We start from the raw sequence: 70,602 nt of genomic DNA, 5'->3' as shown, positions 1-70,602 counted from the left end.
AGATCGAATTTTCGTGACCGATCAATGACCGGACGGCCTGTCTAGTCGTTTGAGAGGTCCGGCTCTTAGAGCAACTCCAACGGGCCGACCCAAAGGGCAGCGATTTCGTCCGTTTGGGTCGGCCGCCCGCCCGGCGTCCGCCCTGTTTTAGATATGGGTCGGCAGCGCGCCCAACGCGCCGACCCATATGTGCCGGCGTGGCCGGCTGGCCGCCCTATTTTGCATGATTTTCATAGTTTGAATCAAATAACATAATTTGGACCGAATAAAATAGCATAGTTATTACAAGCCGAATAAAAATAAAAATATCTCACATAGTTCTCACATAGTTTTGCAAACAAATAAAATAAGATAAATCTATTGGTTGCCAACATGAGCCCACATATCCTCAACCAAATCATTTTGGAGTTGCACGTGAGTTTTCTAATCACGCATGTCTTGATGAAATTGGGTGAACTGTTCAAACGTTGCCGTTCCTCCATGCTCAGGCACAACATTCTCACCCTGAAACTGAAACCCTTGATCGTACAGACATTCTGGGCGCTCGTCTTCTATGATCATATTATGCATGATCACACAAGCAGTCATCACCTCCCACACTTTCTGCATGCTCCAGGTATTAGCAGGATACCGAACGACGCCCCATCGAGATTGCAAAACACCAAAGGCACACTCGACATCCTTCCTAGCACCCTCTTGCTCTTGGGCAAATATTTTCCTCTTTTCTCCGACAAGGTTGGGTATTGTCTTGACAATAGTGGTCCATTTAGGATAGATACCGTCACCCAGGTAGTATCCTTTGTCCTAGTTGTGGTCGTTGACGGTAAAGTTCACCGGTGGGTTGTTGCCTTCGGCAGGCCTAGCAAACACCGGTGAGCGCTGAAGCACGTTAATAGCATTGTGTGATCCGGCCATGCCAAAGAAAGAGTGCCAGATCCAGAGATCTTCAGACGCCACGGCCTCTAGTATGACAGTGCAAGCCTTGACATGGCCCTTATACTGCCCTTGCCAAGCAGAAAGGCACTTCTTCCACTCCCAGTGCATGCAGTCTATGCTACCAAGCATCCCTGGGAAGCCCCTGCTGGCATTCATCGCCAACAAACGGGTTGTATCTTCAGCAGTCAGCTCTCTCAAGTACTCAGGGCCAAACACATCAATAACAGCCTTGCAGAACTTATACAGGGACTCTAGGCAAGTAGACTCGCTCATACGGACATACTCGTCAATGAGATCACCGGGCACTATGTATGCAAGCATTCGGATGGCGGCAATGCATTTCTGATAAGAGGAAAAAACCTATCTTGCCAACGACATCCTCTTTGTACTCCAAATAGTCATCATAGCCGACCACCCCCTCTCTAATACGGTTGAAAAGATGCCTACATATACGGAAACGGCGACGGAATTTTTGATGTTTGAACAACGGGTTTGTTATATCAAAGTAGTCCTTCCAAAGAAGGAAATGCCCGCTCTCTTGGTTGCGATTCAACGTCAGAAGGTGGCCCGGAATGGAGCCATGGAACAACGGCCACTGGCTGTTGAGGTGGTGATGGATCAACACGGCAGCCAATACCTCCTCCTCGTCATCGAACGACGAATCGTCGGAGTCGCAAAGGAAATTGTGAAAAAAGAACTCGTCGGCAGAGTCCATTTTGTACCTTGGCAAACTGTCGAACTACTTGCGGGCGTCGATGAAGGAGACGGTCGACGAAGGGAGTCGCGCACGGACCAGCTAGCTGCCCTGCCGGCGTCCGACGAGTCGGCCGGTGTCCGACGAGCGTGCCGGTGAGGATCTGACCGGGCGGCGAGGCGGCTTCTTGGTCGGGGTGGGCAGTGTGGTGGGGGTGCGGGAGTGGGAAGCAGTCGGCTCCCCGGCAGCAAGATGGCGGCGGCGGGCGACGTGGGAGTGCACGGCGTTGCTGGGCGGATGTGGAGGCGCCGACAGCTGGCAGAGTCGCCGGAAAAATGGGCAGCGGCGGCGACGACGAAGGAGGCGGACGAGGGTTGGATGGGGGAAGGCCAATGTGCCACCGACCAGCTAGCCCGGGGGAAGAGAAGGCGAGCGTGCACGCCTGTGTCGCGTGGCCGCGTTGACGCAAATCCGGCTCAAAAATGAACCGGGAATGGGTCGTCCGCGGACGAAAACCGGACGTGTGTTCGTTTGGGTCGGCGCGTTGGGCCGCCTTTTGTGTCCGCATCGACCCAAACAGACGACGGCGAACGAAATGGATCGTCCCATTGAAGTTGCTCTTATCGCAGTAAACTGCTGAGCAGCCACGTGAAACGGAGGCGAACAAAGGAAGCGCAGGTTGAGCCTCGTGTTTCAATCATACACAAATCCAGGAAAAGTTGCAGCTTTTGACCTGCATGATTGTACTGCCCTAACCCCCAACGATGCAACAGTACAAGCAGAGGCCGGTGCTTTGCAAAAGCAGGATCCACATGGAACCTCCACGGATAAAAAAAGGAGAGCTCAATCATACTAGTACTCCTACAAGGCAGCACTGCAGCAGAAGCTTGTGTGTACAACCAACATACATGTATGAATGTATGATCTCTACTGCTCATACAGCACAGATTGCCCAAACACCCAGAAATGAAAAATAAGCAAACGAAATGAGAAATGAAACAAAGGAGCGTACATGTTTTGTCATCAGAAACGAAAAATTAAGACTTCACAACAGCACAATCACTTGTTTCAGCCTCCAGTTAGAACAGCATACAAAGATGGCAAAACATAAGCAAAACCAAGAATGGACAACACAACAACACCAATGGCAACCGGCAACCATGCACAATGGGAATGTCGAAACACGCCTGTCAATTTAGATGCGCAATCTTTTTACCGAAAAAAATTACTATGCACGGAGATAAGGCCTGCACAACTGGAGAAACGACACACCAGGAACGGAACGGAACTGAACTCATCTGCCCAAGTCAGATTGGAAACGGTGGTATGTGCAATTAGGCCTGCAACTCAACTTGCTTCCGGGCTTGGTTAGGCGCATTCGCCCGTGGTTTCGGGTCGGACTTGGCACTGATAGATCGTTTCGTCGGATTTCTGTTGGTTGTCTCCTTTGATGCTCCACCGCCGACTGTTAGAAACATCAAAACTGGCTGGATTATATACTGCTGGTTCATGGAAATGCATGGCAGAAAGAAGAGATATGTATATAGAAAGTGAGAGTTTAGAAACAACTAACATGAGAAATCCTTGGGATTCAGGCATGTATGCTAAGAAAACGATTAAAATGCTGGATGGGTGGTGATTATTTATATATTTTACCGTTATTTGGCAGGGACAGACGCTTCTTGGCCGATGTATTCAGCTGCCCGCGCCTTTCTTTCTGATTGAGCACAGCCAAGGAAGCTATATCTATGGGCTGGGAGCTGACTTCCTCAAAAGCCTCATCATCCGATTTCTGCTTTTGTTTGGATGTTCCTAGAGAGGTGGAAGGCAGTACACTTGACGATCGCCCAAATGAAGTGAAATTTACATCCGAATATGACTTCCTATGGTTTGCACCTTTCTTCTTGTTCAGGCCATTAGGAGGAGTGACTGTGCTTGAAGTTGGCGCCTTACCCTTTGGTGTGACCTGAGGTTTTATTTCCTCATCCTGATTGTCATCACACATTGGCATGCTTTCTTTGGCATTGTTGTCAAGTAACCTGTTCTCCCATGGACGTGCAGCCACCCATCTCTCTACCCAGTTTGATCCCCAGTGGTCGTCGTCAAGTTCGGATCCTTGCAGATTTGTAGGTTTCTGCTGCCTTAAACCAGCTTGCCGCTGATCAAGAGAATAACATAAGTTAATGACTTTGGAGAGGTTAATAGATGTGAAAAATTATTACAGAATTGTCAGCATGAGCATTAATCATCATCTACATGTTAAGATCGTTATTAAATGCTACCTATGTAAAACCAGCTACTGAACATCCCCTAAAAAATACTCCAGAATAAGAAGAGCAATACTTTCTGAAAGTGCCCTTCTACACCTGAGCTCAAACGAGCTCGGGATGAACAGTAACTCAAAAACCATAAAAAAAAATTAAAAAGATCTGAATTTTTTTACGGCAAATTTTAACAAATGTTTTAAGAGCTTGCAAAATTTCAGCACGAAATCACATTTGTGGAAGTCGTGGCAAGTAAAATTAGTGCTTCAATATGCTTTCAAAAATACATTTTCAGAGTATAAAAAAAATGCCACGACTTCCACAAATGTGATTTCATGATGAAACTTTGCAATCTTTAGAACATTTGTCAAAGTTTGTCATTAAAAAATTCAAATTGTTTGGACATTTTTAAAATATTTTTTCAAATTTACCGTTCACCCGAGCTCAAATGAGCTCGGGTGCAAAAAACTTCACGTCCAATACTTTCTCCTTTCTCTCGACTACTGAGCGAGGATACATGATCTTTCCTATTTTCTAGTTTACTATCTAAATTTCTAGTCTTCCAAGAGGTTGCCTTTAACCATACCAGTCATTTATGTTCATAAACATATGCAGCACCCGGTGAAAAAAAAACAGTGAAAAATATAAGCACATTAGATATATGGAATTACTGTTTCGGAAATTCCCACAAGAGTGGGTTTAGTCGGATCATAGTTTTCCAAAACATTGATTTACTATGAAAGTTGATGTCTTTTTCGCTAGAGTGTTAAATAATTCAAGAGGAGAGCAAGCATGAAACATATCTGCTAATTGAGTGACCTGATTAATGGATCATGAACAAGTGTACATTCAACAAACAGTTCGATTCTAGATCATCAAGTTAACCTCACTTAACAAGTTTCAATTAGTTAATGTGTTCTGGTATGGTACCCTCCAAAATTACCTGATGGGTCAACGCATATGCCATCGCTCTCTCGCGTTTTGCAGCAGCTTCCTGCCTTTTCAGTACTTTAGCTTGCATTTCGGCCACAGAACCAATACCGCCACACCACCCTTCCTGCATTTGTTGTTGCAGAAGTAAACAAAGTTATTCCTTAAATAGCATCTAATCGATAAACAAAATTATGCCACCCATGTATGACTTGCTCTATTTTTGCATTTCAGAAAGGAAAAAAATGGTCACCAAAAAAATTGTTAATGATCAACAGGTATAATGGTAATGTATATATTATTGCTGCAATAATTGGCAGAATATCAAAGGGTTGAAGAAAAATATCGTTCATTCAGGATATACAGCTAGGACAGATGCACAATAATTATATGATTGGTAGTTAGGAGCAAGTCAACCCTTGAAAATATTTTTTCTTGTCCCTAATCCATGTCAGCCGATGAACCGTGTTTAGTGCGAGTATGTGACGGCATGTATACTTCCATCCTTCAGCATACCGCTTGTAATTAACACACTGAATTTATAAAAATAAACTCTAATATCCAGTTTGTCTCCTTCCATGACTTGCACATGCATGTGTTAAAGTGTAGTTTGTGTAACTGAATGATAGATCGGGATTTAGGGACATACAGCAGCATATTTATTTCTGAGGGATTGGGTTGCCTACCTCAATTTCTCGAACATGGTTCTCACAATCATCTTGCTCAGGGACCTTTTTCCGTGCCACTTGGTTTTCTAATGCAACACCGGCTTGCCTTGCTCTGACACGAGCTTCGGCCCTTACCAGCTCGTGCATACACTGAAGTGTTTCTGCTGTCTGCTTTCTCACAATATGGCCCCTCACAAGGGCCTGGAGTAGAACTATACCTTTCAGTGCTCGCAAAGCCCGTCTAGCCTATTATGTACAGAAGCAACAAGAGATCAACATGTCAGAACCAGCAAACTATAAATAGATGCTTGAAACCATGAACTAAAATATTAGATGAATAAGAAATAATTACATATCTAGACAACTTATAATTTTAATTCAGGGATAAGATTTGTTTTCACTTGGTCGTTTCCTGATCATTGAAGAACAAATCTCTATTTCCCTTTGTATGGGCTGACAATCTCCGGGTTTAGTTAAACACGAATGTGGGCACATTCACTATATGAGAGTGGTAATGTTGCTTTCTCGACGTGGCAAAGAGAGTACATGATGCTATGCATTGTGTAACACACGGTGCTCAAAGATATAGCGTACCAAGAATGCCCGAAATGCAGACTGAATAACTGTTGCAGCCAAATCCCCTTCTGTAAGAAGTTCTTCGGTCAGAGAAACATGTGCATCACGTGATGCACTTTCTGATGAAACGGAATTTGAACCTAACTGTGTGTTGGTGCCATCCGTCGATGTTTCGTTAGGTACTGCAAGTTCTTCTACTGCAAGATCCAGAGAATGCTTTCGTTTGTGTAGCTGTCGAGCAGAAGAGCTCTGCAATATTTATCAAAACCATCATGATCGAAAAGTAGAGCAGTAACACTTGTAAGTCAAGTGGGAAGATTCTAAAAAACAAACCTTAATAGTGTACACTACTAATTAGGAATTCATGCTTGCAAAGTAATACTAGTACAAGGTACATGATAGACTAGAATACATATTACAGTCATACTTAAGGTTGATTTAAGTGGACATAAAATGAAATAGTGTATCAGAACTCTTACAGAAGCTATATGTAAATGAAATAGCAAACTCCTGAAGTGTCTGGAAGTTTAGTTTGGTCAAATTTACAAACTGACGCCTTCAGAACTAAAATAAACAATATGTTTCAAGAAGACATTACTTGAAAGAATAAAGGACAATGCAATCATCTAGTGATGCACAAATCAACCAGCTATCTGTTACAGACAAGTTAACAAATTTAAAACTTAGTACTAATTCAGCGACAATTGATATGGACCGGGGGGGGTACCAAATTTATAGTGTTTTTTAACAGCCCTACTCATCTGCATGGTATTTATAGTGTTGATACAACACTGGCATCCACAGAGTAACTCTGATTTTGGAACTACTGACAGTGGAGCAGAGCTGTTGAGCATCAAGCCCATGACAAAGACATGCCAACAACAGCACTTGTGTGGCATCTGACAAACCAAATTTGGTACACCATCCACTTCTGCAGTTTTGCTCATTCGTTAAGATTTGTCATGTTCCCAAATCCCCCATAGAAAGACAAAAACCAAAAGCATGCGCACCCATCAAGCTGTGCTCATAAAAGAAGAAAACAAAAACAAAAGACAAACAAACTAATCATAGGTCCACACCACATAGTTCAGCCATTCATTATGATTACGCGCTATAGACCCAAGGCGGATACCATGACTTACGGCTTCGCTGCTCTCGGCATTTTCTGCCTTTTCTTGATTTTCTGAACCCCGCCCCTTTTCCTGCTTTCTTATGCGAACCAGTGATTTAATCCACTTGGCCGAAATGCCCATGGTAACCCAGCCTTTCCTTTCTTCCAATCAGAGAGCCTAAGACCTGCATTCAGAATATTGCAATGTTACGGTGCTAAATAAGCAAAGCTGCTTCTGCTTGAAACTTAAGTAAAAGAAGAAAGATGACCCACAGCATAGAACCAAGAAAAACTACATAACAATTGCTAGAATCTCGCGCAGTGCATCCTACAATAAGAGTTCGCACATGCAAGTTGCTTCCAATGATTACTGGCTGTCCAGTAAAGAACCTAGGTTGTATGATAAGGTCAGTTGGAAGCAACAAAAATATTCTGCCATTCCTTGGCTGATGGTTTGCCATAAAAGTATACAATACCAGTCATGACTACGGCAGCAAACTAGCAGAGATGCTGATAGGTAATCCTACTCCACCACCTAATATACAGTACACGCAAGGATTTTTTGCACGCTAGGCCAAAATTGAAGAACAGTTCAGCAAACTAGTATCAAACCCAGAAAGGGAGAGAAACAGAGTTTCAGAAACTTAGGCATGGTCCTGCAAGATGTAAGCAGCATTTGTACCCTGTGAATGCAGCTAAAAACTGAGCAAAACTCACAAGTAGTAATTCCCAAGAGGGATACATTCCAACACGAAGATTTCAGGGGCTGCATTGCAGGCGCTAGGCGACCCAAAATGTAAGAAGTTGCAGAACTCCGAGATAAGAGTTAAGGCCCAGCCAGCAAGCACCTTGAAAGTTCACTGTAACCTTTACAGCGAATGAAGACACGGCCAGCCCCCAAAAAGAAACCCGGCTTTGAGAAGGAAAGAACGGGAGCGGGGCGGAGATTGTCAACAGAACCTCTTTACGGCACTCCGTTATAAATCTTGCGACAGTGCAGCGACTTGGATGGCACACGGATTCCATGAGAAAATTCAACAAGAACACACCGTGTACCCGCAATGGCAGTTCCAAGCCACCGAACGCGCGCACAAATCAGAACCGCAGGCCGCAAGACGAGCGAGCAGAGGGACGCAGAGCTCGGACGTTACGAAATTCCCCCAAAAAATCTGGTGAGAGCGGGGCTCGAATCAAAGAGCAGGCCCGTCAATCATTCGCTCGGGGGTCTCGAACTGGACCAAATCGCACCGGAGATGAACGCGCAGCCCAGAGGCGCTCGCCGAAATGCCTACTGGGGATTCTGGACATGGGATGGGCTGGGAACCTGGGACTCACCTGGGCGCCGAAGACGATAGCCTGAGACCACCAGGAAGCTGGAGAGTGGAGAGCATTCCTTCCCTCCCCTCCCCTCCGCCGCTCGCCTCTTCTGTCGCGCGTCGTGAGCCCCTCTTCTTTTCTGCCTCGGGGTGGTGTACTCTTCTTCTTCTCTCCCTCTTATTTGCGCACTTTTCGTTTCTTCGAAGCAAAAAAATAAAAATAAAAAAAGTTATGACAAGAGCTCACATAGAAATGATCTGTCGAGTGCTCACATCGAAAAAGTCTGACACCTCAGTTTTATCTCTTGCCACCCATTTCTATGAGGAGAGTTGTTGAGTAAATATTTTTTACTCAAACTAAGCGTGTACAACTTTTTTTTACTAAGGGCAATGCGGACGTTTAAATGGCTTGCAAACGCCTCCATCAACTTGTCCGGATGCAGTTTGTCACCCAACGCGGTTATGTATTTGTCAGTGGACACGTCTAGCTATCCGAAATCCCGTAAATCGAACGCAAACTAGGAGGTGCTTTGCGCGAGTCCGGGCCTCGGCCACATAGGACTTCGACACCGCCGGCCCATCGAAAACCAAGGCGAAGCCCGCATATTTGAAGCGTTCTACCTCCTGGATACTCCGGCTGTGGCACGCATGTTATTATTTACTCGCCTTTCCGCCTTCCCGCCGCCTGGACCCATACAAAGAGTTGTCGGAGTCAACGGAGGTGAAGGATCGAGAGAACATGGTCGCTCGCAAGATCAACTCGGCGACACACCAAGCCCACCATCTAAAAACGAATGCAAATGATCAAGAGGCAGGCGTCGTGTGGGGGGCATATACACGGGACATGGTTGGACGGGGGCGACAGAAGGCCATGCTCCACGCCTTGGCGAGACAATTTCAGCCGCCCTACTTGTACGACGCCAAACAATTCGATCATCAGCGGTCGTCCACGCCCATCGTCGTTGGGTACATGACTTATTATGTCGGTGTCAACACAACAACGCTCATTCAGACGGGGACCCGACCTCCCCGTGTGTTGGGATGATGAGCAACCCACGCCGCAAGGTGTCGCGGCGTGCTTGATGACCAACTGGAATGCCCTTGCGAGCGTCTTCTTACTGACCGTCGCTGTCATGTCGGGGAGGCCGATCTCGTGCACGAGCATGCATGTTCTTGGGCCACGTTGTCGGGGACAAACCAACCCTCCTCGACGACAAACATCGAGAAGCCACCGGCGATACAAATGTCGGACTGAAGTAGACAAAGATGAACAAAAGACATTGTGGTTATGGCAATGAATGCTCCGGCCGTCGAATGACCTGTATGTTGGCAACTCAACTCGGCTCGGCACATAACGGCACAACAAACACAATTTACATGGCGACTTTTATACCCGCCTTGCTAAGCACCTAACTTCAACTAACCCTCATGCGCACGTCCGCACGAGCTCCACTAAGAGAAGTAACAACATACATATCATCGAAACATCGAATAAATACCAATTTTATATGATTATTTATAACAAGACTTTTCCCATGTCCTCGGGAATAATAGTTACTACTCATACCTCATCAACATGTTCAAGATGAGAGGTGTAATAATTGTAATTAAGGATCTGGACATAATATCTTCCACCAAGTAATCCAACAAGCATCAACTACAAGATGTAATCAATAGAACTAGCAACACACACGTACCAATCTGAGGTTTTGAGGCAAATACTGAATACAAGAGATGAACTAGGATTGAATACATAAACCTCCCGAGTCGATCGTAGATCGAATCTTGTTCGACTAACCCTCATACTTGTTTCGTACTACCAATTATCCCTGCCGTAGGTAGGGTACGGTTCAGTAAGTCGTCAACCCCTTTCTTGGCACACACACACCAAACAAAGAGGCCACAACGGAAGATACTAGAGGCATATGGTAGGCATGCCACTTGGTCCGAGGGCATGGGTGTTCCGGTTGGACCGAGGGCGGTAGCGCCCCTGTTTTGCGTGCGGTATAAATATGTTGATCCCATGCTAATCAAGATTGTGGTCTCCCCACTTAGAGTTTTACTTAACGATTGCCTTAGGTTATTCCTGGCATCGGGAAGTTAAGCTGGTGTGTGTGGGTCAGGTGTGTTTTTTACTCGAAGACCGTAATCGGAATTATTTGGCATCTCTGGTTGACTAAAGGAATCCGTCGTGGGTAAAGAGTAGACCCTGTGCAAAGTTTAATATTTATTCAAATAGCCGTGTCCGCGGTTAAGAATTACAGTCTGAGAAGGATCAAGTATCGGCCTTAGAGTCATTCTTCGGAGGAATTAATTTAACCAGGATGGCAATCACGATTCATGATGGATGATCGTACTATTAAATAATTTTCTATGGATTGATCTCTTCTTGCGTATGAATTTTGAGTGTCCATGGGATGGTTCTACCTCCTGGATACTCATTGTTATTATTACCCTATAAGCCTTTTACGTGGCATCGCTCGGACGTCCGACTGTAGCACGCATGTTATTATTTACTCATTGCTATTATAAGCCCTTTATGAGACGTCGCTCAGACATCCGACTGCGTCATGCATCTTATTATTTTCATATAAGCCCTTTACGTGGTGTCGCTCAGACGTCCGACTATGACATGCTTGCTATTAATTTCTTTATGAGCCCTTTTTACAGTGTCGCTCCAAATGCCCGAATGTGGCAACTCTTATGTGACAGCCCGATGCCGACGTTCCAGAAGATTCCCCTTTTCTTTCCGTTTTCGTTGTGTGTCTATATTATTTTGTCGCATCATCATCGCATCATGCGCATCATCAGCATTGCATCGGCATCTCCGTTGCCGCCAGTTTTCAAAACTTGCATTCGTTAGTAGTTGCCGGTTCTCGTCGTTGTCTGTTCTGAGTCCGACGGCACTCGCACGCGCCCGCGGCACCGTCGAAACCCTGTTTTAAAAGTGTGCGTAAAACCTTCTCTGATTGGGTTGAGATTTGACGTGCGGTCGTATTTTATTATAGGTAGGCCGCCTGTCAAGTTTCGTCGCAATCGGAGTCCGTCTCGTACCCGAACGGTCGTCCGTAGCGGCACTGTCTTCGGTTATTCGTCGGACGTGTCCCGGTGTTTTAAATCGCGTTGCCGCGCTGCCCGTTTTTCCTCTCATCCCCGCCTAGCCCCTCTGCACAGTGCACCAACCCTATGCGCGGCCTAGTCCGAAAACCTCCCGGAACCTGAATCATATAGTCGTGACCGTTGGGTCCGGATCCACCCCGTTTTACCGCAAACAGTCATCGGTTTGTCCATTGGACTCCCTAGCCTATTCATTCTCGACCGTCCGATTTATATCGGAGGGTCCAGTCAACCCTATCCAAACCCACCTGTTTATTTAAGCAGGCAAACCCTAGACCAATCAGTCCCAACTGCTGCCGCCGCACATCACCTGGTCTCTTCCTCGTTTTTTTACCTCCTCCCCAATCAGACAGCCAGATCCCCAGCGCCCGCAGCAGCCAGATCGAGGAAGCCCTCGGTCCCATCGCCCGATCCATCCAGCGCCACCAGTAGCCTCGATCCACAAGAGCTCGCCCCGCAGACCAGCATCCCCTCGTCCCCGTGTTCGTTCTCCCGTGCCTTGCCTGCACCGCGCCGCCAGAAGCTTGCCGCAGTGCATCTTCAGATGTCGTTGTCTCCAAGCAGCAGCCCGCCACGACCGAGCCCGTCCTCCCAGGCCAGAACCTCTCCCGTTCCCCTCTCCTTCCTGCTCTCCTTCCTCCTCCGGTTTCACATATTCCCTCTCTCAAATCTCTCTCTTCCTCCTTTTTGTTCTCTGTTTGCAGTAGCAGCACGCCATGGCCACCACAAGCTCCAGAGCGCGCCAGGTCCGGCCTCTTGCCGCCGGCCACCGGATCTACAGGCTGCCCCGCGGGCGCCAAGGAAGGCTCCCATGCAGTACCTCGCCCCACGGTTCCATCCCCCGTCGACGCTCCGCTGAAGCCATACGCCATCCCGCTGACGCGAGCAACTGCAGCCCCGCCTTGGCAGCAGCAGGTTGTGTCTTTGGAGTTCGGTTTCGACAGGTTGCGCAAGGTATATCTCATAGAGTGTAGAACCCATGTCTTGTCATGATTCGTCCGCAGTGCAGCTGGTCAGCGCCTTGGTGAGAAACCAGGAGATCCAGGGATCAAGTCCCAACGGATCCATATTTATTGTCATGTTTTTGTCTTGCAGTTTATCACCTTTAGCTTAGGGTTCACATACGTTTAGTCTGGTAGTTTTTCACTAGCACATGTCTAGCCAAGCTGGCTAGCGCATGCACTTTGCATTCCTGGGGTTGGGGTTCGAATCCCAGCTTTGCCCCATAATTGTTTTCCCTGTCATTTTTTTGCTGCATTAGGATTTTGCTAGATTTCAGAAAATTGCATATTGTTTTCAACCCCCAGTAGATTTCAAACCGTGCATCGGATCGGAGTGATATAAATAAGTAACTTGCCTAGGATCGCGTAGATCAACAATGTCCAACTCTCATGCATGTTAAAGGCTGTTTAGGGTGCTGCTTGCTTCGGTTTGCGTGTCGACGTGATAAAAACGGTTTAGGTCGTAACTATTTGCCCGTAGCTCCGTTGGAGATGTTCCATATATGTAAATGGACCAGCACGTCGCGTAGCATCACGTGAACCACTTTGTTTTGCTGTTTAACAAACTTAAAATGTGATTAGGACAAATCTGGACAGAACTAGAATTTAACGTGTGGGGACATTTCGGAGATGCTATAAGTTGTTTCCGGCCTCATTTAAATTGCATAGATAGGTAGTTATATTTGTGCTTCACCCCCTTGTCATGTTAACAACCTTTTAATATTGCCGTGTAAATAACCGGGAGTGAACTAAATAATTCATATGTGGAGTTTCGTCAATATGCAACCCGTTGCATATTGAACTTCACTTAATGTGTAGTGTTTGATTGTGTGAAGTGTCATGCCGTGTCTTGCATGTATTCAGCTGCTCATGCATCATATGTGTTGTGCATCGTGTGGTGAATATCGTGTGTTGATTTGTGTTTCCGGTTTGCTTCGTCTCGATAGAGTTCCGCAAGCGTGTCGGATGTGAGGACCCGTTCGACTACGTCGGTTCGTCTGCTTCACGGAGGCATTCTTCTTCCAAGCGGGATCTCAGGCAAGATGATCATTTCACCAGATACCATTACTATCATTGTCATGCTAGTTTTACCGTTGCTATCATTTATGTCTCGTTGCCTACCACATGATAAATATGAGCCTCTCGACAATGCCATGAAAACCATCAACTTGTTCAACCCAGCAAACCACTGATTGGCTATGTTACTGCTTGCTTAACCCTGTTGATAGTGTTGCTAGTTGCAGGTGCAGTTGTTTCCATGTGAAACATGGGTTCCTTGTTATAATACCATATTAAATGCTATTTAATTTAATGCACCTATATACTTGGTAAAAGGTGGAAGGCTCGGCCTTTCTAGCCTGGTGTTTTGTTCCACCTTTGCCCCCTTAGTTTCCGGCTACCGGTGTTATGTTCCATAAATGAGCGCTCCTAACACGATCGGGGTTGTTATGGGGACCCCCTTGATAATTCGTTTTAGATTAAAGCTGGTCTGGCAAGGCCCAACTTTGGTACTATATTTGCCTAATCACCTAATAAAAATTGCATAGGGACTTTCCGGACCCCGAGGATAATTTAATCAACCCCCGGGCCAGTGCTCCTCATGAGTGTTGGTCCCACCTGAGCGATGTACGGCGCCCCTCTGGTCACCCGGAGGTTTAGCGATCCCGACGTCTAGCTCATCCGCCGTGTCCTGAGAACGAGGTACGCGACTCCTATCGGGATCGTCGACACGTCGGGCGGCGTTGCTGGATTAGTTTTACCTTTGACGAGATATCTTGTGCATCGGGATTCCGGTGATGCTTTGGGTAATCTCAGAGTTGAGGTTTTCCACTAGGGAATCCGACGAGATCGCGAGCTTCGTGATTGAGGATTTCTATGCGGCTTGTGGTAATTTGTGATGGACTAGTTGGAGCACCCCTACAGGGTTAAATCTTTCGGAAAGCCGTGCCCGCGGTTATGTGGCAACGTGGAAACTTTGTTTAACACTGGTTCTAGATAACTTGAAGTTAACTTAATTAAAATATGCCAACTGCGTGCGTAACCGTGACTGTCTCTTTCGTGAGTTCCTTCTCCGATCGAGGACACGGTGGGGTTATGTCTGACGTAGGTAGGTGTTCAGGATCATTCATTTGATCATCAGTAGTTCACGTCCGTTATGCGTAGATCTTCCCCCTCTTGTTTCTTGTACTCGTAAGTTAGCCACCAAATATATGCTTAGCCGCTGCTGCAACCTCACCACTTAACCATACCTCACCCATTAAGCTTTGCTAGTCTTGATACCTTTGGAAATGAGATTGCTGAGTCCCCTGTGGCTCACAGATTACTACAACACCAGTTGCACGTACAGGTAAAGATTACTTGACGCGAGCGCGTTGATTGTTCATTTGGAGTTGCTTCTTCTCCTTCTTCTTCATCGATCTAGGATGGGTTCCAGGCCGGCAGCCTGGGATAGCAAGGATGGACGTCGTTCTTATTTTCTCGTTTGTTTTCGTCCGTAGTCGGACCCTGCTCTTACTCTTGATGATTATGTAACGTACTGATGTGCCTCTGATGTAGCTTGTGACGAGTGTAAGCCAACTCTGTATTTATCTCTTCTTTTCAGTACATGTACTTGTAACGATATCCATTCTTGCGACACCACGAGATGCACTTCTATCCCCGACGAGGCCTTCGTGCCAAATTGAGGATAGGGTCGCATCTTGGGCGTGACATCTTATTATCTTCATATATATAAGTCCTTTATGCAGCGTCACTCAGATGCCCGACTGAGGCTTGTTTTATATTTTATCCTTTTAAGGCGTTGCTTCAGACACCTGATCGGGCTACTTTATGTTTTTGGAATTTTCGGGAGAACTATCGCCCCGATGTTCCATTGTATTTTCCTTTTAATAATTGCTTATCTAATTTTTCAGTATGTATAAATTACCTACTTGCTTGCATTTATAAATTTACCTTATGACCGATTGAACCCCGAAATATTTTTTAGTGCATATTTCTCACCTGCTATATTATGTCTATTTTCATGATGTTTCCGAGTGCGTTCAAAAGTACTCACTAGCTTGTCCCTCACTATTGTCTTCCCTAGATTGCGTATTTGGAGAGGAGCATTGTGACAGCCCGAGACCGACACTCCAGAATATTTCCCTTTTATTCCGTTCCGCCGTGCGATTAGATTGTCTGTCGCATTCGTCATCGCATCATTCGCATCACCCGCATTGCATCGGCACTCCGTTGCTGCCAGTTTTCAAAATTGCATCCGTTATTAGTTGCCGGTTCTCTCTGTTCTTGTCGTAGACCGTTTGGAGACCGACCACACACGCACGCGCCCGCGGCATTGATAAAATAATTTTTTTAAAAGTGTCAGGAAAATATTCTCGGATTGGGTTGAAACTTGGCGTGCAGTCTTTATATGTTGTAGATAGGCCGCCTGCCAAATTTCGTCGCAATCGAAGTCCGTTTGATACCTAAACGGCCGACTATAGCGGCAGCGTCATCAGTTTATCGTCGGACTTCATTCGTTGTTTTAAACCTTCGCTGCCCTCTATCTCCTCTTCTTACACCTTGATGGCAATATTCAGATCGGGAATGCCGGGGTAACTGCCGGTTTCCTCTGCTGGCGGCGTTGGGGACGACAGATCCAGGACGGGGCCGTATACATGAGGGAATAAGTACTCCGACAGTTCATCCCATGGCATCGGTGACGTCAGCCGCGGTGGTGCGGCCATACGCGCTGGGCATTGGCCGAACTCGTGATGCTCGCAGTACGGGGGCAGAGGCGGCGGTGTGAGTTCGCAAGGGCACATCTTCTCTTCTCCGAGGGACGGCACCGATGTGTTGGAAATATGCCCTAGAGGCAATAATAAAATGGTTATTATCATATTTCCTTTTTCATGATAATCGTCCATTGTTCATGGTATAATTGTATTAACAGGAAACAATAATACATGTGTGAATAAATAGATCACAATGTGTCCCTAGCAAGCCTCTAGTTGGCTAGCTCGTTGATCAATAGATGATCATGGTTTCCTGATCATGGGCATTAGATGTCATTGATAATGGGATCACATCATTGGGAGAATGATGTGATACACAAGACCCAATCCTAAGCATAGCACTAGATCGTATTGTTCGTATGCTAAAGTTTTTCTAATGTCAAGTGGTACGGAACGAGTAAAGAGACTTACCGATAACGAGATTGAACAAGGTATAGGTATACCGACGATCGAATCTCGGGCAAGTTCTATAGGAATTGTATACTAGATTGATTGAATCCTTGACATCGTGGTTCATCCGATGAGATCATCGTGGAACGTGTGGGAGCCACCATGGGTATCCAGATCCCGCTGATGGTTATTGGCCGGAGAGCGTCTCGGTCATGTCTGCATGCTTCCCGAACTCGTAGGGTCTACACACTTAAGGTTCGATGACGCTAGGGTTATAGGGAAATTTTATACGAGGTTACAGAAAGTTGTTTGGAGTCCCGGATGAGATTCCGGACGTCACGAGGAGCTCCGGAATGGTCCGGAGGTAAAGATTGATATATAGGATGGATGGTTTTGGACACCGAAAATGTTTCGGGCGTCACCGGTAGCGTACCGGGACCACCGGGACCATCGGAAATGGTCCCGGGGGTCCACCGGGAGAGGCCACCAGCCCCAAGAGGTAGCATGGGCCAAAAGGTGGTGGGCAACCAGCCCAAAGTGGGCTTATGCGCCTCCCACAAAGGGGCCCAAGGCGTAGGAGGTGGAGGGGGAAAACCCTAGGCGCTGGTGGGCCTAAGGCCCACCTTGGGGTGCGCCACCCCTCCCCCTGCCCTGGCCGTCGCACCTCCCATCTGGGGGGGCTGCCACACCACTTAGGGTGGGAACCCTAGGGGTGGCACCCCCCTCCCCTCCTCCTATAAATAGAGAGGGGTTTGGGGCTGTTTTGCACGTGGTTTCTTCTTCCCCTCGGCGCAGCCCTGCTCCCCTCCTCCCTCCTCCTCCCACAGTGCTTGGCGAAACCCTGTCGGGAGACCTCGTCTCTCCATCGACACCATGATGACCCACGAGTATAGGGGGTCAATCGTAGTCCTTTCGATAAGTAAGAGTGTCGAACCCAACGAGGAGCAGAAGGCTCTGATAGATGGATTTCAGCAAGGTAATAACTGCAAGCACTGAAAGTAGCGGTAACAAGTGATTGTGTAGCGAGGTGAAACATAGCAAGCAAAGAGCAACAAGTAACAAGTAGTAGAAACGGTGCAGCAAGTGGCCCAATCCATTTTGTAGCAAGGGACAAGCCTGAACAAAGTCTTAAAGGAGGAAAAACGCTCCCGAGGACACACGGGAATTTCTGTCATGCTAGTTTCATCATGTTCATATGATTCGCGTTCGTTACTTTGATAGTTTGATATGTGGGTGGACCGGCGCTTGGGTACTGCCCTTACTTGGACAAGCATCCCACTTGTGATTAACCTCTCTCGCAAGCATCCGCAACTACAAAAGAAGAATTAAGACAAAGTCTAACCATAGCATTAAACTAGTGGATCCAAATCAGCCCCTCACGAAGCAGCGCATAAACTGGGGTTTAAGCTTCCGTCACTCCAGCAACCCATCATCTACTTACTACTTCCCAATGCCTTCCTCTAGGCCCAAATATGGTGAAGTGTTATGTAGTCGACGTTCACATAACACCACTAGAGGAAAAACAACATACAACATATCAAAATACCGAACGAATATCAAATTCACATGACTATTATCATCATGACTTATCCCATGTCCTCAGTAACAAAAGTAACTACTCACAAGACATAATCATAATCATGACCAGAGGTGTAATGAATAGCATCAAGGATCTGAACATAAACTATTCCACCAAATAATCCAACTAGCATCAACTACAAAGAGTAATCAACACTACTAGCAACCTTACAAGTACCAATCGGAGTTGCGAGACGAAGATTGGTTACAAGAGATGAACTAGGGATTGGAAAGGAGATGGTGCTGATGAAGATGTTGATGAAGATGCCTCCCCTCCGACGAGAGGAGTGTTGGTGATGACGATGGCGACGATTCCCCCCTCCGGGAGGGAAATTTCCCCGGCAGGATCGTCCTGCCGGAGCTCTAGATTGGATATGCTCAAGTTCCGCCTCGTGGTGGCGGCGAAACCACGAAAAAGCTCCCGTATGATTTTTTTCCAGGTCATGACGCTTCATATAGCAAAAGAGGGGGGCTAGTGGGCCTTCAGGCAGCCCACAAGCTTGCCCACCGCCACCAGGGGGTGGTGGCAGAGTGGGGGCTTGTGGGGCCCTGGTGGCCCCCCTCCGGTAGTTCTTTTGCCCAGTATTTTTAATATATGCCAGAAAAAATCCACGTAAATTTTCAGGGCATTTGGAGATGTGCAGAATAGTGGACTAGGATTTTCTCCCCTTCCAGTCCAGAATTCCAGCTGCCTGAATTCTCCCTCTTCAAATAATCCTTGCAAAATAAGAGAGAAAAGGCATAAATATGGTACCACAAGTAATATAACAGCCCAAGAAGCAATAAAAATCAACATGAAAGCATGATGCAAAATGGACGTATCAACTCCCCCAAGCTTAGACCTCGCTTGTCCTCAAGCGAAAACCAAGTTCCATAAACATGTCCACATGTTTGGGGACGAAGGTGTCGATAAATTATAATACGGACATGAGGGCATCATGATCACACATATAACAACAATATATCATAAAGATTCTTATGGGAAAGTAACAATTCCTTCACAAAGCAAAGCATGAAGCAAAAACCTTACCGAGAAGTAACCAACAATAGTCCATAGTCATTGAAGCAATTGCAACTTATCACAACATCAGAAAGAGTCAAATAAGAGCTTGTAAGGCAAACCCACATACTCAATCATCTCTTTTGTTTTCCACAATTGTTACAACTCACGTGGTACTCATGGTGTCAAAGTTTCAGCTGGACACAGAGGAAGATAGGGGCTTATAGTTTTGCCTCCCAACAGTTTACCTCAAGGGTAAAGTCAACAATAATAAAGCATGAGTACTCAACTCCAAGTTGATATATGAATATAGATCTTTCACAAGCATGTGACGGTAGCCAAGACAAAGGCCAAAAGGGAATTGGTGAAGATCACCATGACTCTTACAAGGGTAAAAAGTAAAGGTACAAGATAGGCCCTTCGCAGAGGGAAGCAGAGGTTGTCATGCGCTTTTGAGGTTTTGAATGTGTGTCCTCTTAGTGCGGAGGAACGTCACTTTATATTGCCTCCTGTGACAAAGAACTTTATTATGCAGTCTGTCGCTTTTATGTCTTCCTCATCACAGGTTCGTACAAAGCTTATTTTCCACACACTAATAGATCATACATATTAGAGAGCAATTTTTATTGCTTGCACCGATGACAACTTACTTGAAGGATCCTATTCAATCCATATGTAGGTATGGTGGACTCTCATGGCAAAACTGGATTGGATGTTTATGGATGCACAAGTAGTATCTCTACTTGGTGCGGGAGTTTTGGCTAATATGAGGTGGAAGCAATCGTCACATGCTAAGGGATCTCTAATCATATAACATTGTTTGGAACCAAGCAAACACAATTCATTATGTTGTCTTCCTTGTCCAACATCTACTCCTAGGCATGTAATAGTTTGGTGAGTGCTCACAATTGTAAAAAGTGTCTAAGATGATATATTTATATGTGAACCTCTCTTTCCTTATTACTTCTTATTAATTGCAACAATGACTAAGGTCTATGCTGATTTATTCTCAACAAGTTTCAATCATCATACGTGTCATAAGTGAAGTTATCACTTTTCATAAGATCGTCTCATGATCTTTCATGCTATCGTTCTTTCCATAAGTGATCCTGGTATGGAACACTAGACAGCGGTCAAGAATATCCTTAAGTACCTGAAGAGGACTAAGGAGATGGTTCTCGTTTATGGAGGTGACGAAGAGCTCGTCGTAAAAGGGTTACGTCGATGCTAGCTTCGACACAGATCCGGATGACTCTAAGTCACAGACCGGATACGTGTATGTTTTGAATGGTGGGGCAGTGAGCTGGTGCAGCAGCAAGCAAGAAGTCGTGGCAGCATCTACATGTGAAGCGGAGTACATAGCTGCTTCAGAAGCGGCTCGTGAAGGAATTTGGATGAAGGAGCTCATCACCAACCTTGGAGTGGTTCCAAGCGCGTTGGGTCCAATGACACTCTTCTGTGATAACACTGGGGCCATTGCCATAGCCAAGGAGCCCAGGTTTCACCGGAAGACCAAGCACATCAAACGCCACTACAACTCCATCCATGACCATGTCCAGAGTGGAGTAATAGATATTTGTAAAGTACACACGGATCTGAATGTTGCAGACCCGTTGACTAAACCTCTTCCTCGAGCAAAACATGATCAACACCATAATGCTATGGGTGTTCGATACATCACAATGTAACTAGATTATTGACTCTAGTGCAAGTGGGAGACTGTTGGAAATATGCCCTAGAGGCAATAATAAAATGGTTATTATCATATTTCCTTGTTCATGATAAATCGTCTATTGTTCATGCTATAATTGTATTAACAGGAAACGGTAATACATGTGTGAATAAATAGATCACAATGTGTCCCTAGCAAGCCTCTAGTTGGCTAGCTTGTTGATCAATATATGATCATGGTTTCCTGATCATGGGCATTAGATGTCATTGATAACGGGAGCACATCATTGGGAGAATGATGTGATGGACAAGACCCAATCCTAAGCATAGCACTAGATCGTATTGTTCGTATGCTAAAGCTTTTCTAATGTCAAGTGTCTTTTCCTTTAACCATGAGATTGTGCAACTCCCGGATACCATAGGAGTGCTTTGGGTGTACCAAACGTCACAACATAACTGGGTGACTATAAAGGTGCACTACGGGTACCTCTGAAAGTGTCTGTTGGGTTGGTACAAATCGAGATCGGGATTTGTCACTTTGTATGACGGAGAGGTATCTCTGGGCCCACTCGGTAGAACATCATCACGAGATCAATGTGACTAAGGAGTTAGTGACAGGATGACGTGCTACGGAATGAGTAAAGAGACTTACCGGTAACGAGATTGAACAAGGTATAGGTATACCGACGATCGAATCTCGGGCAAGTTCTATACCGATAGACAAAGGGAATTGTATACGGGATTGATTGAATCCTTGACATCGTGGTTCATCCGATGAGATCATCGTGGAACGTGTGGGAGCCACCATGGGTATCCAGATCCCGCTGATGGTTATTGGCCGGAGAGCGTCTCAGTCATGTCTGCATGCTTCCCGAACCCGTAGGGTCTACACACTTAAGGTTCGATGACGCTAGGGTTATAGGGAAATGTTATACGAGGTTACTGAAAGTTGTTCGGAGTCCCGGATGAGACCCCGGACGTCACGAGGAGCTCCGGAATGGTCCAGAGGTAAAGATTGATATATAGGATGGATGGTTTTGGACACCGGGAATGTTTCGGGCGTCACCGGTAGCGTGCTGGGACCATCAGGACCATCGGAAATGGTCCCGGGGGGTCCACCGGGAGGGTCCACCAGCCCCAAGAGGTAGCATGGTGTTGGGGAACTTCGCACGGGAAACAAAAAATTTCCTACGCGCACGAAGACCTATCATGGTGATGTCCATCTACGAGAGGGGATATTCGATCTACGTACCCTTGTAGACCGTACAACATAAGCGTTTAAGAAACGCGGTTGATGTAGTGGAACGTCGATGATATATTTATATGTGAACCTCTCTTTCCTTATTACTTCTTATTAATTGCAACAATGACTGAGGTCTATGCTGATTTATTCTCAACAAGTTTCAGTCATCATACGTGTCATAAGTGAAGTTATCACTTTCCATAAGATCGTCTCATGATCTTTCATGCTATCGTTCTTTCCATAAGTGATCCTGGTATGGAACACTAGACAGCGGTCAAGAATATCCTTAAGTACCTGAAGAGGACTAAGGAGATGTTTCTCGTTTATGGAGGTGACGAAGAGCTCGTCGTAAAAGGGTTACGTCGATGCTAGCTTCGACACAGATCCGGATGACTCTAAGTCACAGACCGGATACGTGTATGTTTTGAATGGTGGGGCAGTGAGCTGGTGCAGCAGCAAGCAAGAAGTCGTGGCAGCACCTAGATGTGAAGCGGAGTACATAGCTGCTTCAGAAGCGGCTCGTGAAGGAATTTGGATGAAGGAGCTCATCACCAACCTTGGAGTGGTTCCAAGCGCGTTGGGTCCAATGACACTCTTCTGTGATAACACCGGGGCCATTGCCATAGCCAAGGAGCCCAGGTTTCACCGGAAGACCAAGCACATCAAACGCCACTACAACTCCATCCATGACCATGTCCAGAGTGGAGTAATAGATATTTGTAAAGTACACACGGATTTGAATGTTGCAGACCCGTTGACTAAACCTCTTCCTCGAGCAAAACATGATCAACGCCATAATGCTATGGGTGTTCGATACATCACAATGTAACTAGATTATTGACTCTAGTGCAAGTGGGAGACTGTTGGAAATATGCCCTAGAGGCAATAATAAAATGGTTATTATCATATTTCCTTGTTCATGATAAATCGTCTATTGTTCATGCTATAATTGTATTAACAGGAAACAGTAATACATGTGTGAATAAATAGATCACAATGTGTCCCTAGCAAGCCTCTAGTTGGCTAGCTCGTTGATCAATAGATGATCATGGTTTCCTGATCATGGGCATTAGATGTCATTGATAACGGGAGCACATCATTGGGAGAATGATGTGATGGACAAGACCCAATCCTAAGCATAGCACTAGATCGTATTGTTCGTATGCTAAAGCTTTTCTAATGTCAAGTGTCTTTTCCTTTGACCATGAGATTTTGCAACTCCCGGATACCATAGGAGTGCTTTGGGTGTATCAAACGTCACAACATAACTGGGTGACTATAAAGGTGCACTACGGGTACCTCTGAAAGTGTCTGTTGGGTTGGTACAAATCGAGATCGGGATTTGTCACTTTGTATGACGGAGAGGTATCTCCGGGCCCACTCGGTAGAACATCATCACGAGCTCAATATGACTAAGGAGTTAGTGACAGGATGACGTGCTACGGAACGAATAAAGAGACTTACCGGTAACGAGATTGAACAAGGTATAGGTATACCGACGATCGAATCTCGGGCAAGTTCTATACCGACAGACAAAGGGAATTATATACGGGATTGATTGAATCCTTGACATCGTGGTTCATCCGATGAGATCATCATGGAACGTGTGGGAGCCACCATGGGTATCCAGATCCCGGTGATGGTTATTGGCCGGAGAGCGTCTCAGTCATGTCTGCATGCTTCCCGAACCCGTAGGGTCTACACACTTAAGGTTCGATGACGGTAGGGTTATACGGAAATGTTATACGAGGTTACTGAAAGTTGTTCGGAGTCCCGGATGAGACCCCGGACGTCACGAGGAGCTCCGGAATGGTCCAGAGGTAAAGATTGATATATAGGATGGATGGTTTTGGACACCGGGAATGTTTCGGGCGTCACCGGTAGCGTGCTGGGACCATCGGGACCATCGGAAATGGTCCCGGGGGGTCCACCGGGAGGGGCCACCAGCCCCAAGAGGTAGCATGGTGTTGGGGAACATCGCACGGGAAACAAAAAATTTCCTACGCGCACGAAGACCTATCATGGTGATTTCCATCTACGAGAGGGGATATTCGATCTACGTACCCTTGTAGACCGTACAGCAGAAGCGTTTATGAAACGTGGTTGATGTAGTGGAACGTCCTCACGTCCCTCGATCCGCCCCGCGAACCGTCCCGCGATCAGTACCACGATCTAGTGCAGAACGGACGGCACCTCCGTGTTCAGCACACGTACAGCTCGACGATGATCTCGGCCTTCTTGATCCAGCAAGAGAGACGGAGAGGTAGATGAGTTCTCCGGCAGCGTGACGGCGCTCCGGAGGTTGGTGATGATCTTATCTCACCAAGGCTCCGCCCGAGCTCCGCTGAAACGCGATCTAGAGGTAAAACAGTGGAGATATGTGGTCGGGCTGCCGTGGCAAAGTTGTCTCAAATCAGCCCTAAAACCTCCGTATATATAGGGGGGAAGTGGGGGAGCCTTGCCTTGGGGTCCAAGGACCCCCAAGGGGTTCGGCCGAGCCAAGGGGGGCAACCCTCCCCTTCCAAACCGAGTCCAACTAGGTTTGGAAGGAGGAGTCCTTCCCCCTTTTCCCACCTCCTCTTTTTTTTCTTTTCTCTTTGATTTTCTTCCTATGGCGCATAGGGCCTTCTTGGGCTGTCCCACCAGCCCACTAAGGGCTGGTGCGCCACCCCCAAGGCCTATGGGCTTCCCCGGGGTGGGTTGCCCCCCCGGTGAACACCCGGAACCCATTCGTCATTCCCGGTAACTCCGAAAACCTTCCAGTAATCAAATGAGGTCATCCTATATATCAATCTTCGTTTCCGGACCATTCCGGAAACCCTCGTGACGTCCGTGATCTCATCCGGGACTCTGAACAACATTCGGTAACCAACCATATAACTCAAATACGCATAAAACAACGTCGAACCTTAAGTGTGCAGACCCTGCGGGTTCGAGAACTATGCAGACATGACCCGAGAGACTCCTCGGTCAATATCCAATAGCGGGACCTGGATGCCCATATTGGATCCTACATATTCTACGAAGATCTTATCGTTTGAACCTCAGTGCCAAGGACTCATATAATCCCGTATGTCATTCCCTTTGTCCTTCGGTATGTTACTTGCCCGAGATTCGATCGTCAGTATCCGCATACCTATTTCAATCTCGTTTACGGGCAAGTCTCTTTACTCGTTCCGTAATACAAGATCCCGCAACTTACACTAAGTCACATTGCTTGCAAGGCTTGTGTGTGATGTTGTATTACCGAGTGGGCCCCGAGATACCTCTCCGTCACACGGAGTGACAAATCCCAGTCTCGATCCATACTAACTCAACGAACACCTTCGGAGATACCTGTAGAGCATCTTTATAGTCACCCAGTTACGTTGCGACGTTTGATACACACAAAGTATTCCTCCGGTGTCAGTGAGTTGTATGATCTCATGGTCATAGGAACAAATACTTGACACGCAGAAAACAGTAGCAACAAAATGACACGATCAACATGCTACGTCTATTAGTTTGGGTCTAGTCCATCACGTGATTCTCCTAATGACGTGATCCAGTTATCAAGCAACAACACCTTGTTTATAATCAGAAGACACTGACTATCTTTGATCAACTGGCTAGCCAACTAGAGGCTTGCGAGGGACAGTGTTTTGTCTATGTATCCACACATGTAAATAAGTCTTCATTCAATACAATTATAGCATGGATAATAAACGATTATCTTGATATAGGCATTATAATAATAACTATATTTATTATTGCCTCTAGGGCATAATTCCAACAGTCTCCCACTTGCACTAGAGTCGATAATCTAGCCCTCACATCATCATGCGAATTACATTGTAATAAATCTAACACCCATACAGTTCTGGTGTTGATCATGCTTTGCCCGTGGAAGAGGTTTAGTCAGCGGGTCTGCTACATTCAGATCCGCGTGCACTTTGCATATATTTACGTCCTCCCCTTCGACGTAGTCGCGGATGAGGTTGAAGCGTCGTTTGATGTGTCTGAACTTCTTGTGAAACCGTGGTTCCTTTGCTAGGGCAATGGCACCCGTGTTGTCACAGAACAAGGTTATTGGATTCAGTGCACTTGGCACCACTCCAAGATCCGTCATGAACTGCTTCATCCAGACACCCTCCTTAGCCGCCTCCGAGGCAGCCATGTACTCCGCTTCACATGTAGAATCTGCTACGACGCTCTGCTTGGAACTGCACCAGCTTACCACACCCCCATTAAGAATAAATACGTATACGGTTTGCGACTTAGAGTCATCCGGATCTGTGTCAAAGCTTGCATCGACGTAACCTTTTAGGGCAATCTCTTTGTCACCTCCATAAACGAGAAACATCTCCTTAGTCCTTTTCAGGTACTTCAGGATATTCTTGACCGCCGTCCAGTGATCCACTCCTGGATTACTCTGGAACCTACCTGCCATACTTATGGCTAGGCTAACATCCGGTCTAGTGCACAACATTGCATACATGATAGAACCTATGGCTGAAGCATAGGGGACAACGCTCATATGCTCTCTATCCTCATCAGTTGTTGGGCACTGAGTCTTACTCAATCTCGTACCTTGTAAAACTGGCAAGAACCCTTTCTAGGACTGTTCCATTTTGAACCTCTTCAAAACTTTATCAAGGTATGTGCTTTGTGAAAGTCCTATCAGGCGTTTTGATCTATCCCTGTAGATCTTAATGTCTAGAATGTAAGCAGCTTCTCCTAGGTCCTTCATAGAGAAACTTTTATTCAAGTAATCCTTTATGCTCTCCAAAAACTCTACGTTGTTTCCAATCAACAATATGTCATCCACATATAATATTAGAAACGCCACAAAGCTCCCACTCACTTTCTTGTAAATACAAGATTCTCCAACCACTTGTATAAACCCAAATGATTTGATCACCTCATCAAAGCGTTTGTTCCAACTCCGAGATGCTTGCACCAGTCCATAAATGGATCGCTGGAGCTTGCACACTTTGTTAGCATTCTTAGGATCGACAAAACCTTCGGGTTGCATCATATACAACTCTTCCTTAAGGAAACCGTCAAGGAACGCCGTTTTGACATCCATCTGCCAGATTTCATAATTGAAAAATGCAGCTATTGCTAACATGATTCTGACGGACTTAAGCATCGCTACGGGTGAGAATGTCTCATCGTAGTCAACTCCTTGAACTTGTGAAAAACCCTTTGCCACAAGTCGAGCTTTATAAACGGTCACATTGCCGTCAGCGTCCGTCTTCCTCTTAAAGATCCATTTGTTCTGAATAGCCTTGCCGCCCTCAGGTAGTACTTCCAAAGTCCACACTTTGTTCTCATACATGGATCCTATCTCAGACTTCAAGGCTTCTAGCCATTTGTTGGAATCTGGGCCCACCATTGCTTCTTCATAATTTGCAGGTTCATTGTTGTCTAACAACATGATTGACAAGACGGGATTACCGTACCACTCTGGAGCAGCACGTGGTCTCGTCGACCTGCGTGGTTCGACGGAAACTTGAACCGGAGTTTCATGATCATCATCATTAACTTCCTCCTCAACCGGCGTCGCAATGACAGAGGTTTCCCCTTGCCCTGCGCCACCATCTAGAGGGATGAGAGGTTCGACAACCTCATCAAGTTCTATCTTCCTCCCACTCAATTCTCTCGAGAGAAACTCCTTCTCGAGAAAAGCTCCGTTTTTAGCAACAAACACTTTGCCCTCGGATTTGAGATAGAAGGTGTACCCAACTGTCTCTTTTGGGTAACATATGAAGATGCACTTTTCCGCTTTGGGTTCCAGCTTTTCAGGCTGAAGCTTTTTGACATAAGCATCACATCCCCAAACTTTAAGAAATGACAACTTTGGCCTTTTGCCATACCACAGTTCGTATGGTGTCGTCTCAACGGATTTTGATGGTGCCCTATTTAAAGTGAATGCAGCTGTTTCTAATGCATAACCCCAAAACGATAACGACAAATCGGTAAGAGACATCATAGATCGCACCATCTCTAATAAAGTACGATTACGACGTTCGGACACACCATTACGCTGTGGTGTTCCAGGCGGTGTTAACTGTGAAACAATTCCACATTGTCTTAAGTGAGCACCAAACTCGAAACTCAGATATTCACCCCCACGACCAGACCGTAGGAACTTGATCTTCTTGTTACGATGATTTTCAAATTCACTCTGAAATTGCTTGAACTTTTCAAATGTTTCAGACTTGTGCTTTTTTAAGTAGACATAACCATATCTACTCAAATCGTCAGTGAAGGTGAGAAAATAACGATATCCGCCGCGTGCCTCCACGCTCATCTTACCGCACACATCGGTATGTATGATTTCCAACAAGTCACTTGCACGCTCCATTGTTCCGGAGAACGGAGTTTTAGTCATCTTGCCCATGAGGCATGGTTCGCACGTGTCAAGTGAATCAAAGTCAAGTGACTGCAAAAGTCCATCGGCATGGAGTTTCTTCATGCGCTTTACACCAATATGACCTAAGCGGCAGTGCCACAAAAATATGGCGCTATCATTATTAACTCTAACTCTTTTGGTCTGAATGTTATGTATGTGTGTATCACTATCAAGATTCAATATGAACAATCCTCTCACATTGGGTGCATGACCATAAAAGATGTTACGCATAGAAATAAAACAACCATTATTCTCTGACTTAAAAGAGTAACTGTCTCGCAATAAACAAGATCCAGATATAATGTTCATGCTCAACGCAGGCACTAAATAACAATGATTCAAGTTCATAACTAATCCTGATGGTAACTGAAGTGAAACTGTGCCGACGGCGATTGCATCAACCTTGGAACCATTTCCTACGCGCATCGTCACTTCATCTTTCGCCAGCCTTCGTCTATTCCGCAGTTCCTGTTTCGAGTTGCAAATATGAGCAACAGAACCGATATCGAATACCCAAGCACTACTACGAGAGCCGGTTAAGTACACATCAATAACATGTATATCAAATATACCTGATTTTTCTTTGGCCGCCTTCTTATCGGCCAGATACTTGGGGCAATTGCGCTTCCAGTGACCCATACCCTTGCAATAGTAACACTCTATTTCAGGCTTAGGTCCAGCTTTGGGTTTCTTCGTCGGATTGGCAACAGGCTTGCCGCTCTTCTTTGAATTACCCTTCTTGCCTTTGCCGTTTCTCTTGAAACTAGTGGTCTTATTCACCATCAACACTTGATACTCTTTACGGAGTTCAGACTCTGCGACTCTCAGCATCGCAAACAACTCGCCGGGTGACTTGTTCATCCCTTGCATGTTGTAGTTCAACACAAAGCCCTTATAGCTTGGCGACAGTGATTGAAGGATTCTGTCAGTGATAGCCTCTTGCGGGAGTTCAATCCCCAGCTCAGCTAGACGGTTTGAGTACCCAGACATTTTGAGCACATGTTCACTGACAGACGAGTTCTCCTCCATCTTGCAAGCATAGAATTTATCGGAGGTCTCATACCTCTCGATCCAGGCGTTCTTCTGAAAGATGAACTTCAACTCCTGGAACATCTCAAATGCTCCATGACGCTCAAAGCGACGTTGAAGTCCCGGTTCTAAGCCATACAAGACTGCACATTGAACTACTGAGTAGTCCTCCTTACGTGTTAACCAACCGTTCTTAACATCCTGGTCAGCCGTAGCGGGTGGTTCATCTCCTAGCGCAGCATTAAGGACATAATCCTTCTTCCCAGCTTGTAAGATTAGCTTAAGATTACGAGCCCAGTCTACAAAGTTGCTTCCATCATCTTTCAACTTAGCTTTCTCTAGGAACGTATTAAAATTTAGGGTGACTGTCGCGTGAGCCATGATCTACAACACAAATATTTTCAAAGTGGACTTAGACTATGTTCAAGATAATTAGAGTTTAACTTAATCAAATTACTTGCTAAACTCCCACTCAAAAAGTACATCTCTCTAGTCATTTGAGTGGTTCATGATCCACTTACACTAGCTCAAGTCCGATCATCACGTGAGTTGAGTATAGTTTCAGTGGTAAGCATCCCCATGCTAATCATATCATCTATATGATTCATGATCGACCTTTCGGTCTCATGTGTTCCGTGACCATGTCTGCACATGCTAGGCTCGTCAAGCTTAACCCGAGTGTTCCGCGTGCGCAACTGTTTTGCACCCGTTGTATGTGAACGTTGAGTCTATCACACCCGATCATCACGTGGTGTCTCAAAATGACGAACTGTAGCAACCGTGCATAGTCGGGGAGAACATAATTTCGTCTTGAAATTTTAGTGAGAGATCACCTTATAATGCTACCGTCGTTCTAAGCAAAATAAGGTGCATAAAAGGATTAACATCACATGCAATTCATAAGTGACATGATATGGCCATCATCACGTGCTCCTTGATCTTCATCACCAAAGCACCGGCACGATCTTCTTGTCACCGGCGCCACACCATGATCTCCATCAACGTGTCGCCATCGGGGTTGTCGTGCTACTCATGCTATTACTACTAAAGCTACATCCTAGCAAAATAGTAAACGCATCTGCAAGCACAAACGTTAGTATAAAGACAACCCTATGGCTCCTGCCGGTTGCCGTACCATCGACGTGCAAGTCGATATTATCTATTACAACATGGTCATCTCATACATCCAATATATCACATCACATCGTTGGCCATATCACATCACAAGCATACCCTGCAAAAACAAGTTAGACGTCCTCTAATTTTGTTGTTGCATGTTTTACGTGGTGACCATGGGTATCTAGTAGGATCGCATCTTACTTCCGCAAACACCACAATGGAGATATATGAGTTGCTATTTAACCTCATCCAAGAACCTCCTCGGTCAAATCCGATTCAACTAAAGTTGGAGAAACTGACACTTGCCAGTCATCTTTGAGCAATGGGGTTACTCGTAGCGATGAAACCAGTCTCTCGTAAGCGTACGAGTAATGTCGGTCCAAGCCGCTTCAATCCAACAATACCGCGAAATCAAGAAAAGACTAAGGAGGGCAGCAAAACGCACATCACCGCCCACAAAAACTTTTGTGTTCTACTAGAGAAGACATCTACGCATGAACCTAGCTCATGATGCCACTGTTGGGGAATGTCGCATGGGAAACAAAAATTTTCCTACGCGCACGAAGACCTATCATGGTGATGTCCATCTATGAGAGGGGATATTCGATCTACGTACCCTTGTAGACCGTACAGCAGAAGCGTTTAAGAAACGCGGTTGATGTAGTGGAACGTCCTCACATCCCTCGATCCGCCCCGCGAACCGTCCCGCGATCAGTCCCACGATCTAGTGCCGAACGGACGGCACCTCCGCGTTCAGCACACGTACAGCTCGACGATGATCTCGACCTTCTTGATCCAGCAAGAGAGACGGAGAGGTAGATGAGTTCTCCGGCAGCATGACGGCGCTCCGGAGGTTGGTGATGATCTTATCTCAGCAAGGCTCCGCCCGAGCTTCGCAGAAACGCGATCTAGAGGTAAAACCGTGGAGATATGTGGTCGGGCTGCCGTGGCAAAGTTGTCTCAAATCAGCCCTAAAACCTCCGTATATATAGGGGGAAGAGGGGGAGCCTTGCCTTGGGGTCCAAGGACCCCCAAGGGGTTCGGCCGAGCCAAGGGGGGCAACCCTCCCCTTCCAAACCGAGTCCAACTAGGTTTGGAAGGAGGAGTCCTTCCCCCTTTTCCCACCTCCTCTTTTTTTTCTTTTCTCTTTGATTTTCTTCCTATGGCGCATAGGGCCTTCTTGGGCTGTCCCACCAGCCCACTAAGGGCTGGTGCGCCACCCCCAAGTCCTATGGGCTTCCCCGGGGTGGGTTGCCCCCCCCCCCCGGTGAACACCCGGAACCCATTCGTCATTCCCGGTAACTCCGAAAACCTTCCCGTAATCAAATGAGGTCATCCTATATATCAATCTTCGTTTCCGGACCATTGCGGAAACCCTCGTGACGTCCGTGATCTCATCCGGGACTCCGAACAACATTCGGTAACCAACCATATAACTCAAATACGCATAAAACAACGTCGAACCTTAAGTGTGCAGACCCTGCGGGTTCGAGAACTATGTAGACATGACCCGAGAGACTCCTCGGTCAATATCCAATAGCGGGACCTGGATGCCCATATTGGATCCTACATATTCTACGAAGATCTTATCGTTTGAACCTCAGTGCCAAGGATTCATATAATCCCGTATGTCATTCCCTTTGTCCTTTGGTATGTTACTTGCCCGAGATTCGATCGTCAGTATCCGCATACCTATTTCAATCTCGTTTACGGGCAAGTCTCTTTACTCGTTCCGTAATACAAGATCCCACAACTTACACTAAGTCACATTGCTTGCAAGGCTTGTGTGTGATGTTGTATTACCGAGTGGGCCCCGAGATACCTCTCCGTCACACGGAGTGACAAATCCCAGTCTCGATCCATACTAACTCAACGAACACCTTCGGAGATACCTGTAGAGCATCTTTATAGTCACCCAGTTACGTTGCGACGTTTGATACACACAAAGTATTCCTCCGGTGTCAGTGAGTTATATGATCTCATGGTCATAGGAACAAATACTTGACACGCAGAAAACAGTAGCAACAAAATGACACGATCAACATGCTACGTCTATTAGTTTGGGTCTAGTCCATCACGTGATTCTCCTAATGACGTGATCCAGTTATCAAGCAACAACACCTTGTTTATAATCAGAAGACACTGACTATCTTTGATCAACTGGCTAGCCAACTAGAGACTTGCTAGGGACAGTGTTTTGTCTATGTATCCACACATGTAAATAAGTCTTCATTCAATACAATTATAGCATGGATAATAAACGATTATCTTGATACAGGAATTATAATAATAACTATATTTATTATTGCCTCTAGGGCATAATTCCAACACATGGGCCAAAAGGTGGTGGGCAACCAGCCCAAAGTGGGCTGATGCGCCTCCCACAAAGGGGCCCAAGGCGTAGGAGGTGGAGAGGGGGGGGGGGAACCCTAGGCGCTGGTGGGCCTAAGGCCCACCTAGGGGTGCGCCACCCCTCTCCTTGCCCTGGCCGCCGCACCTCCCATCTGGGGGGGGGGGGGCTGCCGCACCACCTAGGGTGGGAACCCTAGGGGTGGCACCCCCTCCCCTCCTCCTATAAATAGAGAGGGGTTTGGGGCTGTTTTGCACGTGGTTTCTTCTTCCCCTCGGCGCAGCCCTGCTCCCCTCCTTCCTCCTCCTCTCACAGTGCTTGGAGAAGCCCTACCGGGAGACCTCGTCTCTCCATCGACACCACGCCGTCGTGCTGCCGGAGATCTTCCCCACCCTCTCCCTCCTCCTTGGTGGATCAAGGTGCGGGAGACGTGACCGGGCTGCACGTGTGTTGAACGCGGAGGTGCCGTGGTTCGGCACTAGATCGGAATCACACCGCGATCTGAATCGCCGCGGGTACGACTCCATCAACCGCGTTCTAGCAACGCCTCCGCTTAGAGGTCTTCAAATGTTTGAAGATGCACTCACCCCCCTCTCGTTGCTGGTCTCTCCATAGGAAGATCTGAATACGCATAGGTTTTTTTTTGAATTTATGCTACGTAACCCAACACGATGGACCTGCAAGGAGCCAATCCATCGAAGGGATGGTGAAGGTAGATGGCGGCGGATTGGCTGGTACGATGTAGTCGTCGGCAACAGCCGGAGCTGAAGGCCCAACAAGATGCATTGCAGGTATGCCATGGCTTGCAGTGGTGGCCAGAGCCAAGGGTCCAGCCCGGTGCACCGTTGGTCCGTGGGCGGTTGCCTTGGCATGCATACCCACGACAACGGTTCTGACGGTGGTTCCAGGCGAAAAAGCGGCGACGAGGGCCACTCCTTGCACCAAGTCCCTGACGCCGACGTGCAACACAGTGGCGATGGGGCGTGAAAAGGATGTAGCATGCAAAAGCGAAGGCCAGCAATGACAAGTCTCTCCTTGCCATGACTTTACCTTTTCTTTCCCGTGATGGCTCTCCGTCTCTTCCGGCAGAGCAAGTGTTGATAATGTGTAAAGAGTAAAAGAAGAAAAGAATAATGATGAAGTGATCAGTAATCTCTCATTGATGGAAATTAGGAATATTTATACCCAGTACATGGCGGTTTCCAGAAGGGACTGTTGCAAAAGAACAACCGATATAGTATGGGAAAAGATTACATCCCACCGGCTGATCCCGCGCGATCCATCCGCCGTGCGCTCATCCGTTGGATCTCGATCTGATGACGAACCGTTTCCTGAAACTGGATCATTGTTTCAGGAACGGTCATGAAGCTGAGCTCCTCACTTTTCCACCCTGCAGCTCCGCCTCGGCTCCGGCGACCTCGCCCGCCGCCTGCTTGTTGCCGCTCAGCCTCGCCGGAGCTGCCGCCGTTGCCATGGCCTTCCCCGCCCTGCTCCCGGCCCCGTCGGTGAGCTCCCGCGACCACTGGGCAGCCGCCGTAGCCCCTCGGCTCCCGCTCTCGGCTCCGCCGTAGCCCCTCGGCCACGCCGCCGAGCTCCCGCAACCAGGGGGCTAGACGCCTCGCCGCCCGTCGCCCCGCACCGCCGTAGCGCGGCCCCATCCCAGCCCGCTGCAAAAAATTCCTGAAACATGACCTTTGTTGCAAAAAATTCTTCCGCAACAACACCTATGTTTGCAAAAAGACGAACAATTTTTTTCCTGAAACAAGCAATTGTTTCTAAAACTCGACCGTTGTTTCAGGATTTAATGGATCCAAAGTTTATTTTTTGCAACAAAGCGATTGTTTCTGCAACTCGAACGTCGTTTCAGGAATTAAATCAGGAACGGATCGGACGACTATGGGTGAGATCGAACGGTTGTGGAGGTGATGGATTTTTAATAAATATCCACCGGTGGATTGGTAGCGGCCCCTATATAGTATTGATTAATTACATAATTAATACGTACATATTAATTATTCCTAACACCTTTGTCTTTTGGAACTGTTCCTGGCCAGCTGGCCTCCTGCCTGAATCAGCCGGCAGGGGCACAGATGCAGAGCAGCCACCAGGGCGGGGCCCCGGTGCTAAACCGTCAGGGCTCTGGACGTACGACACTGACCAATAACGAGGAGTTCTGGCCCATACGATAGCGCATCTGGGCTGGAATCTCCGGCCGGCGGCCGAACCTGGCCCAACAATCCAGGGCCAGGGCTCCCCTCGAGAGCAGTAAACAATTCCGGTCCGCCTCGCGGCCCGCGACCAAGAGTACGCCTCCGCAGCCAGCTCACGTACTCCATTCTCTACATTAGCCCTGGCGTATCCAGCGGGGCGAAACCCTCTCCCTCACTCGCTACGCCCGACTTTGACCGCCTCCTCGTCTCCGCTCCGCTCCCACGCCCGCCCCGCGGGAGAGAGGCGACCGGCGGCGCGCGAGGAGGGGCCTACCCCACCGTCTCACCACCCCGCCGGCGAAGATGTTCGGCCGCGCCCCCAAGAAGAGCGACAACACCAAGTACTACGAGGTCCTCGGGGTGCCCAAGGACGCCGCCCAGGACGACCTCAAGAAGGCCTACCGCAAGGCCGCCATCAAGAACCACCCCGACAAGGGCGGTGACCCCGAGAAGGTCCGACCCCCCCTTCCTCCTCCCCTCCCCTCGCCCCGGCGCGATCGTCGCATCTTAGCTGCTACTTTTTGGGTCGTTCCGGCGCGATCTGGTGATCTGATCTGCCCTGATAAAGGTAGATAGATCGAGGGCACAGAGTTTGCCTGGTGCAGGGAGTCGTCTACGTAGGAGCATCTGTGATGTGGTCGAGCTGCTAATTTTCTGTCGATTCGCGATCTGGTTTTGCTGGGGGTTGTAGTTCCCGTCGCAGCTGATTTGCCCCGTCTAGTCAGGGAGTGCTCGTGTGGTTTGATGTGAGCTTGTGAATCGGTCATGATCGCGATCTTGGGGGATAGGTATTGCCTTCTGCCAAGGGCTGGCTATTGATAGGTGTAGGAAGGTATTCCTGAGCGTAAATTTGGCAGTATCTTGTGTTATAGGTGCAGGAAAGTTTCCCATGTTAGTTTGGCTAGTTTCAGGTTAGTGAAGTTATTTGCATGTTTTTGCAGGGCCAGTTATTTTGCATCTTCATGGGTAAGTACACCCTCTGTAAACAAATGACCTAAAACGTCTTGCATTTGTTTGCAGAGGGAGTAAGATTTAGCAGCCTAAAAAATGCTCATGTTTGAGTACTCATTTGGTGATTCATCTCAGGATAATGCGAATTTTCTAGACGTCTTTTCTAGTTATAAGGTGGCAACCGTTTTCTTAGTGTCATGGGAAGACATCTGATGCTTCTTCTTGTTTCTCTGATGTCCCCATGAGTCATATATGAGTACCAACAATGTCCACATGACACCTCGTACGCAACCATTCTACCACCCATTACAGTGACTGTGCCCAGTTGCTACTTCTTAGGAGTGCAGCAATAGGGCAGCATTGTGGGACATGCAACATTCCCATACCGTGCAAGCCTTATCACATGGGGTGGCTATACATTTCACTGGTCATGCTTGATGTCCCTGCTGATAATTGTGTGTGTGAGTGTCGAATCCCATGCTGATGGCAGAAAATGATAATGCAGTGGTCTGGTCTAGTTTGTATTTCATACCAAGTGTCATTCACCTTGTCTGTTTTTGGAATTCTGTGAAGCAAAGCTATCATATGACATCTATGCAGAACTTATGATTTGCTACAGCTCTGGAGCAGATTCCCTTACTAAGTGTGGCCAGTTTGTTTGGACAATCGTCTACTCCCTCTGTTAACAAATATAAGAGTGTTTAGATCACTACTTTAGTGATCTAAACGCTCTTATATTTCTTTACGGAGGGAGTATTAGTTAAATGTTGTGATTGATCCGGGTATTTTTATCTGCTGGACAGTTCTTAGATCTGTATGATGCCGGTTTATTTATTATGCTTCTTGCTTATCTGTGATATATTGGGTAGTTGATCTGCTTGACAACTCTAATCACTTTATTCTGCTACTTTGCTGTAGTGGAGTGATGCAAAATATGCTTTTTTGTCTTGCTTATGTTGTGTAATATGATATTTCTTGCTCTGATGTAAATTTAACTGTTTGAACTGTGAAAGAACTTATCAAACATAATGGGATTCTTCCTGGAAAGGATATATCTAGCGTGCGAAAATATATCATTGCTGTTTTTTATGTACTGTTTTTATTTCTTGTGCTAAATTTATTTGCTGATTTACCATGATCTGCAGAATGAATGGCTTATTTCGGGTGTATCTGTTGTTTAAATTTTATTTCAGTTCAAGGAGCTGGCACAAGCCTATGAGGTTTTGAGTGACCCTGAGAAGCGTGAGATCTATGATAAGTATGGCGAAGATGCTCTCAAGGAAGGAATGGGTGGAGGAGGAGGTGGTGGAGTTGATCCATTTGACATATTCTCATCATTTTTCGGGCCCTCTTTTGGAGGTATTGTTTGAAGGCAACATATTTTTCTTGTTTGACCGTCAAACTCTGTTATACAGTGCATGCCGTCTTGATGTAATAAATTGCATATGTATATTTTGTGCACAGGTGGTGGTGGTGGCAGCAGCAGGGGCAGAAGGCAAAGGAGGGGAGAGGATGTTGTCCATCCACTTAAAGCTTCTCTAGAAGATCTTTACAATGGTACCTCAAAGAAGCTCTCTCTTTCCCGTAGTGTCCTCTGCTCCAAGTGCAAGGGGTAAGTCTGGTTTGTTCCTTCACAGTAACCGGTTGATCATGTGTTTCCTGCAGTGCTGTTCTTGAACATAGTTCCTTGTTTATTTCAGCAAGGGCTCCAAGTCTGGTGCTTCCATGAGGTGCCCAGGTTGCCAGGGTTCAGGCATGAAGGTGACTATTCGTCAGCTGGGGCCTTCCATGATACAGCAGGTGCAGCATGCCTGCAATGATTGCAAGGGCACCGGGGAGAGTATTAACGACAAAGATCGCTGCCCAGGCTGCAAGGGTGAGAAGGTTCTTCAGGAGAAGAAAGTTTTGGAGGTTCATGTTGAGAAGGGGATGCAACACAACCAGAAGATCACCTTCCCTGGGGAAGCTGATGAGGCGGTATGCTTATTCAGTCTTTATGATAATTCTTTACTCTTTTCTATAGCTTTGCTTTGATGTCCACAAAGTAACAGTGTGTTTTGTTTTCAGCCTGACACTGTTACTGGAGACATTGTATTTGTCGTCCAGCAGAAGGAACACCCGAAGTTCAAGCGAAAGGGTGATGATCTCTTCTATGAGCACACCATATCTCTCACTGAAGCTCTTTGTGGGTTCCAACTCGTTTTGACCCATCTGGACAACAGGCAGCTGCTCATTAAATCAAACCCTGGTGAAGTTGTCAAGCCTGGTAAGGCCTCATAGACCTCAGCGTCCAATCTGTACTTGTGCAAAAATGCACCTGTTGATAACCTTTGGTTTCAAAATTTGATCAGATTCATTCAAGGCAATCAGCGACGAGGGAATGCCGATGTACCAGAGGCCTTTCATGAAGGGCAAGCTCTACATCCATTTCACAGTGGAGTTCCCCGACTCTCTGGCACCGGATCAGTGCAAGGCTCTCGAGGCCGTTCTTCCACCAAAGCCTGCATCCAAGCTGACTGACATGGAGCTTGACGAATGCGAGGAGACGACGATGCATGATGTCAACATGGAGGAGGAGATGCGTCGGAAAGCCCATGCTGCTGCTCAGGAGGCGTACGACGAGGACGACGACGAGATGCCGGGAGGCGGTGCCCAGAGAGTGCAGTGCGCGCAACAGTAAGCCAAGGGCATGATTGCTAGGTTTGGGCGGCAAGCTTTTTTGGGATCCAAGATGAAGATGCCTGCCCGCTTCTGGGGTTTTGTTGGTGGTGTTATCGATGAAGGTGATTTTTGCCCCTATGGCGCCGGGACTGTATCCTACCATGTGTTTTCGAAAAATGCTATCTGGCTACTTCTGATGTAGTGTGATACTTCAGTATAAAAGCAATCTGTTCGTGAGAACTAACGCACGCTGTCTGTCTGAATACGTTTGTCTACTTATTAGAACCGTCGGCAATTTTGCAAAGTATGTTTGTGGTTTTTAAACATAAACATGTGTTCTGGCTGTCATCATCGTACACATTGTTCATATCAATTTCCATTATTGTACTAGAATCTAAGCCCGAGTTCATTATTGGAATAACATACTAGGACATGGTAGCAGCAGTTGAAAGGGAGGTTATTACTGCACACGTTGCAGAGCCGAGAGGTTTTGTGGTCGGCTTCACTGGACGATGACGTACATCTTGACGCCGAGGGAGCAGTAGTTGCCGATGGTGCAGACGTAATATTTCACGTCGGCGAAGTCGATGTGGAACACGGCGGGGCTGCTCTTCAAGGTGTCGGTGTAGGGGTCCTCCGCCGAGCAGCGGTCGTACTCCCACCGCCCCACCTCCACCACGTCGTACATCCCCACGTCGAACATGAACACTGCACGCACCCACGCATTCTCGTCATCAGAGAACAAACACGAACATCGTCTTTTTGATGCCTGGCTCACCGAGGTTGTCGCCGGAGACGATGGTACTGTTGCCCGCCCAATTTCGGTAGTGGTCGCTGCTCGTGGGGATGGACCAGATCGAGCCCCCGACGACGTGGTCCGCCGCCGTCACGGCCCACCGCTGCGCCGGCACGGCGAGGAGGACGCAGCCGGTCAGGAGCGCCGCGAGCAGGGACGCCATTGCCATTGGTGATCTGTCGGAGGGAGACAAAGAAATGAGCAACTGCTCTCTCGCTCTGCAACAGGATCCGTTATACGCTCTCCTGTCGAAGGAAAAAGAAACGGAAAATAATATACGGGCCTTAGGTTAGAATGGAAACTGGCCGAAAGAAGCCCAACGGCGGGCACCCTTCCCCAGCCCACTCGTACCGCAGCCCAGCAAGGAGCCAGGCCCGCGCCCCCGCATATATAACCACCACCACGCTGCCTCGCATCCCCAGCCCTTCCGCTTGCCCGCCCTCCCGCGCCGCCGCCGCCGCCTCCATCCGCAGGAGCCCCCTCCTCGCAGGCGAGATGGTACGTCCGATCTCCTCCCCTTCCTCCATGGCCGCCGCTACGGTCCGCGCGCGCGTCGCTGCCTGTGGCGTGTGGCTTTCGTTCAGTCGCCGGAGGAGTGGTCGCCTAGGTTTTCGATTTATCTTCATAGCTTGTGACTCGGGGCTTAAGGGTTTAGCCCTTCCTAGTCAGATCTGCGGTGGATTTGCTCTGTTTCGCGGGGGGATCGTCCTAACAGCTCGTAGAGTCTGCTAGATCTGGATTTCTGCTGCTTCATCAGATTTGTATTGCTCGCTTATCATGCTTTAGTGGTATTTCCCTGCTCTGTTTGTTATACGACTGATGCGAAAAGAGGTTCCCATTTCTGAGACCAGATGCATCATTGTTGTGGATTGACGAGAGATGACAGTAGTCTTAGGTATATTTAGGAAATAATTGAGTTTACTCCTAAGCGTGGGATGTTCCATGAGGTTCCTCGTTATTGAATAGAACTATCTAACACTCGATATCTATACTAGAAAATGTTTGTGTGTGCCACCTGATTGATTACTAGTGTTTCCTCGTTAGCACTTACAAGTTCCAAACCTAGGTGTACTCATGTGCTCTTCTCTTGGATATTTCTTTCAGGTGTTCGTCAAGAACCAGAAGACCAGGGCGTACTCCAAGCGTTTCCAAGTCAAGTTCAAGAGAAGGCGTCGTATGTCTTCAGAACTGCCACTCCATGACTCTGCTACTTGTCATTTAACAGCGATTCTGTTTGTTTATGTTTCCTTTGCCCCTTGTTTCCACAGAGGGGAAGACCGACTACAGGGCAAGGCTGAGGCTCACGAACCAGGACAAGAACAAGTACAATACCCCCAAGTACCGCTTTGTCGTGCGATTTGTATCCTTTGCAAAGTTTTATCATTATGATTATTTCTGTACTTGTCAATCATCTATATGCTGCTGCTTATGAGTACCATGGAGGCATGTTGTATCTCTTAACAATAGTGCTTTAGACCAACAAGGATGTCACTGCCCAAATTGTTTATGCTACCATTGCTGGTGATATCGTGATGGCTGCTGCCTACTCCCATGAGTTGCCTCGCTATGGTCTTGACGTTGGACTCACCAACTATGCTGCAGGTTGATTTTGTCTTCTGATTGAAAGGCAAATGCTTGCTGTGATCTTGATGCAGTCCTCCTTATCTGATTTATTTTTCTGAATGCATCATGTAGCCTACTGCACTGGTCTGCTTTTGGCTCGTCGTGTGCTCAAGTCCCGTGATCTGGATGAGGAGTATGAAGGCAATGTTGAGGTATAATTTGGTTGCTACATTGTTTTAGTGTAATATGCTGAGTTGCTGATTCTGATGAACACACATTATCTATGTCTTATCAGGCCACTGGTGAGGACTTCTCTGTTGAACCTGCTGATGAGAGGAGGCCTTTCCGTGCGCTCTTGGATGTTGGTCTTATCAGGACTACGACTGGAAACCGTGTGTTTGGTGCACTTAAGGTATGTTATGTTATGATTGCACAATTTTATAAGTGCAGATGGTCACTTAATGTCACATGCCTTTGAATGAAACTTTTGGCAAGCCACCACTGGTAGTTTCTCTGTAGCTGTTTAACAGTTTCAGTTTTTTTAATTACACCCTATCACCTGTCCTGGTTGTCACATGCCCTGGATGCTTTTTATCTGCTCTATTTTATTATGTGTAGTTTGTGTAGCATCTATTTATGCCATTTGTCTAAGTCAAAAAGCATTATTAATGCAGTTTGTTCTCAACTTTAATTTGTATGAAGCGATACATCGTTTCCCATTCTGTAGCATGTCGAACTTATTTTGTTGCTGAATGCACTGGTATGTCTTTTGAGCTTTTGTGCCTCTGGTGTAATTATTTTTGGTCCTGCAGGGAGCTTTGGACGGTGGTCTGGACATTCCCCACAGTGACAAGAGATTTGCTGGTTTCAAGAAGGACGAGAAGTCTCTGGATGCTGAGATTCACCGCAAGTACATCTATGGAGGGCATGTTGCTGACTACATGAGGGTGAGTTAGAAGCCATTACCCTCATTGTATTGTATTTCTTGTGTTCATGCGGATGTACCAAGGGCAATGAAATCACTCTTTGTACCTTTTCATCTCTTATTGAACCTTTGTCTTGCTCTTATTCCAGTCGCTAGCAGATGAGGAACCCGAGAAGTACCAAACTCACTTCAGTGAGTACATCAAGAAGGGAATCTCAGCTGATGACATGGAAGCAGTTTACAAGAAGGTTCACGCTGCCATCCGCGCTGATCCTAGCATGGCCAAATCAACCAAGCCAGCTCCCAAGACTCACAAGAGGTATTGTCGGCAAACATTTCATAATATTTTATTGAGTACATGTATACTGGTGTCTACTTTTTTGTTTCAACCTTGTTGTTAGCTGCGTTGTGAACTTTTGTCTGTTGGATGCAGGTACAACCCCAAGAAGCTCACCTACGAGGAAAGGAAGGCCAGCCTCGTCGAGAGGCTCAACGCCCTCAACAACTCTGCTGGTGCCGCCGACGATGATGAGGATGACGAGTGAAGAGCGTTCGTGTCCATCTCCCCAGTGTAGTCTTGCAACGTGCGTTTTTGTTAAAGTCTGGCACTATGCACAACGGACCTGTTCCTTTCTGTCTTGGGTATCTTGCCGGAGTTATAGATTGTTATCTGGATTATGTGCCGTGCTGGCATTTGGATCTTAATCTTAATTCGTTTGTCTGGCACCCTTTCTTGTTTTTAAAGCGTATTATTTTCATCATTATTTTTTCATTACAGCGTATTCCTAACCTATATAGGAATTGATATTACTGTGGCTGCTATCTTAAGTTACCAAGTTTCGCACAAAACTAGTTTCTTTGTGTGAGTTACCGAGCGACTCCTACAAGCAGGTGCCGAGCGGTTCCAATCCAACAAACTTGTCATAGGCATCGGTCAAAAGCCTGCATCGCTCCCGTAGCAGATGTGGAATCCAGATTGGCATAAAAAAGGATATCGAAAGGTGATGCCAGCGCTAGCTCGTCTTAGTTAGAAGTGAGGTGAAAGATTTCTTTAATTTCGCGATCGATCCTATTTTGCTGGTGAGAAAGCAGAAAGGATTGGAAAAAGTACCAACTTCTTGTAATTCTGTAGAATCTGGAAGCAGAAAGGATTGGAAAAAGTATCTTGTAATTCTGTAGAATCTGGTTCACCTCCTTTCCTAAACCGCAAAAAACAAAAAAGAAAAGAAAACAAACCACGTACACACGTCCCACCTCCACTCCCCTTCCGCTGATTCCATGCCTATGAACTGCGACGACGTGCACGAACAGCGCGTTGGCAACTATGAGGGGCAACCTCAACCGGCAGTACACTGCAGCCAAAGGGGCCCTCGACGCGGGAAGGGAGCAGGAGCGGCGTGGTGCCTACAACGACGGACGGCGGACCAGGTAGCACTATCTCCCTACCCTCGCACCACCCCTTCTTCTCCCGGTAGGCTGTAGTCCTTCAATCCCTCCTCCTCTCCCATTGTGGTTCCTCCCTCCTTGTCAAAGCTGCCCTGTTCAACTTCCAGTTCTACCAGATATGCTCGGTGGAAAGGGCCTGCAACAGTTTATCACATGAATTGGCAGCTCTCACAAGATCCCAAGGTGTCCAAACTTTGATTGCTGATATTTTGGATATCCTCAGGCTAATGTATTCAAACTATCTGAGTGGTTGTAATGAGGTATGCTCACAAAATAGTGAAGTTATGTTGACACATCAATGTGTAAAGAAAAAAATAATGATTACGCATCTAGATCTTCGGTTCTAGCATGGTCTATTATTTCTACCAGAGTAACCCCGTATTGCGCAACCACCATCACTGAACAATTGACTTGGTAACCATTCTAATCTTCAAAGTACAAGGCGATGCTATTTGATAGCTTTATTTGCTATTGCGGAGAAACTGTGAAGTATAGGAGATGAATTTTTTATTCCACCCCACACTTTAGAATATTTTGCCGAATAGCATGCACATCTCAGTCATATGCATCCCCTGTTTGATTCATTTTTAAAACTTTGTGTGATGTTATCTTGACATGTCAATGTGTAAAGAAAAATATTGATTACTTTATTTTCAAAAGGCAACTGCAGTACTCGTAAAAACAGCGTGCATAAATTAGTATCATGTTGCATGCACATTGAGCTTATAATCTTTTCTAAATAATGTGTCATATTTTGATTCTTTTGTTTGAAATCCTGATGTGTGCAGAACTAATTCAGCGGTGAGCTGGAGCGCGTCACATCTTCTCATAGCCCCGCCATCAGTCATTTTGCTTCTCAATCCAGCTTGCGGTCTTCCTCAAGGTTGCCTTTTGCTCCCGTGCCGCCGCTAATCCAGGCAAAGCACGGTCCAGCAATCGGTGGCGGGTGGGTGCGTGATGCTACCGTTCTAAGGGTGCTCGTGGCACTGGTTCGAGCACAAGACTTGGGTGACGTCCTATGGACACACTGTGATGGGGAAATGATAAAGTCACGCGGTGATGAGGAGGGCCGTGGCGGTGGACAAGAGGCGACATTGCACTGTCACTGCGTTGATTCCTCCTCTCTCTATCTCACACACACTTAACCCATTCATTCATGTCTCTGCTAATTCTCCACTTGTTACAAGTCACTTGAGGTTGCTACTGCAGGAATATGGTTTACGCCCATCGACCTCTTGGAGTGATTCGAACCTTGGAAACATAACCTGGTACTTCCCTCGCCTCGAGGAACTGGGTAATAAGTTACAGTTTTCGTTTCCAATTTTATTGCTGATTGATTAGTCATTACTCACGTATGTTATACTGATAGTTAAGGATTGCTGCAATTACATAACTAAGAAATTAGGTTTCAGAATACATATAACATAGATTATGAAAAACTGAAATAAACCTTGATCTGCTTCAGATGCCCAAAAAAATGTTGAGAGTGATTGCTTCAAAGGTTAATCACTTCCAGTGTCAGCACAAACATTGTCAAACCTTTTCTTATGAAGAAACTCTGATGTTTAAACTGGTTCTGGAACTAGAATTCTATAAAACAATGTACTTATATATGACTTATATGCATGAATGAGCCATATGTTCATTGTAAGATATTGTCGGTTTCTTCCTTTCCTAACTAATGTGTATATGATATGCAAAAGTAAACTGTTATATATCTCGTCTGTTCATGTTTATCAGGACCCATCAAGTTGTCGTATCCAAATTCCGAGGATAGATTTAAATAAATCAGAATAATAACTCTGAAGGCTTGAACGATCCTTTTCACAAACAGATTGAGATGACATTGCGTGCTTTATCTGATAGGTTCCTCTCTTTTTAATTATTATCAATGTGTGTTGATTATATGAGGTGTTAGCTTTTCCTGGACCTCTCATCATTTCACCTATAGCTAATGAAGTTTAGTGGGAAGCACCAATAAATAATATATTTTATAATTTTAGATAGTTGCTGAGGTAGACATGCTGGTTCTCAGGTTAAAATATATGTTTGCCTGATCTTCGTATCGGTGGTATGACTATAACTGAACCATGTATTCTTTTATATATACATGAAAGGAAGTGTGTTCGTTGATGATGGTTATTGTTGTTGAATCCATATCCTGGTTCAGACTCATATTTTGTTATTCTTAGGTGGCGGGCTTGTATGAAGTTGCAAATGACAACCCGCGGTCCCTGTGCATTGCCTTGGCTCGTCAGACAATATTAGTCCAATATGGGTCTTACCATAGCAGTGCTACGAGGCCTATGTATTGCCTCACCCTTTTCCACCACTTACACAATCATCTACTCCACAAGGTACAAAGAATAGGCTTCAGTTTGTTGTTACTCACAACTCACATGCAGATGACCATCTTTCTTTTCAGCGAATACTTTAGCTTTTAATTCTTTTTCATTATCCCTTGATAATTGGCATGAGCGCAGCCTCAAGGATGTAAGATTATTTGTTCTTCCTTGTAGCTCGTGATGATACGCATGCTATTTGTACATGGATGCTAATACATGTCTCTCTTTATACATAAATATTCTCGCTCTACCCCATCATTGTAATGTAGGAGTATGTGCAGATGAATAACATGTTTGTAGAGGGGGCGGGGAGAAAGATGTCACTTTGTTTTATTTTTTATTTTTCTTTGCAATGAGAGGTTGGTTATGAGACAAAACGTCTTTCAAGGACTAAACTAGTTCGAGCGAAAATAAGTGTTAGTACATATTTCTTTTTCACTTAGTGGTAATGCACGGGCATTCGACTAGTTACTATAAAAGTTGTCTATAAACGTTAGCACCACCGCAAGAACGGCCAACACAACATGGGGGTATATCTCGGGGGGGGGGGGGGGGGGGGTGCAATTCTCATTATGCCCCAAAGTGTGATATTAGGCTGGCCGTAATGAGAGTATCATAGCTAGTATCATACATGCCAACTAGACAATTTTGATGATGTGACATAGAATTAAATGAAGAAAGAGAGGATTGAGTATCATATCATGATACCGTATCATATTAAATGATGTGCTACTATGTGTCTAGCATGGCAATAAATGATCTATACTATGATACTAACATATGATACTATGCATTACGGATGTGGTATCATACACTAGTATCATATGCATGGTACTAGTATATGATACTACCCATTACAACCAGCCTTATGTTGGGAAACTTTAAATTCTACCGGCTGATTTTCTCACGCTTTAAATCTCCTCATGTTAGGACATATTTATGCCTAAGTGATTTTGGTGATTGATGACAGTACCTCAGTGTACTAATCGTGTGCATTGAGCATTTCAGATAATACATGACAAAGGCACAAGACGATTCGGCACCCCTCCATGGAATAGAAGCACGGTGTCTTCTACGATTTTCTTTGGTGGTTTTGAGTCGTAGGAACGTCGTACTATTAAGAGGGGATCAGTGTCGGAAAGGTTTGGATGGAATCAATCTCGCACGCACACATTTTATCTCCATCTCTTTTCCCTTGCAACTATGGAGCTTGTCCTAGCGGTAGTACCACTGGGCTGGCGATAGTACCGCTGGGCTGGCGATAGTACCCCCCAGCATGGCGGTAGTATCACTAGAGCTGGCGGTAGTACCGTTGGAGGGCCAGCGGTAGTACCGCCCTGCTCGTGCTGAAAGTGAGGGTAACGGTTGGAATTGTTCCCTCACTATATAAAGGGTTCTTCCACTTCAAGAACCCTACCTTTGACCCTTCAAGACTCCATTGTTGCTCCTTAAGCTCATAAGTGCACGATCTCTCTCCCTATCCAATCAAACTTGTTGATTTTCTAGGGATTGGTGGAGAAGGCCTAGATCTACACTTCCACCAAGAGAAATTTGATTCCCCCCACTAATCCCTTGCGGATCTTGTTATTCTTGGGTGTTTGAGCACCCTAGACGGTTGAGGTCACCTCGGAGCCGCATTCCATTGTGGTGAAGCTCCGTGGTCTTGTTGGGAGCATCCAAGCTTTGTGTGGAGTTAGCCCCAACCTTGGTTGTAAAGATTTGGTCGCCACCTTCAAGAGCACCTACAGTGGAATCACGACACCTTGCATTGTATGAGGGCGTGAGGAGAATACGGTGGCCCTAGTGGCTTATTGGGGAGCATTGTGCCTCCACACCGCTCCAACGGAGACGTACTTCCTGTCAAAGGGAATGAATTTTGGTAACACATCCTCGTCTTCATCAGTTCCACTTGTGGTTATCTCTAACCTTTACATTGTGTATATATTGTTGTAGAGTATTTCTTACTTGCCTTAGCCATTATAGTTGGTAGCATCATATAGGTTGATCACCTAGTTGTCATTCTAGAGAACCTTTATGTTGCTAACCCTAACTTGTTAAGATTTGTTAAAAAGTGGTAGTTGCCTATTCACCCCCCTCTAGTCAACCATATCGATCCTTTCAATTGGTATCAGAGCCACATCTCTTCGTTAAGGGTTTCACCGCCCGTAGAGTATGGATGAGGATGAGGGAGGAACCCATGGGCAACCCGAGGCCATGGCCTTGACTTCGATCACCAGAGACGACTTGAATGCGGCTATGGCCAATCTCAGGACTCCTTGACGAACGAAGTCAAGACCATGTTTAAAGAGTTAATTGAGGGAATTAAAAGTTTTCCCGAACCGACGTTGGTGGCTAAACCCGTCAACACGAATTCGGAGGCCAATTCCTCCAAGGAAGCGGCTAAAGGTATGCAACCTGCTTCCCCTCATGATATTAATGGGACTGGAACCTATACATGAGTTCCACCTCCCATGGTCTATGGAGGGTCGGTTCCTACTTCGCGTATTAATCCTGTAGGTCCTCCTCCTAAGCTTTTTAAGGGTGATTTTGCTAACTCGGTATTTTCCATTAAGTCTCATTTGAATCACAGCTCAACAAATTTATGGAGAATCATTGAGCAAGGCTACTATCCGCATGATCCAAGCAACCTCACTCCAAGAGAAGAAGCGGACAATCAATACAATCACTCCGCATTGTTTGTTCTCCAGTCCGCAGTGCCTCATGAAGATCTTCCTCACTTGCGCCCCTTCACTTTGGCTAAGGACTGTTGGGAGCACATTATGATTCTGTACAAGGGAATCTCAAGCATTCAACGGTCAAACTATGAAGTGGTGCTTTATGAGGCCGATGAGTTTGTGATGAAGGAAGATGAGGACCCTCATGATCTCTATCGAAGGGTGACTGCTGTTGCTGTTGCTCTCAAGGATCATGGGAGCAAGGATGTGGATGACACATGGATCAAGCGCAAGTTTCTCAAGGCCATCATGCCATTTAGCAAAGCCATGTCATCCGTCATTCGCCAACGACCAGATTTCCACTCCTTGTCCTCCAGTGAGGTGTTGGATGAATTCATTGCAATGTCAATCATGAACAAGACCACTGACAATGCACTTGCTCGCGTTCGGTCAAAGACAACTTCACCCAACCTTGCTTGAAAAGCAAAGGCTGCTTCTGAAGAAGAAGAAGAGGATGAGGAAGAGGAGAGCTGCCCTGAAGACACTAAGTATGCTTATCACGAGCACATGTCTCTTGAGTCAAGGCAATTCTGGGGCAACAAGAGAAACTCAAGGCCCAACTTCTCCAAGAATAACTCAAGTGGGTTCAAGACCAAGCAACGTGTGAGGACATGCTGTAACTGCGGCAATGTGAGTCACTTCATGGCAGAATGTAAGACAATGGGGGCAAGCTCATTCGCAAAGACAAAGCCAAGTCTTTCCCAAACAAGAACAACTTTGTCAAGAAACCCCATCCAAAGGGTATGGTGGCACTTGACGAGTACCCCTCCGATGATGATGACGATGACGATATGGTGGCAACTACGACTCCAGCCATTGCCACCCCTTCTCCCAAGATGTCTCTCTTCAACGCCCCCAACGATAACCGCATCGCCAAGTGCCTTATGGCCAAAGGTATCGATCAAGTAACACCCAACATTAAGACCACCATCACTACCGCTCCTTCATTGTTAAATTTTGTTGATACTAGTGATGTTGTGGAACTTAATGAGCATGATTTTGACAAATTTCTATGTAAAATCAAAGGATAATCCAAGAAGCACTTTGTTGCTCTTTTGGAACAACTGGGTGAGGCTAATGACCTCATCGAGTCTCATGAGGAGACTATCTCCGAGTTGCAAGGACATAGTCGTGACTATGTCGATGAGATTGATGAATTATCTATTGCACTAGAAAAAGAGCGCAGTCTTCGTTTGTCTTTTGAGGAGTCACACAACGATGATTGCGCTAAATTGCAAAAGGAACTAGATCATGCTATTGTTCTTACTCATGTGCTTAAGTCTGAAAAGGCTGCACTTGGGGTTGGCCATGACAGACTCAAAGCAGAGTTTGATACACTTGACAAGGCTCACAAGGTCTTGAAAGGTGCTCATTTCTCCGTCAAAGAGTCTCATGATCAACTCCAAGCAAAGCTTACCAAGGATATCTCTACTTGTCCTCCTTTCTTTATAATTGATAATGCGTGTACAACTAACCCTTGTTGTGAGCATGTACATCTTGTGGAGGAAAATGCCAAGTTGAAGGATCAACTTGAAAAGGGCCTTGTGTCATGCATCCAAGGCGAGAAGAACCTAAACGGCCTTTTGAGCAATCAAAAGGGTGTTGCAGGAAAGGAGGGACTTGGACTTACATCCAAGTCGAAAAGGAAAAGGAAGAACAGGAACAAGCGATTCCCTACCCTCATGGACACCTTTGTCAAAGAGGACGAAGGGAATCAGAAGGAGAACAAAAACAAGGTGGAGAATGGTAGCATCAAGGAGGGCAAAACAATTCCTACCAACACACCCGGCAAACTCAATCCTTCCTATGTTTTATGTCGTGCTGGTGATGGGCATGTCTATGCCAGATTTGTTGGTTCTTACTATGAGTCCATTGAATGGGCTATTTGGGTTCCTAAGACCCTTGTCTCTAACATTAAAGGACCCATTCAAAAATGGGTACCTAAAACCAAGCCTTGATCTATTGCACGAGTTTGCTTCCGGTGGGGTGTCATGGCTGCTTGATAGTGGAGCAACAAATCATATGACCGGAAGGAAGGACTTAGTGGTGGATGTGCATCCTTCCCCATCTATGCCCACCCATGTCCAATTCGCCGATGCATCAACGTCAAAGGTATTGGGATTTGGTAAGGTGGTCATCTCTCAAGAGTTATCTATTGAGAAGGTCATGCTTGTTGAGTCCCTTGCTTACAATTTACTTTCGGTTCGTCAACTTGCAATTATGGGCTTTGCCACATTCTTTAATCTTGATACCGTGGTCCTTTTGTGGAGCAAGACTCTTAAAGTAGCCTATGTTGGATATGTCGAAAATGGTCTCTATGTGGTGAGCTTTTCAAAGCGACCCACTAAGACTGCGACTTGTCTAATGGCTAAAGTTGATGTGGGATGGCTTTGGCATCGCCGACTAGCTCATGTCAATATGAGATCTTTGCAAAGTCTCCTCAAAGGGGACCATGTTCGTGGACTAACAAATGTGAGTTTTGCCAGAGATCGTGCTTGCAGTGCCTGCATTGAAGGGAAGATTCATGAAACTGCTCATCGTCCAACGACTCTCATTTACACTAAGAGGCCGTTGGAGCTCCTTCATATGGATCTCTTCGATCCCCCATCATTTGATAGTCTTGGGGGCAGAAAGTATTGCTTGGTGATTGTTGATGATTACTCAAGATACACCCGAGTATATTTCTTCAAGAGGAAGAGTGAGACTCAAGAAACCGTCATCAACTTTGCTAATGAAGCTCAACGACAACATGAAGTAAAGATTTTGATGATTAGAAGTGACAACGGCACCGAGTTCAAGAACCACACCTTGGAGGAGTTTCTTAGTGATGAGGGAATCAAACATCAATATTCAGCACCATTGACCCCTCAACAAAATGGTGTGGCGGAAACGAAGAACCGGACGTTGATGGACGTGGCAAGAACAATGATGGCAGAATTCAAATCTCCGTATAACTTTTGGGCCGAAGCCATCAACACAGCATGTCATGCATCCAATCGGCTCTATATCCGCAAAGGCTTGAACAAGACCCCATATGAGATTCTCACCGGAAACAAACCCAATCTCAAGTACTTCCGGGTATTCGGGTGTAAGTGTTTCATTCTCAAGAATGGTGCACGTTTAGCTAAATTTGATTCTAGAGCTCAAGAGGGCATCTTCGTTGGTTATGCTACAAACTCACATGCTTACCGTGTCCTCAACAAGTCCACCGGGCTCATTGAGGAAACGTGTAACGTGGAGTTTGATGAAAATAATGGCTCCCAAGTGGAGCAAAGTGGTCTATGTGATGTAGGTGATGAAATTCCTCCCCAAGCCATAAGAAGAATGGGGATTGGTCAAATACTCCCCATTGAGGAACCCCTTGTGGCCGAAGGAGAAGGACAATGAAGTGGAGCCATCATCTTCGCAAGCCCCACATGCTTCCGATGAACAAAGAGAAAACCCTCAACCAGCTGAACAAGTTCAAGGACAAGATCAATCGCTCAAAGATGGTGATGTGCCACATGATGTCCAAGTGCTTACACAAGGTTCCGAATCTGCTCAAGATCAAGATCAAGTGCAGCTACAAGATCCAAACCAAATGCAGGCACAAGATCAATATCAAGAGCAACCACAAGATCAAGAACAAACCAGTGAGCCTGCTCAAGTCGAAAATCAAGTTGATCAGGATGTTGTTTCTCAATTTCCTTCTGCAGCACCTAAGAGGGGTATTGGTGCCAAGGAAGGATCAAAACACAAGGCCAAGCAAAGTAATCAAGTTGATGCTCCTCAGTTATCAAGTGCAGAACTCTTGGAGCGTCGCGCAGCCAAGATTGCAAACAAGGTGAGAGTCAAGTCACATCTTATGAAGAACGTGCTTGGTAGTTTAAAAAGGGGAGTATCCACTCATCAACAAATTTCGAATTATTGTGAGCATCACGCGTTTGTTTCGTATTGTGAACCTCAACAGGTACAGGAAGCACTCGATGATGAGGATTGGCTTATGGCCATGCATGAAGAACTCAACAAATTCGAGCGTAATCAAGTCTCAAAATTAGTGCCAAGACCAAAGGAGGAATATAATGTCACCGGGACCAAATGGATCTTCAAAAACAAGCAAGATGTCAATGGGATTGTGGTTCGAAACAAGGAAAGATTGGTGGCTCAAGGCTACTCGCAAGTCGAGGGTATCGACTACGGTGAAACCTTTGCCCCTGTTGCTCGTCTAGAATCTATTCACATGCTGCTTGCATTTGCTTCTCATCATAATTTCAAATTACAAAAAATGGATGTAAAAAGTGCTTTTCTTAATGGTCCTTTGAATGAGTTGGTTTATGTCAAACAACCCCCGGGATTCGAACATCCCAAGCTCCACAATCATGTATACAAACTTAATAAGGCACTCTATGGCCTTAAACAAGCCCCACGTGCGTGGTATGAGTACCTTACTCAGTTGTTACAAGATCGTGGGTTTGAAATTGGGAAGATAGATCCCACTCTTTTTACCAAGAAGGTCAAAGGGGATTTGTTCATATGCCAACTATATGTTGATGATATCATTTTCGGTTCCCCTAACGAATCTTTCAGTGAAGAATTTGCTGCACTAATGACCGAGAAATTTGAGATGTCAATGATGGGTGAGTTGAAGTTCTTCCTCGGGTTCGAGATTAAACAAGGTTTAGAAGGGACCTTCATCAAACAAGCCAAGTACACCCAAGACATTCTCAAGAGGTTCGAACTAGAGGATGTCAAGCCAGTCAAGTTTCCCATGCCAACCAGATGCAAGCTTGACAGTGATCCCAATGGTAAAGGAGTGGATGAAAAGGTATATCACTCCATGATTGGATCCCTTCTTTACCTTTGTGCATCTAGACCAGATATCATGTTGAGTGTAGGGATTTGTGCACGGTTTCAATCTACACCAAAAGAAAGCCATTATACGGCTATTAAGCGAATCTTTCGATATTTGGCTCATACCCCAAACTTTGGCCTATGGTATCCCAAAGGGACGAACTTCAACCTAGTGGGCTATTGTGACTCAGATTTGGCGGGAGACTGTGTGGAGAGGAAGTCAACATCTGGAGGATGTCAATTTCTTGGTCGTTCACTGGTAAGTTGGTCTTCAAAGAAGCAGAATTGTGTCTCTCTGTCTTCCACCGAAGCTGAGTATGTGGCAACCGCGAGTTGTTGTGCACAGTTGCTATGGATGAGGCAAACTTTAAAGGATTACGGTGTCACTTGTGACAAAGTGCCTCTTCTATGTGACAATCAAAGTGCTATCAAGATTTCCCTCAATCCGGTGCAACATAGCAAGACCAAGCACATTGATATTCACCATCACTTCATCCGTGAGCATATCAAGCGTGGTGACATTGAGGCTCACTTCATCAACACTGAAGAGCAACTTGCGGATATTTTCACTAAGCCCCTAGATGAAGCAAGGTTCCGGGAGTTAAGGCATGAGCTAAATATCATTGATTCAAGTAATGTGGATTGAAACTAGGCACTTTGCACCTCAGTCTGCATTATATCTTGCTCTAGGTGTAGGCATGGACATAGGGGGAGTGTTGTTCTCTCAATGAACTTTCCCTCCCCCCATTATGCATAAATTGATCATGTCTTTCACTTTGACCGTTATTAAATGGTACTTGTGCTTCAAAGACGAGCATTGGTCATGAACCCAAGGAGAATTCTTCGCGGTGTCATACCTTTGTCTCAAACATAGGTGGCTCCGGCCACCGCCCACCTTTCTCTCTCGTTGAAGAAAGGTTACAAAATGACTAGTCAGCATATTTTGCTTATGTTTTATCTTCCTCTACACTGACTAGTCGTTGCCCACACCATTTTTCACATCGTTCTAAGCCTCTATGTGTTTTTCTAGAGCGGTACTACCGCCAGGACTGCTACTGGAATTCCTATATTTGCCGTCTGCCAAATCTTTGCCATCAGCCAGCAGACGGCGAAGAACCTCTTTACCATGTGTTGGCAAAAAACAGACGGTAAAGAGGAGGCTGAAGGCAAAATACATATTTGCCATCAGCCACCTCTTTGCCGTCTGTCAACAGACGGCAAAGGTAGGGATGGCAGACGGCAAAGCTATCCCACCCCACCCCTCCTCTCTCCCCATCCCACCCCGGCCCCACCCACCCCTTTGCCGTCTGCCTGACTAGCTTTGCCGTCCGTGGCAGACGGCAAAGGGGATGGACCCCCCAAACGTTAACGGTCGCCGCGCGCCCCACCTCTCTCCTCTCTCCCACGCACTCTCTCTCACTGCTCTCCCCTCAGCGCCGCTGCAGTCCCTCAGCGCCGCCGCAGCAGCCCCCAGCGCCGCCGCCGCCCCACCGCCGCCGCCGACGCCACCCCCACCCCACCTCCCCACCCCACCGCCGCCCTGCGCCCCCCCTGCGGCCCTCCTCCTCCTCCCTGCGCCCCCGCCCCCGCCGCCGCCGACGCCACCCCCACCCCACCTCCCCACCCCACCCCACCGCCGCCCTGCACCCTCCTCCACCGCCGCCCTCCTCCCCCTGGTAAGTTTCTGTTTCTTCTTTTTTTAATAGTTTTTGTTTAATTAGTTCTTAGTTTTAGTTTAGTTTTAGTTTCAGTTTTAGTTTAGGTTTAGTTAGGTTAGTTTCAGTTTTAGTTTAGTTAGTTTCAGTTTTAGTTAGGTTAGTTTCAGATTTAGTTAGGTTAGTTTCAGTTTTAGTTTAGTTTTAGTTTTAGTTTAGGTTTAGTTAGTTTAGGTTTAGAAGAAGAAGACGAAGGAGAAAGGAGATGAAGAAGAAGGAGAAAGGAGAAGAAAAAAATAAGAAGAAGAAGGAAAAGGAAGGGAAGGAGAAGAACCAAGAAGAAGAAGAAGAAGAAAAATAGGAGAGGAAGAGAAGAATAAGAGGAAAAAAGAAAATAAGAAGAAGAAGAAGAAGAAGAAGAAGAAGAGAAGAAGAAAACAAGAAGAAGGAGAAGAAGAATAAGAGGAAAAAAGAAAAAATAAAATAAGAAGAAGAAGAAGAATAAATTAGTAGATTTAGTAGGTAGTTTCTGTTAGTTAATTAGTAGATTTAGTAGGTAGTTTAGTGGTAGATTAGTAGTTAATTAGTAGTTTTAGTGGTAGATTCTGTTAGTTAATTAGTAGATTTAGTAGAAGAAAAGAAGAAGAAAAGAAGAAGAGAAGAAGAAGAGAAGAAGAGAAGAAATAGGCAAAATGGGCTAATTAACCCAACAATGACATAACCTAAAAAGTAGTATAGGTAACCTGGAAAGTCCTCTGGACCAAAAGGGCAACTTCTGGACCTACTTAATAGAAAAAATAGGAAGAAGAAGAAGAGGAGGAGGAGGAGAAGAGGAGAAGAGGAGGAGGAGAAGAAGAAGAAGAAGAAGAAGAAGAGGAGGAGGAGGAGGAGAAGACAAAAATAAGAAGGAGAAGAAGAAAAGAAGTAGTATAGGACAATGACATAACCCAGCTCATTAATATTATATACTTAGCTTGTTTTCCTCTAAAATGGGATAATTAGCCAATTTAGCTTAAAAAAGACATAATTAGGTAATTTAGCTCCAACATAATTAGGTAATTGTTGTACGAGCTCCGCCCCTGCATTCGTGGGTCAGTACAAATTTCATCTCCTCCCCACCCCTTCATTTACTGTGGCTCGGTTTCCGGATGCAACTTTCTAGATTTAGGTTATTCAATTAATTTATCAGTATGCGTGACCAGTATGCGTCTCCCGTTCGAAAGGGCGACATCTATAAATATGCATGTCTTTGCATATTTATAACCGCCATCCTTTCGAATTGTCCAACATTATCCATGGACAGCCCGAGTATGTGTAAATTGGGTTCGTTTTCCCGTATGCTGTGCTCTGGATCCGATGCGGAATTTCGTCAGTGCCTCCCTGTTGTTCTCCGGATGCACATCCTCTCTGTTTATTGCGGAGACGTGTATCAGGAGAACAGCGGGGAGGTGCTGCCAAAATTTTACGTTGGATCCGGAGCAGAGCATGGGAAAACGAACCCAATCTACACATACTCGGGTGGGATTAGGACCTATCTTTACCTATTAGCGTGTAGGTTGCCTGGACGTAATAAAAATGGCGAAAGATGAATATAAATGCTAAATTATATATAAATATATTTCTTCTGTCTTTAGTAGCTACGCAAGATGAGTGATCGTGCGTGGATGTATACCGGTCACCCTAGTCAGAAAGAGATGACGAAAGAATGGTTTTTAAAAACAAAGGAATTTGTGAAAGCCGCATTCGCAAATGGCCAGGAAAGAAACTATTGCCCCTGTCCTGGATGCGACAACTATAAAAAGACGACAGAGGCTGTAATGATTAAACACCTGCAGAGGAGGGGTTTTAAGCCTAATTATACGGTGTGGACATTTCATGGTGAGTCTATACAACGCACAAGAGCTGAGGTGGTCCGTCGTCGCACGGACGAGCATGGTACTGGGATCGAAGACATGGTGCAAGACTTTGATGATGCTCGGGATTCGGAAGATGAGATGGAGGAATCTGCAAAGGCCTTTTATGAAATGTTGGAGTCTTCAAAACGTCCTCTCCATGAGCACACCGAGCTCTGTCAGCTGGATGCAATTGCACAAATAATGGCTCTGAAGGCTCAGTTCAACTTGGGAAGAGAATGCTACGACGCGATGATGACACTATTTGGACGTTTCCTACCCAAAGGCCATGTCATGCCTGCAAACCTGTACCAGTCGGACAAAATACTTCGTGTACTTAAGATGCCCTATGAGAAGATAGATGCATGTGAGAAAGGATGTGTCTTATTTAGGAAGGAGTATGCACACTTGGACTATTGTCCCAATTGCGAGTCTTGCAGGTATCTTGTGGTAGACAACGGTATGGGTGAGAAGAGGCAGACCAAAATCGCAGTTAGTGTTCTTCGGTATATGCCAATCGTACCAAGACTTCAACGTCTTTTCATGGTCGAAGAGACAGCCAGACAGATGACATGGCACAAATTGGGCAAAAGAACCGAACTAGATGCGGATGGGAATAAGATGATGGTACACACATCGGATGGGGAAGCGTGGAAACATTTCGATGGATTGCATCAGGATAAAGCGGCAAATCCAAGGAATCCTCGAGTCTGCGCCGCCACGGATGGTTTCAATCCCTTCGGCATGACGGCAACCCAATACAGTTGTTGGCCTGTATTTGTCATTCCACTGAATCTCCCCCCCGGACAGATTATGCAAAGAAAGAACATATTTCTGACGTTGATAATTCCAGCGCCCAATTATCCGGGGAAGAATATGAATGTGTACCTGCAACCGCTTAAGGATGAATTGGAAGAAGCTTGGGAAAATGGGGTCAAGACATACGATGCCGCTAGAAAAGAAAACTTCAAAATGCATGTGTGGTACATGTACTCTATGCATGACTTGCCAGCGTATGCGCTATTCTCTGGATGGTGTGTGCATGGAAGGTTCCCGTGCCCCCAATGCAAGGCAGCTCTTCAGTTTCATTGGTTGAAGGAGGGTCGGAAGTATTCTTGCTTTGACTTGCATAGACAGTTCCTGGATCCTGACCATCAGTTCAGAAAAGACAAGAAGAACTTTACCAAAGGTAAAGTTGTCAAAAACTTGGCACCACATGCGTTCACAGGCCAACAGATCCTGGATCAGTTAAAAGCCCTCGAGCCTGATCCAGAGCGTCTAGGGTATTTCAAGGGGTATAATTCAAAACATGCCTGGACTCACAAGCCATGCTTCTGGGATCTGCCTTACTTCAAAGACCTCCTTCTTCCACACAATATCGACATGATGCACACTGAAAAGAATATCGGAGAGGCTATTTTTGGTACATTGTTCGACATAGATGGGAAGACAAAGGATAATATTAAGGCTAGAGTCGATCAAGAGACACTATGTCATAGACCGTTACAAAACATGCGAGAAGGCAAAGGAAAGCAGAAGTGGTCGAAGCCAAAGGCCTGGTTCAATCTTGGAAGGCCAGCTATGAGGGAAATTATCTTGTGGGTCAAAATGCACTTGATGTTCCCCGATGGGTATGCAGCGAATCTAAAGAGGGGAGCGAGTCTTGAAAAATTAAAAATCTTTGGTCTCAAGAGTCATGATTGGCACATATGGCTAGAGCGGGTAATGCCGGTGATGTTACGTGGCTTTATTCCTGAGGATGAATGGCTAGTACTGGCGGAGCTGAGCTATTTCTTCCGTGTTCTTTGTGCGAAAGAATTGTCGCCTGGCATGGTAGAAGACATGGAGGAGTTTGCACCGGAGTTGTTGTGCAAGTTAGAGAAGATCTTTCCACCGGGCTTCTTTAATCCAATGCAGCATTTGATTTTACATCTACCGACCGAGGCAAGATTGGGTGGGCCCGTGCAAAATCGTTGGTGCTTTGCAACTGAGAGGATGCAGAAGACCCTTCGAGCTAAATGTAAAAATAAGCGTAGAATTGAAGCATCGATGGCTGAGGCATTCATTACTGAGGAGGTGGCAAACTTTGTGACAGCACACTACGAAGCCAAAAATCATCATTTGCATAATCCGAAGCCTCGGCACAATGATGGAGACCCTAAAAAAGGTGGGTCCAACCTCAGCCTATTCAAAGGGAAGCTCGCACCAGCCGGTGCTTCGAAACCAATATTGTTGGATATCGAAGAATGGCGGAACATTTTGTTGTATATCTTCAACAACCTAACAGAAGTGCGGCCGTACATCGAGTGAGTTCTCGGCACATTTTCCCGTAACTTCTAATTCATTTGAACTGCTCTTATTCCCGGATATTTCAAACAGCCGTTACGTCGTCAAATTCTCGGATGGAGCGGTGATCGAAAATGATTCCTTCGAAGAGTATGAGCTTCTGTCAAAGACAGGAGGCGGCTATCCCGGTTTCATCTCTTGGTTCAAACAAACGGTAATTATCAATAATGGACCATTTCATTCTTGGTCTAACTTGCGGCTAATGCAACAACCGTTTCGTATTAAACTTGTAGGCTAATTCAGAGTCTATGGACGCCGAATTGAGACAAGTCGCTAATGGTTTTCACTATAAGGTCCGTTCATTTGAGAAATACAACATCAACGGGTATCTCTTTCGTACCTTTGGCAAAGAGCTATCTATGCCCGACCGGAAATCTACAAATTGTGGTGTCTCTGCTATCGGCGAAGGTGTTATCGAGTATTATGGAAGAGTTGAAGCAATTTATGAACTTCAATTCTATGGTGAAAACCCACCGAACGTCGTAGTCTTCAAATGTTATTGGTTCCAGCCGAAGGAGACTAGAAGGACTCATGAACATATAGGACTAGTCGAAATCAATCCAAACACCCATTTAGATGTTCCCGATGTCTATATTACGGCTCAACAGGCGACCCAAGTTTTCTACCTACCGTGGGCATGCCAAACGGATAAGAATTTAGAAGGTTGGTATGTTGTTTATGAAGTGCCACCACATGTCAGACCACCTCTCCCAAATGAACAGGATTATGAACCTCACATTAACCCAGACACATATGATGGAGAATTCTTCCAAGAAACACGTCTTTCCAAGAAACGTTTCAAGAACCGCCGTGCTTCATCCAAGAACATGGAAGTAGACAGCGACAATGAATCCGACTCCAGCCCTGAGCCGGAACCAGAAGACCTGGAACTCGTAGAGGTTAATGATGCGGATGACCTGTCAATGCTTCAACGATTAAAGGAAGGCATTTCACAACTTCACGCCGTTGAACCCGATGAGCACGTCATTCATGAAGACATGCGTGATAGTGATGATGATGATGCATTTATTGATGATGATTATTAGTTTGTAAGATTCACAACTTAAATTATATATATTTTAATATTTATTATTCATGTACATATTATTATTCATGTCAGTCATTCAATTTTTTTATGTTGTACTAATTTCTTTTAATCTTTATCATGGCAGGTGTTGAAAGATGGTGGGCGCGGGTCCAGATCGCTCGACGGGTTCTTCCCAGGCGCCCCGCACGAGGGGTGGTACTTCCATTCCACCCCTATCTCTCTGTAGAGCCTTGGCAGACAGTCTTTCGACACCAGCCGTGGGTTCTTCTTCGTCGGCGGCATTGCCCGCTGGGAGAGGTGCTGGTCGGGTAGGGAAGAAGGGGAAGGGTACAGGGAGAGGTGGTGGCCGCGGAAGATCCAGGAGGACTGTTGAGCCGTCCTCGCCACCACCACCAGCTCATTCACCCGAGCATAGGACTAGTATGGTCGACCCGTTTGCGGAGGAGGCTACGGGGACTCCGGTCCAGGAGCCTGGTGTTCACGGGCATTCGTCCCATGAGACTCCGGTCCAGGAGCAGCCTCGGGTCGAGGTGCACTCGGCCCAGGAGCAGCCGGAGGAGACTACGGTTCCGGAGGCTTCACCCGACGTGGAGAGGTCCGGATGGGAGCCTTGGCCGGATCGTACCGAGTTGCCGGATTGGACCGAGGGTCCGGGTGGCTCAGGGGGCGGGGATGGCAGGGATGAGCTTACGGATAGCGAGGGCGATGTGCAGGTGGACGGGGCCCCGGCTACCGTGTACAAGCGTGGTAGTACACGTCTCCCGGTCGCCCCGGCTACCCGCGAGCAGAGGCCGGTGATTAAACCTGAAGGAGATAGGTAAGTACATTTACCCTTTTTTTAGCTTTTGCCTTCAAGTTTGTTCAAATATCTAATGCGCTGACCTTATCATACTGCAGGGGATGGGTACACCCTCTTGGAGTCCGTAGGCCGAACTCCGTCCTTGGTGTGCTTTGCCGGACAAATTTCCCGGGGTTTGTCACGTTGCCTGGTGAGGGTGAGGTTCCTACACTAGGATTTACCTGGGAGCACTACCAGGCTGCGCAGGCCCCGCCGGAGGAGATTATAGATGGTGTCTTGTGCTACACGAGGGCCGAGATGGTGATCAGGAGCTTTTGGGTAAATTATCCTTTTACATAATCTAAAATTAACAATATAGCTAATTATGGTACTAATCGGTGTTTTCACGTTTGATTGCAGACCTTCTATAGGTGTGAGGATGGATATGAGGAGGCGGCGGCCAGGGTTCTCGAGGTCGAGTGTAGGCGGTTACTACAGAACTTGCACCACGAGGCTCGGCCGCAGGCTATTCGAGATTACTACGCCACACGTGGTATTAAGAAGGAGAAGAAGGATTGCCGCGGAAAGTTTCTGAAGAAGGAGCAATACATGAAGGTAATTACCTATTCTTAAGTCCTTCTACGTAGTTTTCTTGATTTCATTCATAGGCGTAGCGCTGAAAATTCTTTCTAATAACTTACAGGTGCCCCCGAGATGGTGTGCGGATAAGATGGATTGTTGGGAGGCGTTGGTTGATGAGTGGTGCACAGGCAGCTGGCGAGCCGTCCACGATAATGCGAAGGATCGGCGTAGCCAAATGGTTGGTGTGCCACACCATCAAGGCAGCGCCAACTTACTTCAGTTTGGACGAAACTGGGTATGTGATTTGCTTCATGATTCATGCAATTCATTCTTATGCTAATATTTTGTTCCTCTCTTTTAGGCGCATCACAATAAGACTGAGATGCCACACTTGTACGACCTTTATGGCATGGCCCATACTGCCTCGTACAAGAAGGCGAAGGCATTCTCTGAGTCTGACCTGGATGATCCCAGTAACTTCACCAACATATCATCCCACCAGAAGCTCGTGGCATACAGGGACGCGGGGAAGGCTACGAAAGGGGATGACTTTAACCCTAGCCAGGAACCTTTGGATCCAGAGCTGGTGATGATATCTGGTGGCGGGAGGCCACATGGCTCGATAGCCATTGGAGATGGGATAATACGTTGTCCACTCACTCTTCCGGAGATCAAGGCGCGCCAGTCGAGCAACTGTCCTGAGATAACGCGTCGTCCACGGCCAGTCGAACTTGCCATCGAGGTTAGTTGTACGGACTAAGAACACTTTCATCCATTTCATTATGTGTGTCACCATAGATCATTAGTGTGGTAACGAGGAATGGTTTTTCAGGCTGCTCTTCAGAAAGAGAGAGCGGCAAACCAGGCTGCTCTTGAGAAAGAGAGATTGGCAAGCCAGGCTGCTCTTCAGGCTGCTCTTGATGAGAGGGACCAGAGCACGACACGATTGCTTGAGGAGGAGAGGGCCGGAATGAAGCGGGTCAACGGGCCCTGTACGAGCTTTTTGTGGTATGTTTTTTTTCACATTAGCCAAATCATGTGTGTAATGTCTGTTTCAATACTAACTAATACGACCCACTCTTCAAGGTCTGTGCGAGAAGAGCGGTCAAGTCCCTCCGCCGATGCCCGTCTTCTCTTCGATTGGCACGGTGAGTTTCATTATAAACTAGTATTAATAATTGAGTGTCATCATGCTAACTGAGACATTGCAAAATATCTTTTCTGCAGAATAACTCCCGAGCGGCATCGCACGACCCTTCTCCAGGGCAACCGTCTCCAAACGAAGCCGGCGCGAGCAACCGTGGTGTTTCTCCTCCTTGATGACCACTACGGTAAGTTTCTCCTCCAAACTTAGCTTGTTTTCCTCTAAAATGAGATAATGAGCCAATTTAGCTCCAAGAAGACATAATTAGGTAATTTAGCTCAAAAAAGACATAATTAGGTAATTTAGCTCAAAAAAGACATAAAGAGGAGGAGGAGGAGGAGGAGGAGGAGGAGGCCAAGGCCAATTTGGCGTCCCAGCCGCCAGAATGTCATCGTGAGGGCGTCGAAGTCCCACACGATGGGCCCGAGGGTCCAGAGAAAGTCCACACCGAGGATGAAGTCGAAACAGCCGAGGTCAATGCCGGCACAGCTAATGGAAAAGTGTTCGCCCCCGATGGTGATGGGAACGTCGCGGGCGAGTCCATGACACTGGAGGCGGTCACCGTTGGCCACCGTGATCCGAAGGCGCTCCCCGCCCGTGGTCGGAATAGCTAGACGACGCATGGTTGCCTCGGGCAGGAAGTTATGAGTGGAGCCCATATCCAGCAGGGCGACCAGCTGTTCGCCATGGATCGTCACGGGCAGCAACATGGTCCGCTCATGGCGGATGCCGGCGAGGGCGTGGAGAGAGACGACGCAGGCCGTCGCCGTAGAATCTGCGGCCGGGTCTGTTGCGTCGTTCGTCTCGTCCGCCTCGGTGTAGTCGACCGTCTCCAAGTAGAAGAGGCGGGGGCAGACATGTGTCGGCGTGTAGGGCTCATCGCAGTTAAAGTAGAGACCCTGACGTCGACGCTCCTGCTGCTCGGCCGGGGACAACCCGTGGAAGGTCCGTGTGGCGGCCGGAGGTGTGGCCGTTGCGGCTGGCGGAGGCCGGCCCGGTGCTGGAAGGGTCGACATGGGTCGACTGAGCTGGCGGCCGCCCCGTCCGGGCGGTTGCTGCAGTGCCTGGGCCCGCTGCTCGAAGGCCCGGGCGTAGTACATGGCGGACTGAAGGTCGGGGGGTTCCCGGAGCTCGACATCCATGCGAATATGGTCCGGTAGGCCACCCACAAAGAGCTTAGCGCGCTGAGACGCGGATATGCCTGGCGCGTGGCATGCCAGGGCTTGGAATCGGTCGGCGTAGTCCTGGACCGTTGAGGTAAACGGTAAGCGGCCAAGGGCTGCCAGTCGGCTGCCACGGATGGGGGGGCCAAACCGGAGAAGGCAGAGCTCACGAAAGCGGTCCCACGGTGGCATGCCGCCCTCGTCCTGCTCGAGGGCGTAGTACCAAGTCTGGGCAGTACCACGGAGATGATAGGACGCGAGCCAGGTGCGATCCGACGCGAGCGTCCGCTGCCCCCGAAAGAACTGCTCGCACTGGTTAAGCCAGTTGAGGGGGTCTTCCGCGCCGTCGTAAGTGGTGAAGTTCAGCTTAGCGAACCGAGGAGATGTCGGCCCGCCGTGTCCGGGAGCCGCGGATGTCGGTGGCCTCGCGTATGCCGGGTCGGGAAACTCCGGGCCGTAGGGCGCCGAGCTGGAGGACCGCTCGAACGGCAGAGAGGGCGCCGGGTGTTCCGGTGTCGGGGTATAGATTGGACCCGAAGATGATCCGGCTGCCCACGCGGGAATTGACGATGGCGATGACGGGAACTGCACCTGGTGCAGGGGCCGACCGGTGGTTCGGGGCGCTGGAGGTGCTGCTGTCGATGGCGGCGGCGGCTGCTGGTGCGGCGCCGGAGCCTGCGTCGTGGTGGCCGGTAGCGACTGGTGGGGCAGCCCCCCCCAGTGGCGCGGTGGTGGCCGGCCACACGGGCCAGGGAGTGCCCGCGGCGTGGTAGTGCTGCAGCAGCAGCTGCGGCGGCGGCGGAGCCCCTCCGTGGAGTGGCTGGAAGGCCGGGGTGGCCCACGGCAGCGACGGCGGCCCGTAGGTAGTGGGGGCGACGCTCGGTGGCGGGGGTTGGGTCCCAGCGAGGTAGAGGCTGATGCCTCGGACCGGTTGGACAAGCTCCCGCAGGGTGCCCGATATCGCCTCGGGCGAGAGTATGGGGAGCGGCTCCTCCGCGGTGATGATCGACACTGGCGAGGGAGCGGTCCCGAACGTGAGCGGCAGCGGCGGCGGGGCGGTGGTGGTGGTTTGCGGCAGTGGGGCGGTGGTGGTGTTGAGCGGCGGCGGTGGTGGAGGGAGCGACATGATCAGCCTGGAATCTCTGGATACCAAATTGGTAGGACTAGGGTTCCTACCGGGCCTCCGGCATAGGTTGTAAGGGCAGGGAGGAGGGGAGCGAGGGCTGGAGCAGACGCGCCGGCGAGATGGCGCCGTCGCGGCTAGGGTTAGGTGCGGCGAAGGCTAGGGTTCCGGCTACTTGGAGAGCCGGGCAACAGAAGATAATATCTTTATTGCTTGATCTCAATTGATGTCTTACAACTAGTATTTATAACTCGAGCCTAAGATAACTTTCCTAAAGTAATTTACCTAAGATAACTTGCGGGCCAAGCCGCTAATATTAACGCCCAATGGGCCTACGCCGGCCATAGGCCAAGCCGGTCATAACAGAGGAGGAGGAGGAGGAGGAGGAGGAGGAGAAGGCCAAGGACCTTCTATCCTTCTCCTCCTCCTCCTTCTTCTTGATTTCTTCTTCTTCTCCTCCTCCTCCTCTTTCTTCTCCTCTTTCATATTATCCTTGCTTTAATTAACCCAACAATGACATAATTAGCCCATTTAGCTCCAAAATACCATAATAAGCTCAAAATGGCATAAGAACCTTGGTTAGCTCATGAATATTATATACTTAGCTTGTTTTTCTCTAAAATGACATAATTAGCCCATTTAGCTCAAAAAAGACATAATTAGGTAATTTAGCTCCAACAAGAGGAGAAGAGGAGAAGAAATAGGCAAAATGAAAAGAAAGAAGAAGAAGAGATGAAGAAGAGAAGAAGAAGAAGGAGGAGGAGGAGGAGGAGGAGGAGGAGGAGAAGGCCAAGGACCTTCTATCCTTATCCTCCTCCTCCTTCTCCTCCTCCTCCTTCTTCTTGATTTCTTCTTCTTCTCCTCCTCCTCCTCTTTCTTCTCCTCTTTCATATTATCCTTGCTTTAATTAACCCAACAATGACATAATTAGCCCATTTAGCTCCAAAATACCATAATAAGCTCAAAATGGCATAAGAACCTTGGTTAGCTCATGAATATTATATACTTAGCTTGTTTTCCTATAAAATGACATAATTGGAATATTTAGCTCAAAAAATACATAATTAGGTAATTTAGCTCCAACAAGAGGAGAAGAGGAGAAGAAATAGGCAAAATGAAAAGAAAGAAGAAGAAGAGATGAAGAAGAAGAGGAGGAGGAGGAGGAGGAGGAGAAGCAGGAGGAGGAGAAGGCCAAGGACCTTCTATCCTTATCCTCCTCCTCCTCCTTCTTCATGATTTCTTCTTCTTCTCCTCCTCCTCCTCTTTCTTCTCCTCTTTCATATTATCCTTGCTTTAATTAACCCAACAATGACATAATTAGCCCATTTAGCTCCAAAATACCATAATAAGCTCAAAATGGCATAAGAACCTTGGTTAGCTCATGAATATTATATACTTAGCTTGTTTTCCTCTAAAATGACATAATTGGAATATTTAGCTCAAAAAATACATAATTAGGTAATTTAGCTCCAACAAGAGGAGAAGAGGAGAAGAAATAGGCAAAATGAAAAGAAAGAAGAAGAAGAGATGAAGAAGAAGAGAACAAGGAGGAGGAGGAGGAGGAGGAGGAGGAGAAGGCCAAGGACCTTCTATCCTTCTCCTCCTCCTCCTCCTCCTTCTTCTTGATTTCTTCTTCTTCTCCTCCTCCTCCTCTTTCTTCTCCTCTTTCATATTATCCTTGCTTTAATTAACCCAACAATGACATAATTAGCTCATTTAGCTCCGAAATACCATAATAAGCTCAAAATGGCATAAGAACCTTGGTTAGCTCATGAATATTATATACTTAGCTTGTTTTTCTCTAAAATGACATAATTAGCCCATTTAGCTCAAAAAAGACATAATTAGGTAATTTAGCTCCAACAAGAGGAGAAGAGGAGAAGAAATAGGCAAAATGAAAAGAAAGAAGAAGAGAAGAAGAAGGAGGAGGAGGAGGAGGAGGAGGAGAAGGCCAAGGACCTTCTATCCTTCTCCTCCTCCTCCTTCTCCTCCTTCTTCTTGATTTCTTCTTCTTCTCCTCCTCCTCCTCTTTCTTCTCCTCTTTCATATTATCCTTGCTTTAATTAACCCAACAATGACATAATTAGCCCATTTAGCTCCAAAAATACCATAATAAGCTCAAAATGGCATAAGAACCTTGGTTAGCTCATGAATATTATATACTTAGCTTGTTTTCCTCTAAAATGACATAATTGGAATATTTAGCTCAAAAAGAAGGAGAAGGAAGAATAAGAAGAAGAAGAGAAGAAGAATAGAAGGAGAAGGAGAAGAATAAGGAGGAGGAGGAGAAGAAGAAGAAGGAGGAGGAGAAGAAGAGAAGAAGAAGGAGAAGGAGGAGAAGAAGAAGGAGAAGGAGAAGGAGCCCTCCTTCTTCTCCTTCTTCTTCTCTCCTTCTTCTCCTCCTTCTTCTCCTTCTCCTTCTCTTCTTTTTTCTTCTTCTCCTCCTCCTTCTCCTTCTCCTTCTTCTCTCCTTCTTCTCCTCCTTCTTCTCCTTCTTCTTCTCTTCTTTTTTCTTCTTCTCCTCCTCCTTCTCCTTCTCCTTCCCCTTCCCCTCCTCCTCCTCCTCCTTCTTGTTTTTCTTCTCCTTGTTCTCTTATTGCTTCTTCTCTTTCTTCTTCAATTTAGCTTATTTGTCATATATATGTTGTTGTTCTTCTTCTACTTATTTTCTTATTCCCATTTTGCAGATTGGATGTACTACATGCATGGAAGCTGGCGTTGGAGTGCTTTAGTTTCCGTTTTTATTTGAGTTGATGAACAATGTGTTGGTTCTTTGTATGTGTTGATGAACAATATATGTGCAACTATATGTATGTATATATGGATGAAACTTCGTATGTGTTGGTTCTTTTGATATATGGGATGTACGTTGATGAACAAATGGCATTGATGAGCTTTATATGTATATCATATATGTGTTGTGATCTATTTATGATATATGTGCTCTGAATTATATGTATATGTGATGTGAAATAGAAAAAATAAATAAATATGGGACAATATAGGATCTTTGCCATCTGCCAGCTGATGGCAAAGGCCTTTGCCATCAGCCAACAGACGGCAAAGGTGCCACGTGGCGCCCAGCTGTGCAACCTGGGCAGTAGCAGCTGCCATATAGTCTCTTTGCCGTCTGCCTGCTGGGTGGGCAGACGACAAAGAGGAGGGCACAGAGGAGGGGGCAGAAGACAAAAGTGGAGAGAGGGGGGAGGGGAGGACACGGCAGACGGCAAAGATAGTCAAGGGGGCAGACGACAAAGATGGAGGGGGAGGGGAGGGGAGGAGAAGGCGGACGACAAAGCTTGACCGGGAGGCAGACGGCAAAGATTGCCGAGGAGGCAGACGACAAAGGCTCCGTTAACCCCTAACGGAGGCAACGCCTCTCGGCTGCCGTCCCAAACTATTTGCCGACTGTTCCTCAGGAAAGCTGACGGCAAAGAGCTTTGTCGTCCGCTTTAGGGGGGCAGACGGCAAAGAAGGTCCTATGCCGTCGTAGGCTGACGCAGAAAATTTGCCGGCCGTGACAATCTTTGCCGTATGTGGTACTGTCTTTGCCGTCCGGGTATTTGTCTTTGCCGTCTGTGATGGCAGACGGCAAAGAAGGTGATTCCTGTGATGGTACTACCGCCAGGACCCCAGCGGTACTACCGCCAGGGGGAGCGGTACTACCTCAATGACCATCCGATCCTAGGGCTGTGTTCAATCATTTAGGGTTGTCTCAAGGGGGAGTGGTACTACCGCCAGGGCGAGCGGTACTACCGCAATGACCCCAACGGTACTACCGCCAGGGGGAGCGGTACTACCGTATGATCCCACGGGTACTACCGCCCCGCCCGTGCCCTAAGGGCTATATAAAGGGAGGGCGGCCATTTTTCTTGCCCCTGTTTCTTCTTATTCGTGGTGGTCCCTCTCTCTACACCGAAATCTCCCCGATCAGATCTCCCTCTACGGAGCCTCCCCTCCCTTTCCGGTTGGAGGGTCTGCTCCCCTCCTCCTTCCTCCGTCAAGTGCAATGGATTCCGGTACATCTCCTCCCCTTCCTCTCTTTGTTGGTGTTTTTGCTTCTAGGGTAGGAGCTTGATGTACTAGATCCATGGATACGCTACATTCTTAGTTTTTTGGTTGGAACGGAGGAGAAATCTTAGGAGATTTTAGGTCTAATGTTCTTCCTTGCATTCATCTAACATGCCCTAGTAATCTCCATGTTTTGAATCTGATAGTTCTTGTCACAAGTCTCTTTGGATTTGGCTTAGATCTGGATCCCATTGACTAGATTGATCTCTATCTAAATAACCTAGGGTTCCACATGTTTTAAAAGATCCTGTGATTCTTGTCAAAAGTTTATATGCTAGATATGGATCTCTAAATAAATCTAGATATTTCCCTTGCTTTTTGTTGGTCTAGATCTGCATGTCAACCCCCGAGTGGTACTACCGTCATCCTGGCGGTACTACCGCTGTGGGGGCAGCGGTACTACCGCCATCATGGCGGTACTACCGCTGAGGGGGCAGCGGTACTACCGCTATGACCCCAGCGGTACTACCGCCAGGGCGAGGCCCTCAAATTTATTCAGCAACTTGGCATTCAGGACATCATCACCTTCCATAATGACTTTGATCCAGAGATTGTGGCCCAGTTCTATGTTACCGTTCACTTCCACTCTAATGAAGATCACACTATGACTTGGATGACGCGTGGCCAGAAATTGACCGGAACTTGGGTTGAGTTCATGCAGCTCCTGAAGGTAGAAGACCAGGGGTCACAGACTGCTATTGGTTTGCGTCCTCATAACTAACCTAGCCCCACCCCTAAGAACAGGCTGCAACATCTCTATGTGAGGAAGAATGTGCTTCCCCCGCACCTAGATATTATGCACCGGATTTTTCGCAACACGTTGTTTCCTCGTATTGGCAACAAGGACGAGGTTCACTCCTATCTGGTGGATTTGCTTCTGCTGCGTGAGGAGGCAAGGTCGAAGGACATCAGGCATCTCGACATATCTGATGTGATGTTCAATTAGCTCAAGAATTGCATCCTGCACCGTAGGGTTCCCATCTATGGGCCTTACCTGTTCTATTTTATCCAGAAGAAGTGGGCAGAATCCTATCCAGATGTACCTCTCCCTATTGAAGCTGACTATATCACTCATGATCCTATCAAGCTACGTCAGAAGGATAAATGTGCCATCAGCTCAACGTCTTCTCAGCCCATGGAGACTGACACCGAGACTGCTGCTACTGGAGGAGGCC

At 46.7% G+C, this 70,602-nt stretch overlaps 4 protein-coding genes across 6 annotated transcripts; 2 read left to right on the top strand and 2 right to left on the bottom strand.

Annotated features, from left to right (window-relative positions):
- Positions 1–2,645: 2,645 nt before the first annotated feature.
- Positions 2,646–8,650, bottom strand: LOC123452094 (protein IQ-DOMAIN 5-like). 3 transcript variants are annotated; one of them, XM_045128677.1, is made up of 8 exons: positions 8,515–8,650; positions 7,211–7,364; positions 6,087–6,317; positions 5,511–5,738; positions 4,838–4,951; positions 3,527–3,788; positions 3,287–3,442; positions 2,646–3,095 (listed from the first exon to the last, which is right to left on the bottom strand). In XM_045128677.1, exons 2-8 carry the CDS (start codon positions 7,319–7,321, stop codon positions 2,965–2,967), a joined length of 1,233 nt encoding a protein of 410 aa, XP_044984612.1. In that variant the 5' UTR covers positions 7,322–7,364; positions 8,515–8,650; the 3' UTR covers positions 2,646–2,964. The 3 variants fall into 3 exon arrangements, with proteins under 3 accessions (XP_044984612.1, XP_044984613.1, XP_044984611.1); XM_045128678.1 differs by having other exon boundaries at positions 3,584–3,788; XM_045128676.1 differs by having other exon boundaries at positions 3,287–3,788.
- A 26,887-nt stretch (positions 8,651–35,537) lies between these two features.
- On the top strand, positions 35,538–39,229 carry LOC123452093 (dnaJ protein homolog 2-like). The gene is made up of 6 exons (XM_045128675.1): positions 35,538–35,826; positions 37,518–37,683; positions 37,789–37,936; positions 38,025–38,301; positions 38,392–38,590; positions 38,676–39,229. The coding sequence occupies exons 1-6, from the start codon at positions 35,677–35,679 to the stop codon at positions 39,002–39,004; spliced, it is 1,269 nt and encodes a 422-aa protein (XP_044984610.1). The 5' UTR covers positions 35,538–35,676; the 3' UTR covers positions 39,005–39,229.
- Positions 39,081–40,248, bottom strand: LOC123397116 (umecyanin-like). Its single transcript, XM_045091789.1, has 3 exons — positions 40,112–40,248; positions 39,764–39,957; positions 39,081–39,693 (listed from the first exon to the last, which is right to left on the bottom strand). The coding sequence occupies exons 1-3, from the start codon at positions 40,246–40,248 to the stop codon at positions 39,488–39,490; spliced, it is 537 nt and encodes a 178-aa protein (XP_044947724.1). The 3' UTR covers positions 39,081–39,487.
- Positions 40,082–42,995, top strand: LOC123452092 (60S ribosomal protein L5-1-like). The gene is made up of 9 exons (XM_045128674.1): positions 40,082–40,279; positions 40,886–40,955; positions 41,050–41,141; positions 41,257–41,383; positions 41,477–41,556; positions 41,640–41,756; positions 42,157–42,291; positions 42,419–42,588; positions 42,703–42,995. The coding sequence occupies exons 1-9, from the start codon at positions 40,277–40,279 to the stop codon at positions 42,812–42,814; spliced, it is 906 nt and encodes a 301-aa protein (XP_044984609.1). The 5' UTR covers positions 40,082–40,276; the 3' UTR covers positions 42,815–42,995.
- Positions 42,996–70,602: the final 27,607 nt, after the last annotated feature.

This window comes from Hordeum vulgare, chromosome 5H (assembly GCF_904849725.1).
Source record: "Hordeum vulgare subsp. vulgare chromosome 5H, MorexV3_pseudomolecules_assembly, whole genome shotgun sequence".
Taxonomy (NCBI): Eukaryota; Viridiplantae; Streptophyta; class Magnoliopsida; order Poales; family Poaceae; genus Hordeum; species Hordeum vulgare.
Note: the sequence above shows the minus strand (reverse complement) of the source record. Positions and strands in the feature narration are given on the sequence as shown.

What these genes read in the sequence shown, in the direction of transcription:
- LOC123452094 (XM_045128676.1), bottom strand. Translation starts at nt 7,321, where the DNA reads ATGGGCATTTCGGCCAAGTGGATTAAATCACTGGTTCGCATAAGAAAG. An exon ending in ATGCCGAGAGCAGCGAAGCC is followed by an intron (nt 6,318 to 7,210) that starts GTAAGTCATGGT and finishes TAAATATTGCAG; the next exon opens with AGCTCTTCTGCTCGACAGCT. An exon ending in CATATGCGTTGACCCATCAG is followed by an intron (nt 3,789 to 4,837) that starts GTAATTTTGGAG and finishes TCTCTTGATCAG; the next exon opens with CGGCAAGCTGGTTTAAGGCA.
- LOC123452093 (XM_045128675.1), top strand. Translation starts at nt 35,677, where the DNA reads ATGTTCGGCCGCGCCCCCAAGAAGAGCGACAACACCAAGTACTACGAG. An exon ending in CTCTGCTCCAAGTGCAAGGG is followed by an intron (nt 37,937 to 38,024) that starts GTAAGTCTGGTT and finishes TGTTTATTTCAG; the next exon opens with CAAGGGCTCCAAGTCTGGTG. An exon ending in CTGGGGAAGCTGATGAGGCG is followed by an intron (nt 38,302 to 38,391) that starts GTATGCTTATTC and finishes TTTTGTTTTCAG; the next exon opens with CCTGACACTGTTACTGGAGA.
- LOC123397116 (XM_045091789.1), bottom strand. Translation starts at nt 40,248, where the DNA reads ATGGAGGCGGCGGCGGCGGCGCGGGAGGGCGGGCAAGCGGAAGGGCTG. An exon ending in TACGAGTGGGCTGGGGAAGG is followed by an intron (nt 39,958 to 40,111) that starts GTGCCCGCCGTT and finishes TCCCTCCGACAG; the next exon opens with ATCACCAATGGCAATGGCGT. An exon ending in CGTCTCCGGCGACAACCTCG is followed by an intron (nt 39,694 to 39,763) that starts GTGAGCCAGGCA and finishes GGGTGCGTGCAG; the next exon opens with TGTTCATGTTCGACGTGGGG.
- LOC123452092 (XM_045128674.1), top strand. An exon ending in ACCGCTTTGTCGTGCGATTT is followed by an intron (nt 41,142 to 41,256) that starts GTATCCTTTGCA and finishes ATAGTGCTTTAG; the next exon opens with ACCAACAAGGATGTCACTGC. An exon ending in AGTATGAAGGCAATGTTGAG is followed by an intron (nt 41,557 to 41,639) that starts GTATAATTTGGT and finishes ATGTCTTATCAG; the next exon opens with GCCACTGGTGAGGACTTCTC.